A 70,015-nucleotide genomic window follows, 5' to 3' on the forward strand; every position below is an offset into this window, starting at 1 on the left:
AATGCGGAATAACTTGGACGTGTAAATTAAAATTCTGACGTAAACTGGCGAGCAATAATTCAGACCTAATAAATAGATCTAGCAGCGCAGCGGTGTAACTTGTAAAGTGTGCACTGAAATACTTCTCAGGAAAGAGAGTTGGATCACAACGGATCACTTAAATACCAGGTCTTTCCTTAGCCAGAATCTTTCCAGTTACAACACTAATACAAATACACACTTCTCCAGCAATCCAACAATCAGCCACGGAAGGATAACAAAAATAATTCTTTTCTGATGTGGAAGATCAGACTAAACTGCAACCACAGAGCATACTAAGAATTATTTTAACTGAATAAAATAAGCAGATAAAGAACACCACTATTTAACGTGGAAAAACCTCCAATGTGGAGGAAAAATCACGGGACAAACTCTGAAAAATATTCCACTATATCTCAGGATATTTACAATATCCTTTCAACACTCTATCACACAAGAGGTGTAAAATATAGTGTACACAGTGAGACCCACTCCTATTCAAATATTACAAATTTTGTAATACCAAAAAGAAATAGAGATGATACCCACCCCAGTGTATTTTTCTCACACTCTTAGGATTTACTCAACACTCTATTTTTTTTTTCTCTCACAAACACTCACAATGCTTGATGAAATCTTGTGTGTGTTGCTGCTTGTGCTTCCTTCAATTTCATTTCACGGCTATTTATAGCCAAATAAAATTACTATTCATTTAATAAAATATTATTAATTGTTTATGAAGTTAAAAAAAAGGGGGCACCGAAATTGAAAATGTGCTGGACCTCACAAGTCCTTCTCACCCTTGTACCAATAATAATATGTTGATGGTATTAACTTGAAGATATTACCATTGCACTGGTAAGCTCTCAGATGCCAATTGCTTGGCTAATCATTTCGGCCAAATTTGACCCAGAAGCTAGGTCTACACCTTTAACTGCATGATATTCTTCTCCTTTATGCTGAGACTGAGATTGTGGGGGATAACTTAAGGAATATAGGATTCTCACGTAGTTTTCCTTGCTAGCTGGGCTTCTTTTAGCCACTCTCTCTCTCTCTCTCTATCTCTCTGGATTAAAAGCAGCATCTTATCATTACTATGACAAGGGACTCCTAATTGTGCATCATATACATTTTTTAATTTAAATAAAATACCAAAATGAATGCAAATATATTTAAAATGATAAAATTATATAAAAGATGATTTTTTAATTTATAGATAAGATAAGTATGATTAATTTAAAACTATAAATTTAGTTTTAGATTAATTTCTAAGGTTATATAAGACATAATTTATTCAACAATTACTACATTACACACGTAAAAGACAATTCTTTAAAAAAAATATATTAACATGAGCTGCCTCTGATTATGAATTTCTTATTTGATACTGAGGCATCATAGTAGCTAGTGGTAGAAATTAACTATACAAGACGACAATGAATGTTGATATAATCATGGTATAAAATGAAAGACAATAATAGCGACAAATTTATTTCATTCTGAGCAAAAATAGGATCCATTTCTAGCGGCATATCAATGTTGGCTCGTGAAGTTTCCCCCTAAACAATATCATACGTTTAATAATGTTGGGTTTAATTATGGTAACAAAGTCGTATAGCTTTTATTATTGCTCTTGGGAATCAATTATCTCTGATTCAGATTTACGAATTAATTCTGAGCAAAATAAATGTAAAATATGATTGAGAATATATATATAAAAAAATTATTGAGAATATAAAATCGAATAAATTCGGTGATTGCATAATAATGACAGTTGTATTGCAATGGCATGGTTGTCAAGCAACGATGGTTGTTGTTTATTAAAAGTTTGTGTGTGATACACAAAAGTGTACCTAATATTTCTCTTTTAATTTTGCGAGGGGGTCAACTGCTTAACTTGTTAAAAAATAGTGAGTGAGATGTTTCACGGCTGATGATAGGTAAGCGTCACCTCTTATGCTCAGCCAAAACATCAACACTCTTTTTAAGCTTAACTGGAAGTTAAATATACCATACATTGACATTGATGACCAAATGCCAAATGCAAAGATGGTATATATAATTTGCAAATTATTTGTGCAGAAATAGAAAAAAAAATAGTTTTGTCTGTTTTTTGTTTAGGATTCCCAAACATTTTTAGGCTATATTTAATGAATTTATTAAAAAAAAACTCATCTTCTTAATAAATTTACGAATATAAGAAATAATAACAATAATTTAATGAAATTATACTCACCTATAATTTCTTCTAAAGTTACTCTTTTTACTTTAGAAATTTTATCTTGTAAATTATTTAATGTTTTGAAAATTCAAATATTTCTATAGTAAAAATAAGACAATATAATAAGAACTTAACTCTAACATGTAATTTCTTGACTACATGGGAACTTATTATTGATCACATCGTATACCATAATACGATAATCAATTCCCAACCAAGTATTATTTTACTAGCTTAGTCTTTTAATTCTGTAAAGTCATAGTCTGAGTTTAATTTTAAGATGACCCATTAACATATCATATGCAACTACATTATAAATCCTCGCTAACTTCAGCGCTCTTCCATAATTTTGCATAAAAATGAACATTCTACTAATCTTTTTTTTTTCCTGAAAAAATAATGCAAAGTATACTAACAATTATTTATATTGTGTATATTCTTAAAAAAATACAATTTATATTTACATAAATATTGTGTTTTCGTTTAACATTATATTAATAGTTAATGCAATAGATTTAATTACATCCATAACCCGATATGTAAAAATCTAAAAATATGATAAAAATAATTAGCAGATAATAATATAAAGATAATTCAAATAGCATGAATTTTATATCAATACAATATACTATACAAAGAGCGAACAAAAGAAAAGATAAACAGATTGCGATAAAAACATTAAAAAAAGAGAGTGTAATTTATAAAGATCTTGATTAGCTGGATGCTTTAGAACTTCCACTTTGTTTAGTAAAAAGAAATACTCATTGTTTATAAAGACGAAGACATTAGGAGGAGACCTACAAAACCCGAAGGTAAAGGTAAAAAAGGTGGAGAAAAATACTAGTTTAGGAAATATACAGGACAGTTACTCCAAATTAATTAATAATAAATAAATTATTAAAAATAATAATTAATGAATGTCACTAATCAATATTTTTAGCTCATTATTTACTAAATATTCATTAAAACTTAGATTAAAATAATTATAATTTTAAAAAATCAATTAATATCTTTAAAAAAACTGAGTGACAATTGGCATAATTAATTAGAGTAATCTGATTGAGGTTAGGAAGAGTGTACAGTAGAGAAAAAGGAATGCGTGGTCCAGTGAGGTGGGCAAAGCTGCAGCGCACTCTCTCTCTCAACAAAACAACAACGCATCGTTGTCGACATCATTGCCATCCCAGAAACACATGCAAACCCCTCCAACACGTGTCTCTTTCCATTCACCAATTCCCAGATTAACATTTCTTTATTTATTTCACCCTCTAAACCCCGTTTGTTTCTTACACACAATTTCCTGTGGTCCCCACCATCTCCCTCTCTCCACTTCTTGTTTTTTTTGTTTGCTCTCACCAAGTGTTTGTTTGTTTGCCTGATTCAATTTTCCTTGTTAATTGTTGTTGTCCTAATACGATGAGATAATCAAAACCCATTATTCATTCCCTTCGTTTCTGACGGAAATTGGTCTCCTGCTTTGGTTGTGTGTCCATCTCACGTTCACACTTGCCTGCTACATGTTTCTCCAGTTGTCACCCTTCCTCACTCTATTTTACTCCTTTTTCTTGGAAAGTAGAAACAAGGGGTCGCATTTTTTTTTCCTCTAGGGGAAGGAAACAGAGAAAAGTTTAAAGATACCGACTTTTAACTGAAACAGAATGTGGGTGTTTGCAAGCAAGGCTTTTTAAGTCAGTAAAGCCACTTTCTTCGTTTCATCTATGAAATCATAGATAACTTGATCCCGTGCTACTACCCCAGCTGCATTTGCTTTATTGTTATTCTTTTTGCTTCAGGAGTGGAATCTACGTATGAAAGTTGAAATCTTTGTTTCATTTTCTGGTGGAGGAAAATTGTTTTGAAGCTGACTTGGGTTGGTCCTCAAAATATTTTTATGCCTTTTTGCTTTCCCCTTTTTTTTTAAGTTCATAATTCTCTCTCTCTCTCTCTCTCTCTCTCTCTAGGAATTGGGTGCTTCTATTTCTTTAATGCAAGATTATGGGTTTAGATTAATGGGTTTAACAGTTCATGCCTAGTCATCAATACGCGTTTCGTATACGTGTTGATATCTTCCTTTCTTCTTCTGTGCATGTTTGCTTGGTGTAGCATTCAGATCTGCATCTGGCCTTGAGCGTGGCGTACATCCAGACATTCTCACTGGTAATTCAGCTAATTTGTTTCATTTTTGCTTGGAATTTTTGTTTTTTGGCTGCTGTGAACCCAGCTTCAAGATTCTTCTTTTATTTTCTTTGGAAAAAAAAATTACTGAAGCTCATGGTTCATAGAGTTCAGTAGAGTCCAAAGCCGTGTCATATAAATTGTATAATGCATTGTCAAAAGTCGCCTCTGCACTTTGGATTTGTATATTTTTTTATCTAGTTGTTGAATATGAGTAGGTAATTGTTGATCTTTGTGATGAATGCAGATCAAGTTGGAATAAGGTATCTGCTTTCGTGCCAACAAGTCTTAATTGTGTGGAAGGAGTGCTTCTGTGTTGAAGTGGTAGCCCGTTTCAGTGTTTTAAGTTTGGAGGTCTAATATGCTTGTGAGAAAGAGAGGTTCTTGAATCTGAGTAATTAGGTCTGAGAGGAAGGTGATTCTTTGTTGGGGCTAGATATGGCCTCTAGTCAAGGGAGGCGGCATCACCATGATCTTGTGCCTCTTGCTGCATTGCTGAAGAGAGAGATGAAGAGTGAGAAGATGGAGAAACCCACCGTGAGGTTTGGGCATGCTGCTCAGTCCAAGAAAGGGGAGGATTACTTTCTAATTAAGACTGATTGTCAGCGAGTGCCTGGGAACTCTTCATCATCCTTTTCTGTATTTGCGGTATTTTTCGACTTTACTATTTCAGATTATAGTTACTCCTCTAGAAATGCAGGATATAATAACTACTAGCTTGGAGATTGCTGATTTGCAGTTCTGCATGCTTTATTGAAATTTTGCTCTATTTTTTACTCTGGAGGTGTAGCAATGGCCTTTTCAGATTGTAATCCTGAATTGTGAGCTAATATGAATGTCCTTTTGGATGGAAGCACATGATCCTATGAGATGGTCACCCATTTATTCTGGTTCACAGATCTTTGATGGGCACAATGGAAATGCTGCTGCCATTTTTACCAGGGAGCATTTGTTAAATCATGTGCTGGGTGCTCTCCCTCGCGGGCTTGGACGAGATGAGTGGATACAAGCTTTACCTAGGGCGTTGGTTGCTGGGTTTGTTAAGACTGATAAGGAATTCCAGAGCAGAGGTGTGGATTTTAGCTTTTATTATTATTGTTATTTTTATTTGTAATAGAAGAATTATTCTTATTGGGAGGATGGAAATACAGAACCGGAGGATCAGGAATGTATTTATCTTTTACTGATTTTATGAGTCCTTGTCCGGTTTTGTCCAGGGGAAACTTCTGGAACCACAGCTACGTTTGTAATAGTGGATAGATGGACTGTGACTGTTGCATCTGTTGGAGATTCCCGTTGTATACTGGATACCCAGGGTGGTGCTGTTACCACCTTAACTGTTGATCACAGACTTGAAGAAAATATTGAAGAGTATGTTTTTATCTCAAAGGCCTAGTAGTTGGTTTACTTTTTTTTTCCTTGCTCTTGGTTATGAGTTTCACTGTATACACAGGAGGGAACGTGTAACTGCTAGTGGAGGTGAAGTTGGGAGGCTTAGCATTGTTGGTGGTGCTGAGGTGAGCATATTATGTTGTAGTTATACAATTTTCATCTTAAAATGGAATAAAGGAAGAGATCATCCATTTATTCCTTCCCCACTTTCAGCATCTAATTCTGAGGGCATTCAATATAGCTTATACTTGTTTTAAAGTTTAGTTCCAATCCGTTACAGATTGGTCCCCTTCGATGCTGGCCAGGGGGTCTATGCCTTTCTAGGTCAATAGGAGACATGGATGTTGGGGAGTTCATAGTTCCGATACCATATGTCAAACAAGTGAAGGTATAATTTGTTTCCGGATAATTTCTTCTTCTTTATGTCATTGATTATAATGCCTATGCATCCTGCTAGGTCTTTGTTCAGGATAACAATCTTACACTTTGTCATGGATTATAGCTATCAAATGTTGGCGGGAGGCTTATAATTGCTTCTGATGGAATATGGGATGCTCTATCCTCAGAAATGGCTGCAAAATCTTGCCGAGGTTTGCCTGCAGAACTTGCTGCTATGCAGGTTGTCAAGGTAGTATGCACTGCAAAGCTATCTGATAATTTAGCCAAATCAACACGTCTTCTGGCTTGTTATTTGACATTAGCTTCAAAGTGGCATTTCTCTTGACACATGCATATATATTCCTACTGTTATTCAGGAAGCACTAAGAACAAGGGGGTTAAAGGATGATACGACTTGCATAGTTGTTGACATAATCCCACCTGATAATGAGTTGCCACCAACACCTCCCCCAAAAAAGCGGAACAAGCTGAGAGACCTTCTGTTCAGGAAGAGGTCCCGGGATTCTGCCGGTAAGCTGTCAAAAAAGCTTTCAGCTATAAATATAGTGGAGGAACTGTTCGAAGAAGGATCAGCAATGCTTGCTGAAAGGTAATCTATCATTCTCTTTTAATAGGAAAAAATCATTCAATTGATAAGCACTGGAAAATCTCATGAAGATGCCTTGCATATTGTTTTCCATCTACGGACCGCCATTTCTCCCCTCAGGATTTATATCATTAAAAGTAGTTGATAGTATGAGTAAACTGAAGTGTCAAAAGGTGGTGGGTGGTCTTCTATTGTAGGAGCTAACTCATATTTTTGTAGTTTATAAAAAAGGGTGGGAATATTAGTGACTGGTAAATTAGGCTTATATCAGCATGGTGTTGGAGAAAAAGACAAATTCTTTATAATTCCATTGAAATTTGGGAATTCAGCTAACTAATATGATGGTGTGAAGATTTATTATATTTAGGATTTGTATTGAGGGTTATTTCAGAGTAATGGAGAAAGACAAGATATTAATAATTTCATGGAAAATTGGGAATTTAGCTAATAACGTCTGAATATTTTTGAAGTCAAAATGAAGATTTTGGTTGAAGCTAATAACGTCTCTTTCCGCTGCTGAAGTATGTCCCCCTCCCTTAAGAAAAAAAAACACAAACATTAAGGATCTTCAATATAATGATGCATTGTCATTTCTGAATATCATCCATAGATATACACAAGGCTTCATGTACCAAAATTCAAAAAGATAAGATTTTTGTTTGGACTGATTTCTATTTTACTATGAAAAGTTTTGAATTTGAGTTAGTTTGATGTAGGATTACAGTTTATTGGAAATAACTATGAAGAATATAGCAAGGGAATGCATTATTTATGGTGTTCAGTTAACAGTACACAGTTTGTCCAACTACTGTTTGACACATATTATGTTAATACTGAAAGCATATTATATATTTGATCCCTCTCCCTCCTAGGTCAATGTTGATATGTTACTTCACATCTGCAAAATTCAATTTAATGGAAAAAAAATGTTAAAGAGAACATAAAATGATCGGTATCCATCCTGACCTAATAAACTAACGGATTTTATCCCTCATGCTTTGCATGGCCATTTGGCTGTAAAAACGCTCATATTCTATCCTATCGTCTCCTACAATATTCTTGATTGATTCTCTTCAACTGATTCCTACTTGGGATGCTATGCAAGCCAAATTCAGTATGTGTTCTGTAGTTATGAGTTTATTAAAGAAGCATTACATGCTTGGTTGTCTCATTGAGTGAGACCTACTCAGAGACAAGTTCTAGCTCTAAATATTTTTAAAACTGTTGTGGTTCATGGATTTAATACTTAGTATGTCCTGCAGATTAGGAAATGATGACAACTTGAACTCAGGACAATCAACATCTGGGCTTTTTGTCTGTGCTGTATGCCAAGTTGATCTTGCTCCAAGTGAAGGCATCTCTGTCCACGCAGGTTCCATCTTCTCCACCAGTGCAAAACCCTGGCAAGGTCCTTTCCTATGTTCTGATTGTCGCGATAAGAAGGATGCTATGGAAGGAAAACGTCCCAGCGGAGTTAAAGTATCATAGGTTCAAAATTGGAGTAGTCCTATTCTTTATGCTATCATTCACTTTGTAATCACAATTTATATAGGCCAAGTAATTGGTTGAATCTCACTGTCAAGTAGCAACAAGAGATGTACATGTGATATCCACGAATTCATGTAAAATGGGAAATTGCATTTGAATAGCAAAGGCTGGGAGCTGGGAGAGCCTGGACTGAGTTTTTGGGGGTCTGCAGGTTGTCATCTCTGTCTAATTGTCAAAGAGTTGGATGGTTAAGATCAGTGCCAGGTTGATTCTTTTGTATATTAGTTTTGTGTTGCTAAATTTACCACAAAAGTGGGTATCATCTTTGATCACGTGGGCATCATTGCATGCTACCTTCACCCCAGATTCCTGTATATAAACTTCCATAACCTTTTCAGCCCTGGGGATTAGAAACTGCAAATCTTTACGATGGATTGAAAAATCATTCATTTAAATTTAGGAATTGCTTGTTAAATATGTTCCCTTTTACCCTTGCCTTTTTTTGCTCCCACCCTCAATTTTGTCCTTCAGGAGGGGCTATAGTTCTTTCAGAAAAATAACTGGAACAATAGTGTAACGATTAATGCTTTAGTGGTACCATACGAGAACATGATTTTTTAAAACTGTTTTGGAAACTTCATCGCATTAACAGTATCTTCGTACTAAATAGCCGTCTTTTGTACATTCATGTGAGGGTTTTTTAATTCAATTGAAAATAATTTAATTTAATTTAATAAAATTAGTTTTATTTTAAAGTAAGTTTAAAATTATATAATTTATGTTTAACAATTGTTTACTAGAGAGTAGAATTTTAATAAAACTTAAAATATAATTTTTTTGTATGTAAAAAAAAATTGGTACAAAGGTTATAATTTATTCAATTTATTTATTACTTAATTTGAGTACAATTGCATTTTAACCCGGATCCAACCATTCACTTGAAAAATATGCACTACTCTACCCAATTTATTGAAATTTAATTTATAGCAATATAATTCAATCTCTCTCTGACCTTAAATAATAATTTTTTCTTCAATTGTTACATTTTGTTTGATAAGTAAATAATTGCCGAAATAACCCTGAATAATTAATATTTTAAAAACAATAATTTACACCCGAGGGGTGCACTGATATAAAAGGGAAAGTCTAGCTTTTTAACAAACTAGTAAAATAACGTAAAGATAAATCTATAAGAGAAAAAAATAATATAAAAATAAATAATTTTTAATAAATTAAAATATTTTATTATTTTTTAAGTTTTAAAAAAGCTAAATAAAAAATTTTAAAAACATAAATTAATTTTAAATTATAAAAATAATAGTATTTATTTATCATTTAATTTTTTGTTCTATAAATATTTAATAAGAAATTTATCCTAATTAAGCTCAACTACAACACGTGTACAGCCGTGTGATGCGGGATGGAAAATGCAGCGATAATTGTTTATTGCACTATCATTATCCCTGGATGATTTGAAAACAGTGAAAAAATATTTAAAAAATATATTTTTTTATTAATATTTTTAGAATAAAAATATGGAAAATAAATTTTTTCGTGAAACTTAAAACTAACTGATAAGTTTGTTGAAAGTAAAAGGAAAATTCAAAAATGAAAACTAAAAGCTTATAAACTAATTAGTTAAATTTATAATGTATGACAAACTTAACTATTAAACAAGTTAATAAATATGAAATTACAAAAATAAAATAATTAAATACAGGACCAAAACTTGAAAGTTGGTAAGTATTTATTTTAAAATAACTATGAATTTTATATTTTATTCTATTTTATTGAGTAAATGTTAGTTAAAACGTAAAATTTTTAAAATAATCATGTATTAAATGATTTTTTTTATTAAATTTTATTATCTTTTAATTCTTTACTCGAAGTATCCTTAAATAATTAGTTGATAAATACTTATATAAATTTTTTTTATGTTTTTATTATTTTTTTAAAATTAAATAATGATACGTGAATAATTTGTTTAACATTAAGTAACTGCTATCAAGAATAGGTAGTAAAATCTTTAAAAATATCCAATAAGTATTATCATTTGATTTTAGAACTTTTGAGAAGTAAGATTTATCTAAGTTATGTGAAAAATAGTATAATACTCTAACCCTGATTGCATGCAACCAGTCTCAAAAGTCAAAATCAAGTCCGCTGCATATTATTTTCGCGGTTTTTTTAATTATAAAAAAATGAGTTTTTTTTTTTATATAAACTTACATATATATATATATATATATATATATATAATTTATCAGATGTTATTATTATAATTTTAAAAAATTTTCGTTTTAATAATTTTAATATTTTTTAAAAAATCGCTATTAACAATTTTAAAACTTTATTATTTTTTTATTTCTGCATCTATTTATAATAATTTTTAAATATAATATTTTTATAATTTTTTAAAACTATTTATATATATATAATTTTTTAATGCTATATATAAAAATAATAATTTTATTTTTGCGTTGATGTCATTACTATTACGAAAATATCTATTATGGCGAGGAAAGGTGAGGGAAAACGCGTAATAAATAAGGACGTCGTTGGATGGGTCATTTAGATTAAATTCCACAAACACTGAAACACACCTTCGAATACGTTTTCGCCAGTCAACGATGACTGCAACAATCTGCCACCAGTAAGTTTCTATAAATTTTTAGAGAAATTTTTATTAAAAAAATTATTAGTAAAATAATAATAATAATTTTTTAATAAAAAAAAGTTGTTTTAAATAAAATTTATTAATTTTATATCATATTTTTTTCTACCGATATTTCTATAAAATTTTATTCAAATGGACCGAAATTAAATTTTTGCCTAATTATCAACGTTCATGCATAATGGGCTTCCTTTCCATGTTCAAATCAGTAACTATCTTCGCTAGTCTTTTTCCTTTGGCTTTTAATTTTTTTATTATTTTAAAAATATTTGCCATTAACAAGTTTTGACTTTTATTTTTTTAAATTATTAATAAATTTTAAATTGCATATTTTATAATATTTTAAAAAATATCATATTTTAACATATATGATTTAAATGCGCTATAAAAAAATAATCCTCATCTTGTTTAAGCCGAGGATGGAAAGTGTCCAACTCTTATAAAATATATATAATTATTTAACTAAATAGTTTATAATAAATAAATAAGTAAAAAAGTAATATTCGATTTTAATGTTATATTAATATAATATTATATATCAATTTTAATCATTTGACACAGTTAATTGTACAATTAATTTTATTTAACGGATAATGAACTAGTTACATGTCTATAAATTTTTAACTATAAAAATTATAAACTTTCAACTTAGAAGTTATAAACTCATAAATTTTCACAGCTAATTTTACGAACTAAATCCCGCAAAAGAGCAGCGAGAACATCCAAAATCAAGGGAGGGGTGCAGACAATGACGTCCTTATTTATTACGACGTGTCCACTACGTTGCATGAATAATGCAGTTATGGTATATCAGCCTCACAAACCTTTATTTCCAGATAAGACCCTGTATTCCAGAGTTATTGTCCAAGTCAAGTGGCAATTCATGTAAGAAACCAATTTATTATTTTGTAGTTCATAAACGTATTGGGTGATTCAGGAAGAATGAGTCCAGTTTATGAATTTGTATTATTGCTTTGGTTTTCTCACCTTATGCCACTTCTCTTGGCTTCAGGGCACCAAGGAGAGTGCCCCACTTCGTTCAATTGTGGATATCTCGGCAATATCGGTTTCCCTTTTACTATAACACAACGCCCTCACTGTGGCTTATTTCCCATTCCAAATTGTGATGATCGTGATCTACATAAGCCCAAATCTATCCAACTAGACAATCAACGAAAACCGTTTTTGCTTTTTCAAGTTCTTCCGCGTATTTCTGATACTACTACAACTTTGCATTTAAGAGACAACACTCTCTATGAACTTCTTCAAAACAGAAGTTGTGAAGCTTTCACAAACAATTATACTCTTCCTCGCGCCTCTCAATTTGCTGCTTTTAGTCTACAATACAGTGCAACCCTGTTCAGGTGCAACCGTACCCGCCATGTCAAACCTGCAACAAAAATGAAAAATTATAAGTGTGATGACCGTGACTACGATCTCTACTACGGGCCTGAATTGACCGCCGATGATCCGTCTTTGAGTTCTTCCATTGCATGTACAAAGGTGCTCCTTCCAATTAAAGATGTGCCAGATGCTGAAGACCCATTTACTTTCGTAGCTTCTGATTTGTTCATGGAAGTAAAATTAACTATTGAATGTGTAAATTGTCACTATCAACGAGGGGGGCAGTGTCAACTTGACAGCAAACAGAGTTTCTACTGTGCCATCAGTTACGGTACGCGCTCTTCTGTAATTGTTTTTTTCTTACATCATAAAATAATGCCTGCGTGAATATTTGAGATATATTAAAGGGTTTAAAATAAATGATTATATGGTTCGATGGCTGTTGTTTTTAATTTGGTTAATTACTTGTGCAGAGAAAACCAGAAAGAAGATTGTGGTAACAGGTAGAACACTAAACACACCCAATTCAATTTTATCATTTTTGTTACAATCACACGCAGTCACAAATGCATTTGTGATTCTCTAAAACATACTTTTCTTTTGATCATACACTAGGCCACGGTTACCATTCAGGCACGAGTTAAAGTATTCCGCAGATTTATCTGTCACATTGGCTTTGGAGTCTAAAAACCAAAATTTAATCTGTTAATCAACCGAAAGATAGCCTATAAAAATCTTTGGTGACTTTTGTTCATATATACAGGTCACTAATCTAAACATTTTCCTTTTCATATTAAACAAATTATCCAGCTTTGACCTTGGTGGCTGCGGGAGTTGTAGTGCTGATGATCTTGGCTTGCTGCTTTAGGACAAAGATTTCCTCTCCCGCGTATCTTTTGTATTGGAGGAAGAATCGAACCCATGCAATTATTGAAGAGTTTTTGAAGGAACATGGACCTCTTCCTACGGGTAGGTACAGTTATTCAGAGGTTAAGAAAATGACCAACTCTTTCAAAAATAAATTAGGCCAAGGAGGTTACGGGTGTGTATTCAAAGGGAAGTTACATGATGGATGCCTTGTTGCTGTGAAGATTTTAAGCAAATCAGAAGATAATGGAGAAGAATTCATTAACGAAGTTGCAAGTATTAGTAGGACTTCACATGTTAACATTGTTAGACTTTTGGGATTCTGTTTCGACGGTTCTAAAAGGGCTTTAATATACGAGTTTATGCCAAATGGATCACTTGAGAAGTTCATATATGAAGAGAAGAATCCACTACAGGTTGCTCGCCAATTGGACTGCAACACATTGTATGATATTGCAATTGGCGTTGCTCGTGGATTAGAATACTTGCACAGAGGTTGTAACACTAGAATTTTGCATTTTGACATAAAACCTCACAACATATTACTAGATGAGGATTTTTGTCCAAAAATTTCAGATTTTGGACTTGCAAAAATATGCCCAAGAAAAGAAAGTTCAGTATCGATGTTTGGTACCAGAGGAACTGTAGGCTATATTGCCCCAGAGGTTTTTTCAAGAAATTTTGGTGCAGTATCACACAAGTCAGATGTTTACAGTTTCGGAATGATGGTCTTAGAAATGGTTGGGATAAGAAAGAATATTAAGCCTGAAGTAGACCACTCTAGTGAAATATATTTTCCTCATTGGATTTACAATCGTCTCGAATCAAATCAAGAGCTTTGTCTGCTGAGTATAAGAAATGAAAGTGATAACGAAAAGGCAAGAAAAATGACAATAGTGGGCTTATGGTGCATACAAACTATCCCTTCAAATCGACCAACCATAAGTAAAGTGCTGGAAATGTTAGAAGGTAGAGTTGAGTTGTTGCAAATGCCACCTAAACCCTTTTTTTCTCCTTCATCCTCCCCAGTCCATTTGTCATGTGAGACAGTTTGTGTGAATACTAAGATTTAGCCAACTATGTTGCAATATATTATATTTATTACTGTAATTTTATTTTATTTTTTTCTTCTAGTTTGACTTTGTAAATTCATCAGCATCTGCCTTGTAAGAAAGTAAAGACTTCAAACACTTCGTAACTTGTACCTTTCTTTGTTTAATATAAGCTCTTTTTATAGCTGTAGTCCTATACACCCTCATTCGATTAGAAACGTAAATCCTTCCTTTGCCAATGCTATAGTTCTTTAAGCTGTTTTTCACCCACTGATGAACCATATTCTAATATTGTTTTACATATGTTTTTAGCTAATGAAAATATTATATGGCATGAAAGAGTTGAGAAAGTGTCACAATGTCTATCATAGAATATAGTCAAGCTTGAACAATACTGAAAAAGTGAATTTCATTTACAAGAAACTACGTTTATGAAAAATTAAAGAAAAATCCAAAAAAAATTCTAAACTAGATATATCTTAAACCGCTAAAAAAATTCAAATAAAAAAATAATTTTAATAATTAAAAGAATAAGAGTATTTTGTTTTGATTTTTAAAAAAACTAAAAATAAGTGTATTGTTTGTTTTTAAAAAAAAAAATATGTTAAAAAATCCAAACAAACATGTTCTAAGTTTACTAAATTTATAATGGCAGTTCCACAACTTTTTTTTTTTAAATTTAGCTTTACTCTTTTGTAATTATTCGAGTTAGCTCGTACAAGTAAAACTGTGAAGAATTTGCAAAATAACTCTCAATTTGAGAAGATGTTTATTATTATTTTTATATTAAATATTACAAAAACATAATCTTGTTTTCATTATTTTTTATAATTTTTTAAAATTTAAAAAACAATTCATTATTTTTTTAGATAAAATATATTTTTATTATTATTCTTAGCGTACCAGACTATTTTTTCAACACTCGAAAATTTGAATCAGAGGTCAGAAAGTGGCAAGTTGGTCAAGTTTGTCAACTTGCCCATAGGAGGTCTCATTTGAAAAAAAAGATTTGAAGACACCAATCAGGAGAGATAAGGAAATAAGAAAAAAAATATCATTAAAAGATAAGTATATGTAAAAGAAGTTCACATTCCGTAGAAAACATGACTATTGTATAATAGAGGTGGTGTTTCATAATCTATTGTCTAGTAACTTAGTAAATGAATTGTGATAAACCCTTCTCATGATGAATGTAAGTAGACTCATTAATAACTTATTTTTATAATAACAATATAAATTTATTTGAATAAAAAATTAATATAATCTCTTTTTTAATTACGTAATATTTAATATACTTTTTAATTTTTTATATTATTTTAAAATTTATTTACAATAAATTATAATGAAGTAAAAAATTCGCTACTTTTTCTACATAAAATCTCACCATTTTATTTGAAATTTTTTTTATATGAATACCGCGTAAAATATTGTTTTCACTGATAAAGTAAAACATTAAATCACATTAAATTTTTCCATTCCAGCTTAATCTTTCCCCTCGAACAAATAGGCCACGTCCTCACATAATATTCTGCATAATTCTCTTTCCCAATCTTCAATGTCTTCCATTTAGAACTTGACAAGCCCCCAAAAATGAACCATATCAGCCTCTTATTTATCCTCTATTCTCCCTTCATTCATTCCTACATCCTCCTCTTCTATCTCCTCTTCATTACAATTACTTCCTACGCTGCAGATCCAAAATTCGATGCATGTCAACCCAAAATCTGTGGCAATAACCAAATTATAAGCTACCCGTTTTACATCGAAGGAGCACAGGAATCCTTCTGTGGGTACCCTGGTTTTGGCATCTCGTGTGATCCAAATGGCTTCCCAATTCTCAGTTTCTCTGATACCCAATACACCATCCACCAAATATTCTACCAAAATCAGTCACTATTAGTGTCCAATCCCGTGTTTTCAACCTTAAGACCAAACATCAGTCAAGGTTGTCTTCAACGTACCCAGAACCTCACTCTTCCCAATAACACATTCCATCTTGCTCCGAACCAAAAGGACGTGACATTGTTCTACGGTTGTGACTTACCGTCGCTTCCCAGAGAGCTGCAAGAGCACAAAATTGGGTGTTATGTAGAAAACGGAACGAGTTCGGTTCTGGCAATGTATAAGGAGGATAAAAATATAAGCTTAGTATCAAATAATTGCACGGGTGGGGTGGCGGATGCGACGGTGGAAGATGGAATAGGAGAGATTGAAGAGGCGCTGAGAAAAGGGTTCTTCTTACAGTGGACGGCAAGTGATTGCAGCGTGTGCAGCAGTACTGGAGGGAGGTGCGGATTCGATGCTGATATGTACAGTTTCAGGTGCTTTTGTACTGAGGGAGTTCATTCTGTCAAATGTGCTGAAGGTTAGTCCCTCCTCTTTCATGGCTCTGTGTAAAAGTTTATAGTGATTTATAGTGTCTGCAATAAGGGGAGTCATTTTGCTGATTTGACTCATTACCACCAATCCAATGTCATGTTTACTTGATTTAGTAACCCTCTTTAGTCCTGACTCTTTATCCGTAAGGACAATTTAAGTGCGTGTTATTGATGCTTTTACTGTGTTATTTAGTTAAAGCTAGTTTTATATCAGTAGTCTACTGAATAAATGTTAAAGCAAAACTTCAATCTCATTTGAAAAATAACATACAACATACCTGTAATCTTACACTTATATAAATTAGAATGAGAATAAACATGAGTATGAAAGTAAATGTGTATTTTCTTCCATCTAGTCAGCAAATCTTGCATAACTGTTTTGAATACAACTATGCAAAGTGATTTAAGTGGTTTCAGTTAGTTGTGTTTATTAAACTTACATAATTGCAACCGCTGTGTGTTAAGAAGCGTTCATTTGAAGCCCATGATTTGAACTAGACGTTTATTTTCACGAGTTCTCATAGGGAGAGTACCGGCAATTGTGGAGGAGACAGAGAGAGGTGCCCAGAAATTTGAAGCTCTGTGATTGTGATACGGGCAGGTAAATGAAGATGAGGCATTCTTTTGTACGCGTTATTCTCTCTGCCCTCGTTGACTAGTCTGAGTGTGAAACCAACCGCTTAAAACGACCTCTCCATTCTTTAAACTTGTCTTATTCGTAGACCCTTTCAACGTCTCTTTAAACTTCACTATTTCAACCGCACAGCCCCACTTAATTTCCCGTCCCATTTTTCAATCTTCACTGCGATGCACACAAGTTTTTCAATGTTTCTTTATGATTTGCCCTCTCATACACAGTTTAACAACCCTCCAAAACCAAGAGAAAATTCAGATGAAGGGAATAAGTTCAGAATTATTCACACAAGATTTCATGAAATTGGTCTAATTTATTAAATACATTTGTAATAAAAGTTATCATACTTATTATGAATTTTATGATAATTAATAGATTAGACTTTCTTTTACAATTTGTTTTTTTATATCACAACACTTGATTGGATAGTGAACCGTGATCACACAATTCACATTGTGAAATTAAATAAGTATATAAAGTATTAATCGTAATATGTTAAGATTTACACTTTAATTCACATTAATTAATTATAAATATTTAAACATAAACAAATAAATTACTTATATTAATTATTAAGTTTACTTATTTACTTTATCTATACATGAATTCATATGTTTTTATCCACAAAACAAAATAACAATTAATTTTAGTTTACAAAGAATTATCAAATAATTCTAACTTTATCTGACAATATTAATTATATAATTTTAATTAAAAATTAATTTTTAAAATGACTCTTATCCTAATGACTAATTCTATTATGTGATCATATTTTAAAATATACATAAGTCATGATGTAATATATGAAAACGACTTTATCATCTTAGAGTCAAATAATATTGAATTATTATAGTTGTTATATAATTTATTAATATAAAATTTTCAATAATTACAAATATTGTTAACTTTATTGACTAGTTATTAAGATAAAGTGTGCAACAAAAAAATGACATGCAACAATGATCTAAAAGTTAAACAATTTTTGTTAAATACCTTAAAGTTATAGAAATTACACGATCTTTCAAAAGACCATTGTACTTTAGCTTTAAATAGTATCACCAATAGTGATTTCAACAATATTAAACTCAAAATTTAATCATGATAATGAATTATAAATAATATTAACCACCGTTGTAGTAATTCCAATGACATTGTACTCAAAATTACAACTATGGGCAGGTACAATGACTTTGATAGTATTAATTTTTAAATTTAAAATTTATATAATAAATATGCATGCATATATAAGACAAAATTTATTATTTTATTATCTAATTTAAAGTTCAAATTCAATTTTATCTTCCAATTTTATTTTGATTAATTTTAGTCTTCTAACTTTTGAATAAGTTTCACATAAGTCATTTATGTTAAAAATATTAACTCTTGATATTTTTTTTTTTGCCACCTGTTAGGCATTGTTCATCATCTCCTTTCTTAGGTCTCCATATACTCTTCATCTTCTTTTTTCTCAAGGTTTTAACTTTTTCCCTCACCTCTTCTTCCTTGTTTTTCCTTTTTTCCATACAATCATCCAACATGCTTTTTACCAACTTCTTCCCTTTTTTTTACTCTTGTTCATGTTCAAGCTTTCAATAAGCAACTTCCTATAAGCATATTTGGATGGAAACTTACAACTGAGTTTTCTTTATCTTTAACCCTTCAACAAGCATATATTGAGCATAATTGAAGTTAATTGACTACCAATTTAGTATGGATTTATCTAGTGGTGTTTACAATGAAAAAAAAGAATCAAATACTTAGATTAACTTTGTGGTATGATGTTGGTGAAGCATATATTAGGTGTTTGTATGGGAAAAGAGAGAAAAGAAAAAAAGAGAAGAGGTGGAGAAAAAAGTTAAAACTTTATGGAAGAAAAAGATAAACTAAGTATAAAAACTTAAGAAAGAAGATGATAAATATTTATAAAAAAAATTGTTTTCTTTTTTTCACTACCCCACCCCCACCCCCACCCCCACACCCTCAACCTTAACCCACCCCTTCCCCTTTTCTACTACCCCACTCCACACTCCTATCACTAGTCCTTCTATGCTATCCCACCCCAATCCTTTCATTCTTGTTGTCCAACAGCACACATCCTCTCTTACCTTCGTCCCTTGATGTTGGTTATTATAAATTTTTTTTTAGGGAAAATTTGATGGTACTTGAAAGGAGGAAGAGGAAAGGAAAGGAAGAGAAAGGGTTGGGATAAAGTAATAAGGAAGGAGAAAGAAAAGAAATTTCCTTTAAATATTTAAAATTTATTTATAAATATTAACTTTAAATAATAAAAATTTAGATAACATATTATATAATGTGATAATATTAATTCTTTATAATCAGTTTAACATTTAATAAAAAAAATTAACAACAAAAATTAAATCTTAATTTTTTATTATTTTAAAAATTAAATTATAACACAAAATTTTATAAAAAATTATTATAAAATATACTGTATTTACGTAACTAATCACATATTTAAGTCTTCTATCATAAAAACATATTTAAATAATTCAAATAAAATATACAGTACTTAAAGTTGTTAACAAAGAGGTTATTATTGGTCACGTAAGAGGCCAATGTCAACTTCACAGTAAAGGAAATTTCTGCTGTGCTAAAGGCATGCACAAATACCTTACATTTTGCAGACATAGTATACAGTGTGTATATACTAGGAATTAGCCAAAAGTAGGCGATCAAGAAATTCGGATAAAATCAAAAAACAAATTAAGTAGTTGTTCTATGTCCATGTTTTATCGACTCTCCCACGAGTAATTTCAACCATTGTTTTCGTTTCAAATAATTTTAATCAAAGCAGTTGCTAACTTTTAACATATAAACATTTATAACATGTTATATTATTAATTTATTTACGAGTCAATAATATACCAATTCACGTTAACTATTACCTTATTTATATATAAAATATTACAAAAATATAATCTTGTTTTCATTATTTTTTAAATTAAAAAACAATGCATTAATTGTTTTTAGATAAAATATATGTTTATCATTTTTAGCCATAGTGCCACTTAATTTCCATAATTTTGTTTCCCTTCTCACACAAATAGCCTTTAGAATGCACTCTCTCTTTGGATATGGATCTCCTCTAGTTGTGGCAAACATTCAGTTTCATTTTAATTCAAGCCAAAATAAATTAAGAAAATACAAAAAATAACAAAAGTTTTTTGCACATAATTAACTTAAACGAATTTTGAAGAAATAGAGACTGGTTATGAGAGACAATAGGATTAAGGATGAATGAAAATAAAGAGAGCATATGATATAAGAATGATAATAGAGGAAGAAGAGAGTGGAGAGTTGGATATAAAAGAAAGAGAGAGATATGTATGAGGTGAAATGAAAGTAAAAGAGGAGAAGAGTGAGAAAGAAGTGAAGGAAAGAGAGAGTTAAGAGAGGAATTAAATACGAAAAGAAAGAAGATTGAATATAGAAGTTAAAGAAAGTTAAATATAGAGATTGAGAAGTAAGTATTAAGCATGAAGAAAAAATTGAAAGAGAATGGACATCTTTTAAGTTTGGACTTAACAAACTTTGTTTAAGCTAATTTTACACAAAATTTTTATTACTTAAACAAAGCTTATTTTTATTCAAACAAAAATTAAAATAGGATGACTTGTCCCGAATCACAGTCCCTCTCTAATGTTATATAAAATAGACGCAGATCGCATGGAGTTTTGGCAAGAACTGTATGCTGCAGCTTCTTGCTCGCTTAAACGAGTTTTTCTCGCTTAAGTAAATTTTAGCAAAAAGTGATTTTAACCTAAGCCAAAAATAATTCGCTTAAGTTAATTTCGCTTAAATAAAAAAAATTCGCTTAAGCAAAAGCAAAAATACTCAGATCAAAAGAAGATGTTTCTTTCTCTTCTGTTATTTCAGCTCCCTCTCTTTCACCCACCCATTCTACTCTTCCTCCTCTCCTCTCTTTCTTTCCCTCCCACTCAACTCCTCCTCCTTTCCTTCTCACCTAATAATTCTCAATTCTTTCCCCGCTTCCACTTAACCCCTCCCATTTCTCTCTCTTTCCAATTCAGCCATTCTCTTCCTTCTTTCCTCTCACTTAATCCTTTCTTCCCTCCCCTTCCCCATCTCTTTTTCCTTTAGCCCAACTCAGTCTCATTTTTCATCATCTTCATCTATCTCTCTTCCCCTCTCTTCCCCTTCACCCCTACTCAACCTCATCCTCTTCTCTCCTCATTCAACCCTTTTCTCTTCTCACTATTAGCCTTCTTTCGCTCTTCTTCTCTTTTGTCTTCTCTCCTCATTCAACCCTTTTCTCTTCTCACTATTAGCCTTCTTTCGCTCTTCTTCTCTTTTGTGTTCTTATTCCCATCTCCCTCTCAGTCTCTCTTTTTCTTTTTTTCTGATTTTTTTGTCATTCTTATTAAATTCCCTTAAATGAATTTTTCTGATTCAAACAATTTTTTTAAACTTAAACTAAAATCACTTTTTGTTAAAATTTGGTTAACTTAAAGAGAAATTGCTGTCTACAATTCCAGCCAAAAAGTCTTTAGAATTCCAAAAATGTGTATTGTGAAGAAAGAGTAATAAGCACGTTGGGGATGGTCATTCAGATTAAATTCCACAGACACTGAAATAAACCTTCTAATACGTTTTTCGCTGGTCTTCGCAGTCAACAATGATTGCAACCGCCACTGAGCGTAATCAAAACCACTGCTTGCTTTGTTGTAACTGCTTCCTTCATGTATAATTTATACAGTTCGGAAAACAAAGTGCAACGAACTTGGATTGGAGCAGAACACATTCGTAAATATATTTTTATGATAAAATTTATTGAAAATTAAAAAAATATAAAAATATTTATTAATTTAAAAATGAAAAAAAAGGTGAAAGACATTCTATTTCTATAGTTTTCAGTCAATGTTAGTCAACAGTGAAAGAATGTGAAATAGAATGTATCAGAGATGCTGTTGCCCTCGTTGCTCTTACTCATAAAGGGGTTGCTTTCTGTTCTATGCTGCATAGAATGCATTTATTGTTTTCTAAAAATATCTCCATACTTTTTATCTTTCCTTCACAACTCTTGAGATTCGTAATGGTTCCCCTTTCCATGTTCAAATCAGTTATTATCTTCGCCAGTATTCTGCTTCTCGCCTCAGCTGAGGATGGAAAGTGCCCCCCATCTTTCGACTGTGGTTTTCTTGGACTCATCAAATTCCCTTTCACAAGCACACTGCGACCACACTGCGGCGTATTGCCTATACGTGGCTGTGAAGATTATAATGCTTACGCTCCCAAAACCATCCAACTCATTAAAAGCTCAACATCAACATCCTACCCTGTTCTACAGGTTGAACCTCGTACCATAGTGATCAGAGATGATTATCAATATAAAAATATCCGAAACAGAAGTTGCAAAGCCTTCAGCAACAACATTACTCTTCCACACACCTCTCCTTTGGCTTCTTTCTACATCAAATATAATATCACTATCTTCAGATGCAATCACTCCCTCAATATCCCCGTTCCCAAAATTTTTAATAAATATTCGACCTGTTCTGAATACAATATCTACTATGGCCCTGCCAATGCTGAAATGCCTCGGGGCTACCAGCGGCCCAGCTCTCTAGCACCATGTTCCACAATTCAGCATGCCGTAGTAGATAAGTGTAGTGACGACCCCTTTCAATGTCTGTCGGGTGATACAGCTATCGAATTACAATTATCTGAAGATTGTGAAGAGTGTCTTGGTCATAGAAGAGGCCAATGTCAACTTGACAGTGAAGGAAAATTCTACTGCGCCAAAGGTATGCACAAATACCTTACATTTTGCAGACATACACATCCAGTATGTAGTATAAAATTAGCATGATACTAGGAATTAGCCAAAGGTAAGCGATCTCCGAAAGTCGGGTAAAATCAGAAAACAAATTAAGCAGTGGCCCTGTATCCATGCTTTTTTTACTCTCCCATGAGTAATTTTGACGATTGTGTTCGTTTCAAAAATTTTTAATCAAAACAGTTGCTTACTGTTCTCTAACTTTTGCAGGGAGTAGAACTAGAAGCTGGGTTGTGAAAGTGGAACTAGGACTCGGACTTGGTAATGTATTTAGATTAATTTGCATATCTTTTCAGCAAGAATGGCCCACGTTCTGCATTGCAAAGTCTTCAACTTAACAACAAAGCAGTTTAGAAGTTAGGCGTGATGACACTAAAGTATTAATAAATGGAGCAAAACATTAACTTCACTTAAAGCCTTAGCCAACGTAAGATCAAAATCGGCAACCTAGTTGCCAAGTTCCGGCTTTCTTATATCTTAGCTTAACAGATTTTGCTTGCGATCATTATTTATTGCCTTTAAATTCTTTAGTCAAAAGATACTCGATGTTTATTCTATTTTTCTGTGTAGCATTACTTTCTCATCCTTTCAAATTTATCGTTTTAATTTGAATAATCTCTTCAGCTGTTACAGTTGCTCTATTACTAGTAATGGTCAGAATCTACTATACAAGATGGAAAAAGAAAAATCCAACCAATCAACGGATCGAGGTTTTTCTTAAAAGATATGGACCTCTTCAAATCAAGAAATTTGGTTATTCTGAGATAAAGAAAGTGACCAACTCCTTCAAAAACAAATTAGGCCAAGGGGGGTTTGGTAGTGTTTACAAAGGACAATTACAGGATGGACGTTACGTTGCAGTGAAGGTTCTAAGTGAATTGAAAGATGATGGTGAGGACTTCATCAATGAAGTTGCAACTATCAGCAGAACTTCTCATATTAACATCGTTTCTCTTCTGGGCTTCTGTTTCGAAGGCTCTAAACGAGCTTTAGTTTATGAGTTCATGTCTAATGGATCACTTGAGAAGTTTATCTTCGAAGGAAGTGTCCTAATGACAGATTGTCAGTTAGACTGCCAAATGTTGTACCATATTGCAATTGGTGTTGCTCGAGGACTAGAATATCTGCATAAAGGCTGCAACACTAGAATTTTGCATTTTGACATAAAACCTCACAACATTCTCTTGGATGAGAATTTCAACCCCAAGATTTCAGATTTTGGACTTGCAAAAATTTGTACAAGAAAAGAAAGTGCTGTATCAATATTTGGCGCTAGAGGAACTGCAGGCTACATTGCCCCCGAGGTGTTTTCAAGGAATTTTGGTACAGTATCACATAAGTCTGATGTTTACAGTTATGGAATGATGATCTTAGACATGGTGGGTACGAGAAAGAATGTTAAGGCTCAAGTAGACCATTCGAGCGAAATATATTTTCCTCATTGGATTTACAAGCATCTTGAATCCAATCAAGAGCTTGGTCTACGAATTATAAGAAATGAAAATGATAGTGAAAAGGTGAGAAAAATGACAATGGTGGGTCTATGGTGCATCCAAACAGATCCTTCGACTCGACCAAACATTACTAAAGTGGTCGAAATGTTAGAAGGTACAGTTGAATTGTTACCAATGCCACCTAAACCTTTTTTATCTCCTTCAACCTTTCCGGTTGATTCATCGTGTGAATCAAGCATTGTAGCTTCTCACTCGTGACGCTACTAAAATGCAATATATGTTGTAGTATCTCACATTTATAATATAATCTTCTGGTTATTTGGTTACTTCTATTAAAACTCACAAATTATATCTATAAAATAAATTTAAAATTATTTAATATATCCGTTCATGTAAAAAAAAATAAGTATGATATATGTTTTTAAAATATATCAAAATAATGACCTTTTAATCATATATTTTTCAAAAAATTTTGATAAAAATAATTAGGATAATGTAATTATAATTCAATAATTAAATTCAAAAAAAAATAAGATCAACCTACGTATATAAATTGAATACAAATTATCTAACAAGAACATAAAGATATTATTAAAAAGAAACATTTGTAAGAATATTCGTAAAATGATAGCATTTTTAAGAATTATTTTTATTTTTATTATTTAAACCTTTTATATTTAAAATAATTAGTGTTTAATATAGAAAAAAGTGAAAACAAAATTTTTAAGATATTTAGATATTTGACCATCTATATGAACTCAAATTTTTTTTGTTCTCTAGTGTTCATTTATCGTGTTAAGTTATATAATTAAATTTAATTTTAATGATTAAATTTAAGAATTTAGAATTAATATTTTATTGAACATAAAATATTATTATATTAAAGTTTAGTAAATATTTAAAAAAACATTTAAACTCAATTATAAAAATATTTAATAAAACCAATAAAAAATTGTTTTTAACTCAAGCACTCTGTCTAGGAAAAAAAATGACAAATAATAACTAGTGTTTAGAAAGTTTATTAAAAAATACATTTAATTAATTTTTTTTCATATTTTTTTAATAACAATAAAATATTATTTTTAATTCTTTAACTAAGTATCCAAAATTACTTTGGAAGAATAAAAAGCAATAAAAAAAAGAAGATCCGTTGAGAGAAACAGAGACAACTGAAGGATCGGAGAAAACAGAAGCATTTAATGCCCGTAAAAAAAGAGTAGACAACACGTGCAAGTAAGTCCAAAAACATAATCAAGGCGATCACCGATCCTTAATAACTATTAGCTCTGTTATTATTTATCAATTCTAAGAGTTTAGAAAAACTAATTCTTATTTGTTTTATATATATATATATATATATATATATATATATATAATGATAAAAATTTTAATTATATTAGTAATTTAAATTTATTTAATTAAGATGTAATTTGAATTTGTAAGTAAAAAAAAATTATAATATTATGTTAATAATTTAATTTTTATTTTAAATATGATAATAATTTGTATGTAAATTTAAATTAGATTTAGTTTGATTATGTTAATAAAATTAATGAAAGTAAATTCAAAAAACAGATTAAAATTGTATTATATCAAATTTTTATAAGTTATGACATGTACCAAAAGTTTCGTACTATTTATAATAAAATTTAATTTTATCAATTATATTGTGAAATTATATATCATAATCGAGTTATTTTATATTTTTTATTGTAAATTTTATTTTTTAAAAATTAATATTTTTGTATTTTAATGAAACTATTGACACATGCACTAATACATTAAAATAAGAAAATAATTTAAAAAATAATAAATTATTGTCAAACAATTATCTTTTTCTTATAACTTCTCTTTTTATCATTTGTTGGAGTTAGCTAGTACATTAAGCAACTCATGCAAATAGAATTGTAAAGAATTTACAAAATAATTTCCAATTTGAGAAGATATTTATTATTATTTTTAGGTTAAAGTTAAACCTAATAAGTTAATATGTTTAAATCATTAGACATATTTTAAATAAAATTAACAATTCAGATATTTTATATTTATTTAATAATATTAATTTTTATATATTTATGAATTAATCTTTTATAAAACTTTATAAAATTACTTTTTGAACTTTTAAAATTTATTATTTAAAATATTTATAGGATTGTATTGATACAATTTTTCTATATTTTTTACTTAATTTTGTACATATTTAAAAATAAAAATTTTTATATGCACTGATATAGCTTCAATTTATAATAAAAATAACTTTTAAATTAATAAAACGTTTAATGTCACTTTAAATCTTTAGCATATCTTCTCATTAAACCCTAATATATATCGTTTATAATTTTTAGAATTAAAACTTTTACCTTCACTCTCATATTCTCAATTTATCATAAAAAATAATTTTTGTATTAATAAATTATTCAGCGTCATCTTAGATTTTTCTCATGCCTTTCCTGCATACTAGTTATATATGCTTAGTATAATATATGTAAAATTTGCTTAAATCATTTTAACCTCACTCAAGGGAAAGTTACAAAAAAAATGGCTTATAGGATAAATATCACTAAAGCAAAAATATTATTAGCTTAGTGAAATTTAATTAACTTAAGTGAATTATAGACACACAAATTCTGCAATTTTAGCTTAAACAAAAAATAATAGTTTTAATAAAAATTGACAAAACTTTATATAATTATTATTATATAAAATTAGCTTAAGCCAATATTTATAGAAAAAAATTTCTTGTATTTTTTAGTATTCAATTACATATATTTAGTCATTACACTTATTTTGATTTAGCCAATTTATTCATTACTAAAAAAATTGAAATAAATATATGATATTTTTAAATTTAATTGATTTCACTTTCAAAAATCAGAATTTAAAGTATGACAGTGTAAATAAAGTATAGTTACTTAAGTTGTTGAATTTGGAAAATAAGTTTGTATGCAATAAAAAAATAAGGAACATTTGAATAAAAATTCTATAATATTATTCTAAGTTAAAATTATTTAATTACATTCGATCTTTTATTTTAAATATATTTTTTTTAACTTTTAACCTTAAATTTCAACTATCATAATTAGATTTATCGATTTAGTTATTAGAAACACAAAAGAATTATTTGAACTAATTTTAGAAACAAAAATAGAAGAATAAGTTTAAAATATCAAGGTTAACATTCCATAAATGAAACTTACTTTCACATTGTTATAATTATATTTTAAATGAATATTTACAATAAAAAATATTTTAAAAACTTATTTTAAATATATAATATTTTTATATCTTTAACTTATAAAATTTATTAAAAATTAAAACATCAACACTACAACTTTTAAAATATAAACTGTTATAGCATGTTATCTTATTAATTTACTTACAAGTGAATAATACACCAATTCACGTTAGCTATCACCTTATTTTTATATAAAATGTTGCAAAAATATAACCTTGTTTTCATTATTTTTTTATACTTTATTTAAATTAAAAAACAATGCATTAATTTTTTTTAGATAAAATATATGTTTATCGTTTTTGAGCCGTGCCACTTAATTTCCGTAATTTTGTTTCACTTTAGGCCCAAAAATGAGATACACCCTTGGGAACGCACTCTCTCTTTAGCTTCGTTGACTAGTCACAGTGAAGCAAACTGACATATGGTATATAAAGTGAAATGCGTATCGTGGACAATTTAAAACACTGTCGTATACTGTTTTAAGTGTCGTCTTTACGATTACGAAAATATGTATCGTGAGAAAAGGGTTGAGGGACAACCAGTAATAAGCACGTTCAGATTAAATTCCACAAACACTGAAATACACCTTCCCATACGTTTTCGCTAGTCTTTCGCAGTCAACAATGATTGCAACAGCCACTGAGCGTAATCAAAACCAGTGCTTGCTTTCCGATCATGTAACGGCTTCCTTACTCGCCTCACAATTATCAACCTTCATGTATAATGCCCGCCCTTTCCATGTTCAAATCAGTAATTATCTTCGCCAGTATTCTGCTTCTCGTCTCAGCTGAGGATGGAAAGTGCCCACCATCTTTCGACTGTGGGTTTCTTGGACTCATCAAATTCCCTTTCACAAGCACACTGCGACCACACTGCGGCGTTTTGCCTATTCGTGGCTGTGAAGAACATAATGCATACGCTCCCAAAACCATCCAACTCATTAACAGCTCAACATCAACATCGTACCCTGTTCTACAGGTTGAACCTCGTACCATAAAGATCAGAGATTATTATCAACATAACAATATCCGAAACAGAAGTTGCAAAGCCTTCAGCAACAATATTACTCTTCCACACACCTCTCCTTTGGCTTCTTTCTACATCAAATATAATATCACTATCTTCAGATGCAATCACTCCCTCAATATCCCCGTTCCCAAAAATTTTTATAAATATTCGACCTGTTCTGAATACAATATCTACTATGGGCCTGCCAATACTGAAATGCCTCGGGGCTACAAGTGGCCCAGCTCTCTAGCACCATGTTCAACAGTTCAGCATGCCGTAATAGATAAGTGTAGTGACGACCCCTTTCAATGTATGTCGGGTCATACAGCTATCGAAGTACAATTATCTGAAGATTGTGAAGAGTGTCTTGGTCAAAGAAGAGGCCAATGTCAACTTGACAGTGAAGGAAAATTCTATTGCGCCAAAGGTATGCACAAATACCTTACATTTCAAACGTAGGTGATCTACAAAAGTCGGGTAAAATAAAAAAACAAAATAAGCAGCTGCTCTGTATCCATGTTTTTTTACTCCACGAGTAATTTTGTCGATTGTTTTCGTTTAAAATAATTTTAATCAAAACAGCTGCTAACTGTTCTCTAACTTGTGCAGGGAGTAGAAGCTGGGTTGTGAAAATGGTACTAGGACTCGTCGGACTAGGTAATGTATTTAGATTAATTTCCATGTCTTTTCCCGCATCAATGGCCCAGGTTCTGCAATGCAAAGGCTTTAACTTAACAGAGCAGTTTCAAAGTTAGGCGTTATGAAACTAAAGCATTAAATGGAGCAAAACATTAGCAACTTCACTTAAAAGCCTTAGCCAACTTAAGATCAAAATTGACAACCTAGTTGCCAAGTTCAGGCTTTGTTTTATCTTAGCTTAACAGATTTTCCTTGCGATCATTACTTATTGCCTTTAAATTCTTTAGCCAAAAAGATAATCAATGTTTATTCTATTTTTCTGTATAGCGTTCTTACTCATCCTTATAAAACAATCGTTCTAATTTGAATAATTTCTCTGGCTGTTACAGCTGCTCTATTACTAGTAATGATCAAAATCTTTTATACAAGAAGGAAAAAGAAAAATCCAACCAATCAACGGATTGAGATTTTTTTGGAAAGATATGGACCCCTTCAAACCAAGAGATATGGTTATTCTGAGATAAAGAAAGTGACCAACTCCTTCAGAAACAAATTAGGCCAAGGGGGTTTCGGTAGTGTTTACAAAGGACAATTACAGGATGGACGCTATGTAGCAGTGAAAGTCCTAAATGAGTTGAAAGATGATGGCGAGGACTTCATCAATGAAGTTGCAACTATCAGCAGAACTTCTCATATTAACATCGTTTCTCTTCTGGGCTTCTGTTTCGAAGGCTCTAAACGAGCTTTAGTTTATGAGTTCATGTCTAATGGATCACTTGAGAAGTTTATCTTTGAAGGAAGTGTCCTAATGACAGATTGTCAGTTAGACTGCCAAATGTTGTACCATATTGCAATTGGTGTTGCTCGAGGACTAGAATATCTGCATAAAGGCTGCAACACTAGAATTTTGCATTTTGACATAAAACCTCACAACATTCTCTTGGATGAGAATTTCAACCCCAAGATTTCAGATTTTGGACTTGCAAAAATTTGTACAAGAAAAGAAAGTGCTATATCAATATTTGGCGCTAGAGGAACTGCAGGCTACATTGCCCCAGAGGTGTTTTCAAGGAATTTTGGTACAGTATCACATAAGTCTGATGTTTACAGTTATGGAATGATGATCTTAGACATGGTGGGTACGAGAAAGAATGTTAAGGCTCAAGTAGACCATTCGAGCGAAATATATTTTCCTCATTGGATTTACAAGCATCTTGAATCCAATCAAGAGCTTGGTCTACGAATTATAAGAAATGAAAATGATAGTGAAAAGGTGAGAAAAATGACAATGGTGGGTCTATGGTGCATACAAACCGATCCTTCGACTCGACCAAACATTACTAAAGTGGTAGAAATGTTAGAAGGTACAGTTGAATTGTTACCAATGCCACCTAAACCTTTTTTATCTTCTCCTTCAGCATTTCCGGTTGATTCATCGTCTGAATCAAGCATTGTAGCTTGTCACTCATGACGCTACTAAAATGCAATATATGTTGTAGTATCTCACATTTATAATATAATCTTCTGGTTATTTGGTTACTTCTATTAAAACTAACAAATCATGTCTATAAAATTTTAAATAAATTTCCGTTCATGTAAAAAAAAAATATAAGTATGATATATGTTTTTAAAATATATCAAAATAATGACATTTTAATCATATATTTAGAAGTATTTAATTTTAAAAAATTTGATAAAAATAATCAGGATAATATAATTATAATTCAACAATTAGATTCAAAAAAATAAGATCAACCTACGTATATAAATTGAATACAAATTATCTAACAAGAACATTTAAAGATATTATTAAAAAGAAGCATTTGTAAGAATATCCGTAAAATGATAGCGTTTTTAAGAATTATTGTTATTATTTTTATTATTTAAACTTTTTATATTTAAAATAATTATTGTTTAATATAGAAAAAAGTGAAAACAAAATTTTTAAGATATTTAGATATTTGACCATCTATATGAACTCAATTTTTTTTTCTCTAGTGTTCATTTATCGTGTTAAGTTATATAATTAAATTTAATTTTAATAATTAAATTTAAGAATTTAGAATTAATATTTTATTTTCAATAAAATATTATTATATTAAAGTATAATAAATATTTAAAAAACATTTAAACTCAATTATAAAAATAATTAATAAAACCAATAGAAAATTATTTTTAACTCAAGCACTCTGTCTAGGAAAAAAATGACAAATGATAACTAGTGTTTAGAAAGTTTATTAAAAAAATACATTCAATTAATTTTTTTTCATAGTTTTTAATAACAATGAAATATTCTTTTTAATTCTTTAACTAGTATCCAAAATTATTTTGGAAGAATAAAAAACAACAGCAAGAAGAAGATCTGTTGAGAAAAACAGCGACAACCGAAGGATCGGAGAAAACAGAAGCATTTAATGCATCGTTAAAAAAAAGTAGACAACACGTGCAAGTAAGTCCAAAAACATAATCAAGGCCATCACCGATCCATAATAACTATTAGCTATTTAGCTCTGTTATTATTTATCAATTTTAAGAGTTTAGAAAAACTAATTCTTATTTGTTATATATATATATATATATAATCAATAAAATAAATTACAAATTTAATAATTAAATTTATGGTATATTTAATTTCTTTTCTCCTGAATAAATAAATAGTAACAAGAAGTAGTAATTTAAGTCAGCAGATGCAATACTCCAATAATTGTTTGTTTCGATTAAAATTAAATTAAATTAATTTTAAAACGTTAAATTAATTTAAACTATATATTTTTTTTACTGAAAAACATTTTTTTATTTAAAATGTATAATTAATTTTATAACTTTAAAATAAATAAACCCTAAATATTTTTGTAATATTTCCTTTTCTTAATCATATTGGAATTTATTAAACGAAAAAAATATTATCTTCTGTTATTTTTTCTTTTTTCTGTGAATAAATATATTTATTTTTTGTTTAATGTTATATTTTATGAAGTAGCATTAGAAATTTGTAAAAATAAGTTATATTAAGTCTCGACATTAAACGGTACGAAAATAAAAAGGTATTATTATTTTAAGAGAAGAGTTAATTATACAATGAAATTATCGTATTTTTTAAAATTAAGAAACAAGAAAAGAAAAAGAAAATAAAATAACAAGATAAATAATATAATAAAAATTATTATTATAAGAACATCATAAGAATAATTTGAAGTTTTTTTAATTTTATATGTTTATAATTTTTTTAATCATTAAATAACAATTGTTACACATTTTAAAGATAATATATATATATATATGCATTAATTTGTTATGTTTAAATTTTAAAATTCAATTGAAACAATTAATAATAATAATAATAATATATTATTATAATAATATTTTATTTTTAATAGCATATTATCAATTACTTAAATTTAACTCTAAAAATAAATTTATTATTTATTTTATAAAATAATAAAAAATATAAAAATATGTCAATGTGCAGCAAAACTCGTTTTATAACTCTTATTGCAACCTTATAATAATTATCTTTAAAATCAGAGCCATGACAAGGTTAAGCATTTGAAAGAACAGGAAGGACACAACCGTCTTTCCAGATCAACGTAACAGTAAAAAGTTGCATATTATAGTCTTTTGAGGTACAGCAACGTGTCAGTGTAGCCAAACAACCAATACGAAGCATAGCATTAACGCCGCATGCTTATTTCAGTTAAGCTCTCTGTTTTTAACCATAATTATTACACCCTCCTTATTACCGTTAAGCCCTTCCGTTTTCTCATTAATTCCACATTTAACACTCTGCATTTACACACCCACGCTCTCACTCTTCTCACTTCTTCCTCTCTCGCTCTTTCTCTTGCATCTGCAGAGCAACAATGGCCACCACAAGCCTCTCTCGCCTCATTGTTCTCGTTATGTTTTTCCATTTTCTTCTTCTACTTCGAGGTTCCGCCAACCCGGATTTTGAAGCTCTCGTGGCCTTCAAAATCGCTTCAGACACATCAAAGAGGCTCACAACATGGAACACAAGCACCAACCCATGTGCCTGGACCGGCGTCTCATGCATCAGAGACAGAGTCTCGCGACTCGTTCTCGAAAACCTCGACCTCCAAGGCTCCATTCACCCCTTAACTACTCTAACTCAGCTACGGGTTCTGAGCCTTAAGGGGAATCGTTTTTCCGGTCCCGTTCCCAACCTCTCCAACTTCACCGCTCTGAAGCTTCTCTTCTTGTCTCATAACGACTTTTCCGGCGAGTTCCCGGCGACCGTCACGTCGCTCTTCCGCTTGTGCCGTCTCGATCTTTCCCACAACAACTTCTCCGGCGAGATTCCGGCGACGGTCAACCAGTTGACCCACCTCCTCACTCTCCGTCTCGACGAGAACAGATTCTCCGGCCACATTCCCGACGTGAACCTTCCCAGCTTGCAAGACTTTAACGTCTCCGGCAACCGCCTCTCCGGCGACATACCCAAGTCCTTGTCGGGCTTCCCCGAATCCTCGTTCGGGCAAAACCCGTTTCTCTGCGGAGCCCCAATGCATAAATGCGTGTCTGGGTCCAACCCAACTCAACCTGGATCCGAGGGTGCCATTGCTTCGCCATTGTTGCCGCGCGGCAACACCCCAACAACAACGGTTTCATCTTCGCCAAGCTCAATGCCGAGAACAACATCATCGAGTAATAAAGGCCACGAAAACGGCGGTTCGAAAATAAGTCCGGTGGCTCTTATAGCCATCATAGTCGGCGATGTTCTGGTCCTCGCCGTAGTGTCTCTGCTTCTGTATTGCTACTTCTGGAGAAACTACTCTGCGAAGTTGAAGGAGGGAAAAGGATCAAAGCTGTTTGAGAGCGAAAAGATAGTTTATTCGTCGAGTCCATACCCTGCTCAAGGAGGGTTTGAGAGGGGTCGAATGGTGTTCTTCGAAGGGGAGAAGAGGTTTGAACTGGAGGACTTGCTTCGAGCTTCCGCAGAAATGCTTGGGAAAGGAGGGTTTGGAACCGCATACAAAGCGGTGCTCGATGATGGCAATGTGGTTGCGGTGAAGAGGCTGAAGGACGCGCAGATTGCAGGAAAGAGGGAGTTCGAGCAGCACATGGAGGTTTTGGGAAGGTTAAGGCACCCCAACATTGTTAGTTTGAGGGCTTACTATTTTGCTCGCGATGAGAAGTTGTTGGTCTATGATTACATGCCCAATGCTAGCTTGTTCTGGCTCCTTCACGGTACGTTATTTCGTTTGCACCTTCGTTTTTTCTGTTTGTTTGGAGTATGTCACATGAAATAAAACAAAGTTTGACTAGGTTACCGATTTCTACCACTTCTCCCATTTTTTGTTCTTTAGTTGCCCCTTGGCCCTTGAGCACTGAAAGAAAGTCAATTGAAGAGTGCTGAGTGGGTTATCTGCTTTGAAAGCTCTCTTTTATTTTCTACATTTAACTTCCACCAGGGGCCTAAACAAAATAGCAAAATAGCCAACAGAGTCACGCATGTAGGTTACCCGTGCTTGATGATTAATTGATGGTCGTCTGAGGAGGGTACGATATACCCTCCCATTAGGTTACCTGTGCATCAATGTTCGTGGGGGTCCGTTTTTGAGGCTCCTTCAAATTTAAAAGTTGGGTCATCAACCATGTGATTTGCTTTGGATATGGATTCTTTATTATTCCTTCTCCTTCCTTCCAAAGCTGTAATTTTCTAATACTAATACATTATTTTTCAGCAATAGTAGACAAAGGAACTGTTTAGTGTACAGTGGCTGCGCAATCATAACCCTCTGTGAATCTGGACTATTGTATTGTACCACAAAGACCAATTGACTGATTGTGCATTGTCTTGAACCTCCTTTTTCGTTAAAAAAATAATTAAAGAATACGATTAGTATTTAGCTTTTGTTCTTTTCCTGAACAACGTTTGGCCTTTTGCTTTTATCTTTTATCTTTTATCAGTTGAATAACAAATATGACCAAAAAGTGGACACTAGGCTCTGGCAAATAGAAAACCGGGAACTTTAATTTAGATGGCAAATGTGTAAAATAGATGAAAATTGATGGTGGAATTCCGACAGGGAACCGAGGACCCGGACGAACCCCACTGGACTGGACCACGAGACTGAAGATAGCAGCTGGAGCGGCAAGAGGCTTGGCCTTTATTCACAACTCGTGTAAATCCCTTAAGCTCACCCACGGTAACATCAAATCCACCAACATCCTCCTAGACAAGCAGGGAAACGCAAGAGTGTCAGATTTTGGCCTTTCAGTGTTCGCGGGCCCCGGCCCAGTAGGTGGGAGATCGAACGGGTACCGTGCTCCGGAAGCATCGGATGGTCGAAAACAAAGCCACAAGTCTGACGTGTACTCTTTTGGTGTTCTCTTGCTGGAGCTGCTGACAGGGAAGTGCCCCTCGGTGGTGGAGAGTGGTGGGGCAGGGAGTGGGTACGGTGGGGTAGTGGACCTGCCGAGGTGGGTCCAGTCGGTGGTGAGGGAGGAATGGACGGCGGAGGTGTTTGATTTGGAGCTGATGAGGTATAAGGATATTGAGGAGGAGATGGTGGGGTTGCTCCAGATAGCCATGGCTTGCACTGCGCATGCGCCTGATCAACGGCCCAGGATCAGCCACGTGGTGAAGATGATTGAGGAGTTGCGTGGTGTAGAGGTGTCGCCGTGTCATGACACGTTGGACTCGGTGTCCGAGTCGCCGTCTTTGTCTGAAGATGCCTGTGGGACTAGTCAGTGATGCATATTATTTAAGTATGGTTTTGACGAGATGGACTAGCCACTAGCATTCTTGTAATAATGTAGATCAGATTCTTCGGGCGTTCTCCCTTTCAATTTTTTATGTTTTTTTTTTTTTTCTATCTCGTATTTGTTGATGATCCTCTGCCCAGTTTCTGAATGCCAATTTAAAATTTTCGTTCCAGCCCATTTCAGAATATTAAATTATAGGTTTTGAGTTCGAATTATTTTGATCTATTTAAATATAAAATGAGTTTGAGTCTCTTTATTTTAAATTTTGAAACGTTATTTTTCTCTCGGGAGATTGGGTGGTCTATTTTACGATCTCATTTTATAATAGTTAGTGGGGCTTTAATTGAAGGTAAAGCTTAAAGGGCTTTGGTTGGGCCTTTCTTTTCCAAATTTGTTGACTAGCAATGGTTGGGGAAGATATTCGATTCAATTGGGTCAGTCAGTTCAATAATGGTCGACGTAGTCTGAAATGGGATTCAAATGTAGAACGCGTCTCGTTTGATTCTTATAGAAGTTTAACTGATTGGGATCTGTGATGTCAATTTTGACCGTGAAGGAGGCATCCAAATAAAACGTGCATTCTTTCTTATTTTCATGCTACTTTTTTTGTGGTCATGTTATTTGTCAAGATTAGAACTATCGGTACCAACTATTCTTCAACAGCTTGATGGTTTTGGATTCAAGAGCTTTTCGTTAGTGAGATAGATATATAACCCACCCAATACTAAAACTCATTCTGTATTGATGAAATTACAAGATAAAAAGAATGAATTAAATAAATAATTGGTTATAGTGATAACTTTTCTCTGTTTTTGTGCCTATAATAATAGAATTAGAAATGCATAACCTCGGGTGCAATCCTAGTGAGCCTCGACAGAGCACTAGGCGAGAACTTCCTAGCAAAAAGAAAACAAATATTGTTGCTGCTTCCGTTATACTTGCATTTCTTGTTCCTCAAACTCTCCAAGAACTTAACAGTAATGTCAGATCTCAAAAATTTAGCTGGGTGTGGACCACCCTTTGACCAGTCAACCCAAGTCAAACTCCTATTCGAATTCCCCTCCCAAAACTTGATGCTCACAAACGTTGGCAAGTAATGTTCATCTGCGTAACATGAACCTTTGCAGTATTCTTGAAAAACTGGGAAGTATTTTTTGTCAGATACTACTTCAACTGCAAGCCCTCTGTCCATTTCAAACCATTGGGACCCTTTTCTCCATTGCTTGAGAGAGATATCAGGCAACATTTGAATGCTGTAGCGGCCACGACCAACAGCACTAGGCTCATCAAAAGCCATCACATAGTTTTGAGTAGAGTTCATCAAGTAAGAGTAGATTGTTGAGAAGTTGAAGAGTGGTATGCAGGATTCTGATAAGAGAACAAATCGTTGGTTTGAAATATCCAGTAGTGCATTGCCTAGCAACCGACGCTCAGCTTCGATCATGTTGACATTACCCCATTGCACTTCCTGCATCGTGTGAAATCAGATCAATGTTTGCTGGAATTATAAATCTTAATCAAATCCATGAATGTATGCTATTTATGTGCACAATTTTCTTATCCTTTCACTCTAATTATATAATTTTTCTACACTAAACATAAAGGATTTGATAAAAAATCCGCACAATAGATGAGTACTGTCATTGTTGTCTTTTTATTAATTGATTCATAAGCATAGCTGCAAATATAAGCATGTAACAAGGGCTTTGCATAGGACTGTATATACTCTATGATTCATTTCAATTATCCAAGCAATAATCATTTCCATAATAGGCAATAAACGATTAGTAAATGCAACATGTAACTGAAGAAGAAACCAACTAACCTTGCTGGGAATTCTCCGACCATGAAACACTGGACTCTCGGGGTGTGATCCATTGTATGAAGGATTGGAATGCACGTAAATTGAGTAATACCCTTCATGCCCCTCGAAGAATTTCTCCCACAAAGGTGCCAAAAACACAGGACCCCTTGTCAAGAACATAAAGGCAACCTTGGGAACTCGATCAAACGGGTAATCAGGGATCTTTGCAGTCATTGAAGCTCTCCAAAGCAATTCCTCATCATCCATATCATGCATAACATTAGGAGGCTCAAGGAATTCCTTCAACCCAACATGACTACTTTGATTATTAGATATTTCAGGCTTGGTAATTGGTGGTGGCAAGGGTTGCGTTCGGGGCAAGGTAGAGAGTGACAACTGAGTGAATTGTAGGCTAAAGGTGCAGTCTTTTACATAAAAACTGATGATGATCCCAAGGGTTACACCAAAGCCCAAGATGAGGATATAGGTGAGAAACTGAACAAAGTAAAGTTGAGCATTGAAAAGCTTGGAAACAGAGTTTAATGGGCATTGATTATTTGAGCCCTTCATATTAGAGTGACAAACAAAGAAAATTCTCTAATAATTCTTTTATCTATGATGGGTATCTAAGTTGAAGCCAGTAAATAATAATAGAAAATATGTATAACTTAAAAATTATCTGTCTATGGCTTTTTTGTATTGATGAAATACTTCAAACAATACCAACAACAATTCTATATTTTAATTAAAATATCTCTATGGTCATAACCATAACCAACAAGATCAAATGAATGAATTCAATACAAAAATACAAAAAGAATCACCTAGCGTGAAACTGATCCAAAATATGTTGGACCCTGCAATCAAAGGATGATAGAGAAGAGAAAGAAGGGGAAAAAAACTCGAAGTACAAAGAGAAGTAGAAGGAAAAGCTCAATTATATACCACAAACATAACCATCCACAGGCTTTGAATTGGAGGCACTTTCTCTTTCTGTCTTCTAAATGCCCACTTTATATATATGCTTTTTGTTTTGTGCTGAATTAGGAATAATAAAAGCTTTGTTATAAAGATGAACTAGCCAGAGGCCCAGACCCATCAAAAACAGTTATCGCTGGCGTTGGAAACCGGTAGAAGAGTATTGACAAATTCGTTACAAGAAACCAATAAATATATAGCATTTATTTAATTGGAAGTCGCAAATTATTAATTATTACGTTGAAACTTAATAAGAAAATGCAGATGCTATCATTATTATCTGGTGCCATCTGTTGCTGGTACAGTGCGATACTAAAACGACAAAGACGTTTTGTGTGTGGAATTTTTGACGCTGAAAACGTATGTTATGACGAAGACCAAGTTAAGTAGCCGCCGAGCAAAATAGTTTTCAACACGTCCGTTTGTTACGTGTTTCTTTACTGAGTTTTCGATAATTTATATTTCTAATTCCTGTGGACCCTTTATTAAAGGGAGGTTTCTTTGTTTGCCCCAAAAATAAGGCAACACGGAACGAGCCACCATGCAAATGGGTAGCATTTAGAAGACTTTTCACATATAAAAGTTGGAAAAATAAGGGAAATACAATGGCTTATTGAATGAGACGTCACCATGTTATAATATTATTTTGTTCACCGTTAATAGGAATTTTAAGATTCATTGAAATGAAGTGTACGTAAAAGCTCATTTTTTATTTGTAGGAGATACCAAATTTAGGACACACACGCACTAGACCCTTAGGATATATTTTTAATACACCTTAATGTTTACAATAGTTATATGTTTTCGTTCTCTTTTCTTAGTACCCTTCCATTTAAGCAATGAGAGTTTTGTCAAAATACAGTTAAATTCTAAGGATATTTAAAGAGTTATAAATTGAAAGGAAATATATATATATATATATAACAGTTAAATTTTCTTATTTAATATAATAAAATATGAAAATCATTTATCTTTTACCCTCTCCTACTTACTTTTTGAATCTGCCTTACCCCTGCCAATTAGAAAATTTTTAGAAATCCACTAGCAAGAAAGGGAATAGGAGGGAGATAAAGAGTAGAGTAAATAAAGAACAAAAGAAGGAAATTAACTTTATTTTTTAAAAGAAATCCCTGAAAATGAAAGGTTGAGGTAGAGATTTATCATTCATATGTTTTCGATGTAAATTATTTAGGCAGCAATACGGACTACGGAGTACAAGACAACAAATTTCGTTGCCGCCTACGATACTTATAACACAGACAAACTCCCTTCTTTGATAAACTATTTATAAACTAGTTTATGGTATTTCTTGTTTTGTCTTCATGTCCGTAGATGATGTTACATTAACTTCATTTCAGAAAAACAAGGTGCACGTCATTAACTTGAACTTTTATAATTTACTAACAGAAACTTTGTATATATACTACGTTTCATTAAAAGAGATAAACATTCCATTAAAGATAACAACGTAAAGAACGAATACTAACCACTAGTTGATCCTCTAACAACATTACTAGCCGATAAATAAATGCAAAACAAAACACACAAATCAACTAACAAGAAGAGAGTCACAAATACAACAATCTTGAAATTGGACCACCAATTTTGGGTAATCTGTTGAACGAGAAACACACCGAAACAATAAGCTGAATGAAATATTTTATTTTTCAATTATAGGAGGAAATTAGAGAAAATAAAATATTTTACACATTCGAGATAATGACATTTGAAGAATGAGCACTTTCGCATAACTTTTCATGTATTGCCTGAGGAATCTGAACATCTACCAAACTCAAGTTTGAAAGGGCTTTGCTTGTGTAAAGCATCACTGACTATTTCCACGAATCACGGCAGCACTTCGCTTCCACTGTTTAGCCTTGATCACATGTAAGAAGTATTATTTACAGTTGTAAAACAGACTTTATCTTCAAAACCCGTTGGCAAGGAGTCAATCTGGCAAGCTTAACCGCTAACTTATAACTATTTCACTAATTTATAAGTTTATTGATTTAAAATAATTATTAAACAAATAAATATATCCTATTATCATTTTTTTCAAACATTATTTAAAGTAGTATTTTAAGTTATTAACTTATAACTTACTATTTTTAAAAAAATTATCCTTGCTACTTAAAATTCTTCATTTACTGTCTTCTTTAATATATGCTCTTATTTTAGTTATCAGACTGTTTATATTATTTATGATTAGATTTAATAAAAAAAAATGATTATATTATTCTTCATTTTGATTATATTATTTATTGAAATAAAAGAAAATCAAAACTATCTTAAAAAAGTAAGATTATCGTTACTTAAGAATAATTTTTTGTCTCTCTCATTCCTTTCTTCTATATTTTTTACATCCAACAACTTAAAACATACTCATTTTATCTCTCTTTTTTCTTTAATCCAAATTCTTTCTTCTTTCAAAACATTCTCTTTCTCAAACCAATATCTCTTGGGGAGAAAGGGTCTGCATCTTTACCTAACCTAGGGGCATTACTCAGTATCCACTTCACCATGCCCAAATTATAATTCTAAAGCATGTTTTTCCACAGTACAAATTTTTATTTCCACGAAGACGGAATTTGAATGAGTTTACAAACAGGAGCTAAAACCATGGGAAAGCCTTGACTTTGCCGGAGCTTGGATGCCCAGGTGAGATGTTATTGAGTGATAAAGAAACACAAACCCACTTGAGACCAATCATTAGTAATCTGTTAATGTAAATTGCACCAAAAATAATATTAACACTCCTTCGAGTCCCTTCCACTCAATGGATGACAACCTCAGAACATTTCAAGCGCCTCTCAAGTTTCAAAGTACTCTTTCAGTAATATCATAGCATGTTACATCAAAGCTCACAATTTAAAATGTAGTTCGCATTCCTGCTTAACGATCAACAAACAGAATATAACTCTCCCAGAGACGTACACCATTCTATTTACTAAACTTTCTTTTGACAGTACAATACAGCAATGCCAGCCAGAACACCGGCAATAAGAAATGAAGATTTCCCTACTAGATGTAATAAACTTCCTCTAGTGTAAGCCCATATCCATCGAGATAGAAAATGCAGTCCACAGGTATCTTTGAACTTCTGGGTTGAAAAATCCTAAGGCAGACGCAGTATGTTCTGTCAGTTTCACGAGAGAATAAAAGCCAATCTCACAAGTAATTCCTCTCAGATTATCACAAGAGCTATATATCTTATACAGCTACTGCACAGAGTTCCCATTATCTAAGGCCACTTCAATGCAAATAATGTATTTTGAGGATAGAGCTACATATTTTCTCAAAAAAAATAAAATGCAACGGACGAAGCTGATAGGTAGTCTTGAGTAAGCCGGTGCAGCTCTTCAGAATTATAATTTACCCAGATTGTCAGCAAATGCAACCAAACTGGAATTGAAAGTTTCTAGAGAGAAATCCTGCACATTCTCACAAAAATTGTCCAAGTTTCATTCAATTTGGAATGGTATTAAGTCACTCATTTAAATATACTTGTTGAGCAATGTTCTCAAGAAACGATGGAGAATTGCAATTCCATGAATCATGCACAATTCTGCCAATAATTAATCGCTAATGAACACAAAAACATTGAGATGAAGGGAAGTAATATCCAAAATATGAAGCAGTGCTACATCTGGTTAGTGGTTTACCTAAGAGGGGAAAACAAAATTCTAGTAAAACAATTATCTTCCATAAGAGAAATGATAGACATGGATTTGTTATTTTCGATTGAGGGTAGATTAGACATTGATCAGAGTTATTCGACAGTTTCGGTAGCAGATTCTTCACTTTATTTGAACAGTCAGATGACAAACAGGTCATTTTCGAATTTTATTGAAATACAACAAAGCTTTTGTTATTTAAGGAAGAAAATAAAATAATGAATAAAGGAAGAAGGCCAAGAAAGGATGTAGTAAGAATCACGTGCATATCAAACACCAGCCAGGCAGCCAAGTCTCCAGGTTATTTTGCTGTTCCAATAAAACTATTTAAAAAAAATAAATAATATTATGAAAATAAATGTATCAGGCATAATATAATATTAAAAACATTAAAATAATGAAACAAAAGATATCATTAAATAAATAGCATGTTTTCAATCATTCATGTGCCGTTTCTATGAATTTCTTTTGTATGAAATAGTATTTCCATCGGTATAAATTACTGCACCTCAGCTTGATGCTAAGAAATATCAGGTTAATAGCACAAATGACTGACACACATACCAACCTAAGGCATGGATAAAAGTAATGTATAAATATAATTACGAGGATAAGCTATGATAAGATATAGTGTAATAAACAAATACTACACATTTTGAAAAACTTATGCATGACATAAAAGCACCAAGGCATAAAAAAGGAAAAAGTTCTCATTTTTAGAAAGATGCAGAGCTTGTGGTGAATATAAATGCCTACAGCCAAGCCGAGAAAGGTGAAAAAGGCCAAATTCCACAGGCAATGGATTTTTCACCCATAGATACTAAGAATTTCTCAAATAAAAGATAAGGGTGTTTAAAACTTAAAAAGCGTATTAGTCATTAGTCATTACCTTTGGTAACTTATGTTGCTGGGCTAGATGATCCACATGGAGCCTCACATTTGATGATGCAGCAACCCAGGCACGGTGGTCAACATCAGAATATACATACGCTACAATGTCAAACAAAGTTTTTGCTCCACCTTCAATCGCTTTTAAGATATTAGCTTCTCTACTCCTACGATTCCTGAAAATAATGACAACAATCCATTCAGTGACTCCGACATAAAATATCAACTGTTAACTTGTTCGGTCAAAAGAAGGAAGTGATTGATTATTGATACTTTAAATATCCACACAGCATATGCTTTGGCCAGAGATTAACTCTCCCATGCATTGGTATTAAAGCATGTGGTGAAAGCTCCAGAAATCTGTATGTGGTTTGGAAGTATTCCTGCAAATGACAATAATATTGAGCGAAAGTACATCTAATGCACTCAGAGACAAATACAAAAATTAAGTAAAGGAGGGTAAATAATAAAGAAACTTCAATGTAAGTAGTTATATCATTTGGTATGTACTAAAGATATCTTTAGTTAATTGTTAGAGACTACTTTTTTTAAGACAAATATATTACCAAAATAAATTATAACCTCCTTCCTAGCCAATATACTAAAAGAACAACTATCTACTAATGGTGTTGATGATCCTATATATATATACATAATTATATTACTAAATAATAAACTATTTTTTCATTTAAAAAACTCTATACATATATATTTTTTAAAAAAGATTTTGGGAGTGTAAGGGCCCACTCTTACCCCCTTGGATCTGCCACTGAACACTGGTATTATAAACATTATTTTCTTTTAACTATGGTTACTTTGTTAAAGTGTACGTCATTCTCTAAATTGCAGGGGATGCAACATTAATTTCACACTTACAGTCATATTTCCACCAGAAGTTATGTCCAAGACAGCACTTCCTTGACTGAAACAAAGTGAATCATTATGTTAGTAGAGCATAGTAATTAACAAAAGATTCTTAGAAAATATTGGAAGTACAAAGAGTAAATCAGACAGCTTCGACATTGAATAACATGACACATATTTTGGCATGCCAAATAATTTCTTTCTCTAAAATCAAAACTAGGTAGACACCTACTCAGTCCCTCATCAAGTTTGAGAAGAGGAATTTTGCAAAGGTAAGTCTACCAGATTGATCTTTTTATAATAATCCTATCTCGTATTTTCTTCTCCTTATATCTGTATGTCTTCAATAAATTCATTGATCTAGAAATAAAAGAAGGAAAACTCAATAGTCTAATGGACTGAAACTTCATCAACTTGTTAATAAACATTATTTTGGTTTTTTTTATAAAATAAGGAGATAATTAGTAATTAGAATAACTACTGCATAAACAATTCCCAGGCATTTCAAAAAAAGGCATCATAACCAAAAAATATGTAAACAATTGGATCAGAAAATAATAAAAATTGCAAGAATGATGAACCTTTATTGAAGATGAAACACCCTCAATCTTTCTCTAGAACAGAGAATTCCTATTAAAAACAGAGAAGGGATATAAAAGGTAACAAAATACAAGTATTCCAGGACCTTTGACAGCCTGGTCTCTCCTCCTCACTTCTATGAATTACCTAAAAGTAACTCTCTCTCACTTCCTTATTTATAACAGACTCTTTCACTCTCCCACTTCCTTATTTATATCAATATAATTGCCTTCCCCCATTACCTTATTTTTAGCAGTATAACTGCCTTCACTAATTCTCCCTTATATAAAACCTCATTAACCAAGGTAGTCCACATGAATCGGGCCTTACTTTATTTCTCCTACAATACACCTCTTTTATTGGAGATATAACAAAATAGTTCACTACAATTTCAGGTCTACAAGACTACAACGGTCAAAATGTCCAACTACAACATTATTCCAGATAACGTATTCAAATGTGAAGAAAGTTTTACAACCATACAAACATGCATAAATAGTTAAATACATAAATATACATGAAATAATGTTTATGCATATGATAAGAAAAATTGTGTGCATAATTCAATTTGAAATTTGCTTCATGTATGATCCATAATATTGTTTTGAATCTTACCCCACACAATGATCACCTACAATCAAGGAATGAGTATTCACATGAAGCAGCGCCATATGACCATCTGTATGTCCCTGAATCGAATAAAATTTCCAAATTTAGCAGAAAATATGTGCAATTTTACAGAGAACAATTATTTTCTCACCACACTAATGACCTCAATACAAACTCATGTTAAGAATTCAAGTAATATTTAATATAGATTGAGATATAGTTCATTTATTTTGTCAAGAAGTCAAGAATCAATTTGACTTTGAAGCAGGGACAAAGCACAGGTTCACTGTTTGAAGAAACTACCTTGAGAACGAATTCAACCTTAAAGCTTTACCTACTAAAATAAGACACATGAATGATTTTTTATGTGCATCTCTAACAGATCTTTTGTGAAAGTTTTCTGTCCTATACGGTAATGTTAAAATAGTGGATGTGTCATTACCTGGTCATACATCTTAAACACAAATTTCAAATTTATATGGAAAATATGATCTAGAAAAATTGAAGTCATTGCAAGCCAACTAGTATTATGAATGCAAAAACTACCGGTGCAAAAATAGCTCTCAATGTCTGACCACCAACGTAAATGTCTTCATCTCCTGTAACTGAGGTATAGCCAAGTGACCAATCATCTGTAATCATGGAATATTGGTTTAATGACTAGGTGAAGTTTTATTCTAGGTACGTCAGGGCAGAACCTAAGAATCTAAAGGAAAATTAGAAACTAATCTGAAAAAAACAAATCATAAAAATTGAAATAACAACATATGTTTGTGTATCCTAGTTTTATGTACTGTTAAACTTTAGACCAACTCTTTCAGAATCAAAAGGAAGAAAAATATCACTCTCTACTTTCATTATTTTGTTTTCTAGTGAAATTGAAGGATAGATAGCCAAGGATTGCATTGTATGTCAGGTATGCAAATTTAATTGTAAATTGTCTCTAATATGCAGAGAAGAATGACAGTAGCAGTGCTTTATAAAAGCATACAAAATGCATGAAAATGCTAGAAAATTCAGGAGATGAAAGAGAATTCACTCACAGTCAATCTGGAACCATAAATTTTGGAAACTAGTTTCATTTTTTTGTAAGGAAAGTTATTAAACAAAATTGATTTAACATTGAAAACCTTAAAGAAAAATTTGTGTGTACACATAAAAATCTGCTCCAAATCTGGTGGAAATGTAATGAGTGGATAATTTGTTTCCATTTAATTTTTTCATGGTTTGAATTGATGATTTTGCACTTATTAGATTTTCAGAGGGAGAAATTATATTATTCAAGTAATGGGAAGGAAAGAGAAATAAAATAAAGCAAATTAAATTTATCTGTGATATGTTCCAAAGATGAAAAATAATTGGCAATTCAATCCAAATCATTTAAAAAAGAGTTGGGAATTGGCTTCTTAAATCAAATCAAATCCATTTTTTAATGAATGGTTCCAAGCATGATGTTAGAATTCTAATCCTCGGCACCTAATCATAAAATATCAATATCCAACCCACAAAAAAAATGCAACAAGCTGAACTGCTACTGCTTTTTCTTTCTGGAAATTTCACCACCAACCACAGTATCTAGACACTTATAACATAAAACCACATCAGACCTTTAACATCTCTTGCCCAACATATAAATAGCAACAAAGAGAATTATCATGACTCATGAGTACTAATCCAGATGTTACCAAAAGTTGGGTTTTGCAAGTTTAGCGTGACAATTCTAAGATTCATACCAAAGTCATGATCTATATGTCTTTTACTCAAAACCAAGATTTCTATGAAATTTCATGATAGATACAACATATATTTTATTTCACCATGAGTGTTTGTTCTTTAGTTTCTAGTTGGTGTAGTTTTATTATACTTCATCTGCTCTAGTTGCATAATTATTTAATTAACACAAAATTAAGAAAGAAAATACAAATTTGCAAACACTATCAAAGAACATTATTGAAATGAAAACAAAAACTAACATTATAACCTCTACTTATGCGACGCATGGTATTTTCATGTGCTAACAAAATGGCATCAGGATTCCACTTCTGGATAACTGAGAGACCTGTCATAAAGGGTGAAAATATATTTGAAATGTAAGTTTCCAAGTACAAGAGTATATCCATTACAGGCAATAGCATGTAATGATTTTGTTTTTTCAAAGCAGGAAAAAGAGATTATTATAATAACTGCCTCACCATTCACCACTATACCTTGCAGCATAACTACCTTAAAAATATTACACAGGTCAATGAAGTTTCAGCAAAGACTCACCTTCTACATGATCAGGATGATGATGGGTGACAAAGACCACTAGTCGTCTTGGCAAAGCAGTAACAACTTTCTTTAGCTGATAATTAGAGAGCAGCATGTTAAGGTATAATTGATGAGGAAAACAAATTTCAAAACCAGATAATTTGAAAATTAACCACACATAGAAGGTAAGATATAGGGAATGGGGAAAGAATCATCAAAAGTATATCTCCAGGAAAATTTCTTGAAAAGTCACATGACTTGCATTTAAGTAGCAAAAGTTCAAATGAATGGGACTTGTTTCTGCTTTTGCTGTCAATAAGTAGCGTCAATCTAGATTAAGACAGCCAAATCAGCATGATCTAGTAAGAAGAAATTATGAAATGCATCCCACAAAAATGCATGAAGATGGAATAGAAAACAGAGGGGTAAAAGATGACTCAAAGGCCACAATGTCATGGACCAACTGCAAAAGCTTGGATGTTATGTGGAAGAAATACCTCTCCATGGAATTCTGATAGACATCCTGGATCAACTATTAGTGCATCTCCATGTGCAATAAAACTATTCTCCTCTGAATCATTTGGAACATTCTCAGGTGCAAACACCACCAAATTTGTTGTGTGAAAAGGCTTTGTTGTCCTACTTCCCATGGGTATAAGTGTAACACCAGGCGGGTACTCCTAAAATTGTATAAAAAAACCTTCATTTTGCACCAGATTATTAACATAATGACTTCAAAAAATAAAAATTCAGCTTCCTATTTCTCCTTTCTTTGCACACAAATATCAAACTGCAGCTATGATCTCTGACCAAATAGTTTAAGATATAAATTGAGTTGCTGAAATATAACACTGTGTTGCTCATCTGGAGGATTTTTTTTTTTTCCCTTTTAACCATAAGCAGTTAACAAAAAGGGTGAGCACATTCGCCAGTGAATATGTATGAGAGCAGTGAAAATCTAGTAAACAAATCATATGCCAAATCTGAACACTAGAACCTTGCCTAAGAATAAAAAGATTTAGAAAATGACATTATTTGGGAGGTGGGAGGGGGCATCATTGATTCAATATCCATAGAGGTTGATATCCCTTTAGAACAAAAGACAGTCTGGAATATTAACAAAAAGCTTCTCCAATATTATTGCTTCCAGATTTATTTCAAAATTTGCAATTCCCAAGGAATTTTAAAGAAAGCAAACCTGATACTGTATAGCAGGAGGGACTTTCCATTTTGTAGAGATAGATGATTCATTTATAAGGCCAACAACTACCAATGGTCCAACACGATCCCCATGTGGTTTCACTTCCAGAAGCCAGTTAAGACAGCTTTGGACAGACATCCATTTAAAGGAATCTGTATAGAGTTATAGACTTCAAAAATTAATCACAAATATTGTTGACATACCATGGAATTAAAATTTTTTAAAAAAAAAGTTAAAGACATTAACAATGATTGAATCTAAACCCAAACATAAATCATCTGCGAATAAATATGATGATGATAACTTGCAACGTCAACTACGACAAACTTGAAAAGCAAGCAAACCTCTAAAGTTCTTGTCCTCAGGTGCTACCAATTTTCCGATAATGAAGACTGTGTTAACGGGGAAATCTGGTCCAAACGCAGCTTCCTTCACATACTTATGGAACTTCCATCCTCCCCTTTCAACCGCCTCAAACCCTAATCGTCCATACACCTAATAACAAAACCGTTTAACTTCATCATCATCAAAGCATATTAAAAACTCAAAACATCCAAAATTGAAGGACACTACCTCGTTAAGAGCCGCACGGATGTCGAATTCCCTCAGACTGAAGTCCTCCGAATGCGAGCCCACAACTTCCACCTCAACCGGGAGTTGCGACTCTGCTTGCTGCGAGTTCAACTGCGCCGCGGGCAAGTCCCAGAGATCGGAATCCACGAAAGAATCGTATTCTTCATCGTTGAATTTGGGAGGGTGCGACTGCTTCACGAGCAGAAACTCACTGTCGTTTGACGGGTTTTCAATGATCAAAGCGAGTCTGTGAGCTGCCATTGCCAAAGGAACCGTTAATGGATTGAGTTCACAGGGGGAGTGAAGTTCAGAAGCTAATTTCACGTGGGAGAACTAATAAGAAAATTAATAATAAAGTATGCATTTATTGCAATTTAATTTTTTAAAAAAAGTAGCTACTAATTTGTCAACAAAAATTAAAAAATCACCGTAGGTTAGACCATTTTTACAACTACATGTGATTTGGAATTTGATTCCTAACGAATTTTGTTAAATATTGAGAGAATTGATTCAGCCAGCTTTAATAATTAATAATTATTTTTCAAATTTAAAATTGTTCTAAACAATTTTAAATTTGAAAAATAATTATTAATTGAAGAGTGGGTGGGCCAATCCAAGAGTGGGTGGAAAGTTATGGCATATGGTACGGCTGAAAAGTATTGAAATTGAAATTTGGACCTCCCCAAACAAATTTCAAATCATGGTTCCCTTCAATATCAAACATTGTATAATTCCCCTAGTTTGAGCCAAATATCCGTGTGAATATCCACGAAGCTACGATTCATGCTACAACTAAAAGATATGGTATGGTGAAAAATGTCGATGGGGTTTTAGGGTTTTATTCCTACCATGCTAACTGTGGCTTCAATAAAATGTCCATATCATAATGCAATCTATATATATATGTAGTTAATTTTAAAAGTGTAAAATCTTAATCTTATTTTTTAAAATAGTTAATAATTTTAAAATATAATTTCTGAAAGTGTGAAATTTTAAATTTCAAAATTGATTTAATCATAAAAATTTGTTTCTATAAGTGTAAAAACTTAATTTTAGAAACTTTGATAGTGTAAAAACATAAAGTTAAAAAATAATTAAATTCTAAAAATTTATAGAATCCAAACTCTGAGCTATTGAACACGGTTTTGTGGAAGCATTTCGTTTGATTTTTAGGGAGCCAACATTTTCCCGTAGATATGTTGTAGTGGTGGTTGACATTTTACGTGTCATTTTGTCTCACATTATTACTTAGATAAGCCTACGAAAGTGTTGATTTTCTTGCCAATTCCCTCCCATATGGAACTCTTGCTGCTGCTCACTGACTCGCGTGAAAACACATATTAGGATGTAATATTGCCAAATACATAACACTATTTTTTGTTTTAACATCTATGCTTGTATTATTTTACAAAAATATTATATTTAGTTTTTTTAAAATGTATACGGCTTGAAGACTGTATATATTCCTTTTATTATTTTGTCGGTTTGTGTCAATGATATATAATTATTGATTTTTGTCTCTTCATATTGTTACTATATTTAAATAAAATTATGAAGACTAATTTGTAATTTTTTAATATAGGCACTAAATATATATATTTTTCATTTATAAACCAAAACGAAAAAGCAAGTAAAATATCAAAACTAAAACTATAGTTTAATCAAACGTCTTTTAACTATATTTTTATTCATATAAATAGTTTTATTTTTAGAATTTGAGATTCTTTCACCCAGACCAACAAGTGTTTGACAAAAATTTGTAAAATTTTAAAAATAAATTTAAACTAACACTGTATATAATACAATAATGTTTCTAGCTAAATAAGTTTACAAAAATCAGCGAATGAAAAAACTAGAGTTAAAAGTTGGGTCTCATTAAATCTGGCCTTGACCCTTGACCTTGAGCAATCCTAATTAAACTAAAATAAACAAATAAAAATATAAAAAAGGGCGTCGTCTTACAGTGATACTAATTACCATTACAGAGGCCACCTCCACCGGACACAATCGCGTTTCTCTCTTTCTTTCTGCAAATTCAAAACCCAATCTCAGTCTTTTCCTTTCTCATTTCGTTCGTTTCTAGATTGACCTGACGAACGCAGATCCCAAATTCCCACCTCGCAAAATTTCTACTTTTTCTCATTCCGAGGTCCCATGACCGATCCAATGGCGCTTTGAATCGCGTGCCTTTCTCCTTCGGTGGGAACATCTTATTGCCTTGAATTCGGTTATTGGAGCAGTTGGGTCGATGAGCAACATGTCACACTAGTTTTCGAAATCCAAAAGGTCGTTTTCTTGGCTGCCTTGTGTTTGAAGAGAGAAAGGGGTAACACTAGCAAATGGGGATGGGTTCGAAGATGGAAGGACCATCTACCCCAGCAATTCGACGTGACCCATATGAGGTTTTATCCGTGTCGCGGGACTCCACCGATCAAGAAATAAAAACGGCTTATAGAAAGCTTGCCCTTAAGTGCGTTTTCTTCTTCTTTCATCTTCTATCTTTTCCATTTTTTTTTCTGATTATTATTTTCGTTTTTAATTCTTAATTGGGTCGTGTGTCTTTTTCTTTTACCTTCGAATTTTCATCTGAGTACTTGCAGATGTGGTTCTGTTTGTTTTGGAAGTTGCGGTTTTTCGTTTGCTTCAAGTGTGTTAGGTCTTTTTTTTGGTGATTTACTTTCCCCTGTAAATGGAACAGTGTCAAGATTATTGGATTCCAGAATTGAGATAAAATAATTGAAGAACCTTTGCGGGTCATGTGATGAACATTCTTATTTAATCTAGTGAGTTGTAACTTTACATGTTAAAGAGTGTACTGAATCCAGGCATGGGAATGTGGGTGATAAGAGGAAGATCAAATCAGTTAAACAAATATACAGATATTGATGTCAGCCTTTTGTTCTGGATTTTGTAGAATTAAGGGGTTTGTTTACTTATTTTCTGGTAAAGAATGACGATTATGATAATAAATACGTTTGGGATTTTTTACATATGTCTATACGATTGACAGGTATCACCCTGACAAGAATGCCAGCAATCCTGAAGCTTCAGAGCTATTTAAAGAGGTTGCATATTCTTATAGTATCTTGTCTGACCCAGAAAAGAGAAGGCAGTATGACAGCGCTGGATTTGAGGTCCCCTTCTTATTGTCCTTCCCATGTGAATCTAAAGCCCTGTTTCTCTCCCTTTTTTTTTCTGTTTATCTTTTCCAATCCTTCCTACCGTATGAAAACAAAAAATATGGTTTGTGACATTGATGAAATCTAAGTTATCAGGGCAAATAGAGAAGAAATGCATTGCTTGACTAGTTTTAGCTGTATTTTTCAGAGGAGCATGTTTTAACATCTTACTTTTCTTGTGATGAATAATTGAACCTACAAGATTATCTCATGCTTTCAACATGTACATCTCTGGAGAGAGGGGCTGAAGCAGTCATGTTACCTGCCTGCAACTTCAAATCCAAGGGGATTGCATATCTATGCTTATTATATTTATTTAACCAAGTTTGAATTTCATGCATGTTAGTTGTGAAGTTATGGTCATTTGTTTCAGTACCAGTTTCTTGTCCATATGTGCTGTTTGTTGTTTTCCAATCTTGGTTTCTTTGGTAGAATATTATCTTTGCCATCAATTCATCTATCCATCTTCTTTGTTCTGGCGTGGCAAATCTTGAAAATTTAAGTTTAATCAGTATTATGCTCTTCTTATGGGTGTAATAAATTGTTTGTTTTATGTATTATTGCTGTATAAATTTCTGTAAAGCTTTTTTAATGTTTCAGTTCATATTCTTCTTGATATAGTCCTATTGATATGCAACATTCTGAGATATTTTGCCAATACATTTCAGGCACTTGATGCTGACAGCATGGACATGGAAATTGATCTGTCTAATCTTGGGACTGTGAACACGATGTTTGCAGCTTTATTCAGGTGTGAATTTAGTACATGACTGCATGTTTTCAGACTTTCCTTTGCTTTGCTTTGTTTTTTATTCTTTTTTGTTTGTAGCAAATTGGGTGTCCCTATCAAGACTACCATTTCAGCTAATGTTCTTGAAGAAGCTCTGAATGGAACAGTTACAGTCAGACCACTTCCAATAGGAACATCAGTTAGTGGAAAGGTTCTTACATTCTTCATGATTGTTGAACCAATACAGTACTCTTCCTAGTGATGTATTTGTTCCACTTATGTCACAATTTGTTGCAGGTAGAAAAGCAATGTGCTCATTTTTTCGGTGTGACAATAAATGAGCAGCAAGCTGAGTCAGGCATTGTAATAAGAGTTACTTCAACTGCACAAAGCAAATTCAAGGTATCACTTATGCCTTTATTATAACAATTCCTCTGTCTTTGTCCATCTGTTGTAATTTTGCTTCTGGTTAACAAGGTATTGGATTGTAATATTGAAGGCTAATTTTTCAGTTACTTTACTTTGAACAAGACGCAAATGGTGGCTATGGTTTGGCATTACAGGTAATATTTTTTGTTTTAGTTCTTATATGCTCAGTCCCTCCTACCCCTTTGACTGGTTGGTTTAATGGATAACAAATAGAAGTGACTATACCTACAATGAGTGGGTTGACATGGTAAGCCTTGTCAACCACTTAGAATAAGAACGAGAGTATAAATGTTGTGAAACCAGCTCATGTAGAATGCCACATAACCCTTGGGAGTTAAAATCTAGTGTTTGTTTAATTGTGAGTGTGTCTCTAGAATATTAACTATGTTACATGAATATGAGTACGGTAATGGTTCCTGGTACGGATACAGGTGTGCAACACAACAATTTTTAAAAATTACAGATACAAGTATACTAACATTTTTTAAATAGTATAAACAAATATAAAACATTTTTAGATTTTTGTGAAAATATTCTGAATAAAAAAACTTAACGAACTTGAATATCATTTCACAAGCAAAGATGAATAGGTTTGATTAAATAAAGAAATAAAAATGGGAAAATTGAGAGAAAGGTAAAAGAATCCCTAAATTTACTGGAAAACTGTCATTTTTTTGGAAGTAAAATGGTCCAGCTAGAACGTAAGGCATAACTGGCTATGTCTTAGGTCATACTCATGATTTAATGTTGACTACCCTTTAAGCCTTTTGTCTTGTGACACTTCTGCTTCTCATCTGGACAAAACCAGTTTCCCAAAAATGTCAATGTTTGCAAATCATGTCTAGCAGCTGGATTATGTAAAGTGGATGCTAGGTTCAAAAGTCAGAGAAACACACAACATAAACATTAGTTGAGAGAGCTTTGCTGGCCTGCAACCAGTTGTTTGTATGGATAATGTTAAAGATACACTATGTGAATAGATGTTAAGCTTGATCTGTAGTCTGTACAAATTGCAACTAGTTATTTATTGATGCAGTACTTGTGCAATCACAACTGGGTGTATATTTAGTTGATATTGTATGTCACTGTCTTTCTATGCAGGAAGATAGTGAGAAGACTGGCAAGGCGACATCTGCAGGAATGTATTTCTTACATTTTCAAGTGTATAGAATGGATTCAACGGTGAATGCGGTATGAAAATTATGTTCATTAGGTTTCTTTTTCATTGATGGGCTGTTTGGAAACCGGTGGTTACTGTAAGTGCTCTGGTGCAGTTAGCGATGGCCAAGGATCCTGAAGGGGCTTTCTTTAAGAGGTTGGAAGGTCTTCAACCTTGTGAAGTCTCGGAACTAAGGCCTGGCACTCATATATTTGCTGTTTATGGTCTGAATAATTTATTTTTTTCATTCCTCCTTTGCTAGATTGGGTTATTTTTTGTGTAATCTGTTTAAGTTACATCCACCTTGATTCAAGTTGATGTTGTTTAGGAGATAACTTCTTTAAGACTGCTAGCTATACGATTGAGGCTGTATGTGCAAAATCATATGAAGATACCACCCAAAAACTTAAGGACATTGAGGCCCAAATTTTAAGAAAAAGGAATGAACTCCGTCAATTTGAATCAGAATATAGAAAGGTTATTAGTTTCTTTAGTCACTCATGGTTTAAACTTTAGGGTTTGTTTTGAGACACTTATAGTGCTGTTCCTCTTGATATTTTTCAGGCTTTGGCACGCTATCAGGAAGTGACAGACAGATACACTAAAGAAAAACAATCTGTGCGTTCTTTCAACTTCTGCTACAGTTACATGACAAGAGTATATCTAGAAATGCACACGCTTGCATTCTTTTCAATAATAATTTTGCCCACAACTGATAATGAGTTGAAAATATCCATAACTGTTTCATTAAGTTTTGGCAAGCTAGATTGTTTGCAATTTTTTCTCACCTGGAACGTCTGGCTGAACAAAATAGGACCCGTAAGTAGTAATTATAAATGTATAATTTTAGAAGGGGGAAAGGATCCATCCATAAATGGGAGAAATGAAACAATTCAACTATTGTGCCATAAGATGCTCATCTTAGGTTTTGTCTTTGATTACGTTATCATGTGACCATGTAGTCAATTCCAAAAAATTTATTATTTTAATAGTTAACCTATTAATGTGCTCCTAAATCCAATAGTTACTGATACTTAGATTTCTTCTGTCATTGAACAATAGGATACGTTCATGTTGGAGAGAGAGAGAGAGACATTTTTTATCAAATATAATTTGTAGGTGCTATAGTCACTCATGGTGGGTCCTTATTTAATGAATATTGTGTGTGTGTCTCACTATCTCCCTCTCCCCAACATAATCATATGAATGTTTTCAAATTCTAGTTACTTACCTCTTAGTATGTCTTTGCGACCTTACTGAGGCTTATCTGCATTGGCACCCAGGTGGACGAGCTTCTGAAACAAAGGGACAGTATCCATTCTTCCTTCACCATTGTGAAGTCAACCAGTATCAGTGCAAGTGGTAGTAATTTAAGCAATGGAAGTTCTAGCAGAATATCTGGTGAAGATTCCAAAGTTGAGAGCCCTGGGGAAGATGGAGGGTCAGATGGCAAGGATAAATCAGGCAAAAAGAAATGGTTTAACCTTAATCTTAAAGGTTCTGATAAGAGATTGATTTAAAATACACTTGGATTTTGCATGTCTCTATTATTCAGCTTGAGTGTCAGTCGTGGCATCAAACTTATAGCAGCAGCCTGCGGATATTTGGATTGCAGTTTATGTCTGGAACACTTTCGTTTGCTTGCATGGTTACACCTTGCTGTAAACTGGTTGGTTAATTGTTCATTGGTATGTGATGAATTCAAAGGTATACAGTATATGTCTCTTACTGTTTCCGATATTTTTGGACTCCAACAAACCAAGACTCGCATCATCCAATTACCTTGTAGCATCCTGAACATTTATAAATTTTTTATATTGTAATTTTTAATGATATATTCATTCTTGTAACGGTTTCTTTCTTTTTCCTTGCTCTTTATATTCTGATACAGCAGGCTCTTTGAACAAGATAAATAAATTGTGTAGATATGACTTAGTTTCATATTTTAAAGACTTAACTACATTTTTAGTGCCTGAAATTTTTTGCATGATTTAGGGAGTGTTTGACAATACTAACAGATTAGCCAGGATAAAATTTGAAGAGCTAATTAATAGAATTAAAAGAATTTGATAAAATTAGTCGTTGAACTAACTGGTAAATGCAAAATAACAGATAAAGACAATTTTTAGTTCAGAATTTGAAATTTAGTAATATTTTAGTTTTACTCTTATTTAGTAATATTTTTATTAAACAACTAAAATAATATGAATTTGTATTATTATTTTGATGACTACCGATGAACATACCTTTAATTGTTAAAGTATAGAGACTGATATTTTTTTATCGTGCAATTTTTTAGGGAGAAGTTGGGTTCCCATTTCAAAGTAGAAAAAGTTGTCAGACTTAAATAGTATTTATAGAGAACTTACATTTAAAGGGATCTCCCTTTTAAAGAGATGAGTAAGAGTTTAAACTTGCAATATGTTAGAACATAAATCTCCAGATTAAATTTGATTTTCGCATTTTCTCAAAAAAAATAAAATATATATATATATATATATATATATATATATATAAAAGGACAGTAGACCCAAAATTATTAAAAAAATGTTTTTATTAAATATTTTATTTGTATTTTTAATTTTTATATTTTTTATATTTTATGTATATGTCCGTACATACGTATAAAATGAGAGATTAAGTTACTTTTTAAAAGTGATTTTTATAAAATCTATTTTGTTCAATATTTTTTATGAATATTAAATTTTATTAATTTAACTATTGAAGTAAATACTTAAATTGAATAAATAAACTGTTGAATTGAAAGTCACCCCTTCCGCGTATTGGTATTGGTTTCATGTATATTTATAGATTATTGATAATATTTTAATATTTTTTTCTTACATCTCATTTTCATTCTTTTTTTTTTGTTGCATCACCTATTATATTTTTTCTCAATTAAAAACTATTTTAAATAAAAAAATATTTAAATAAATTGATAATAAATATTTCAAAGTGATATTAAATTTATCTTTAAAACTTTTGGTGTAAACTTCTCTGATTTTTTTTAACATTAAGTAATGAGCTTTCCTACGTGTTCTTCTAAATCTTTTCATAAATTTTCTTAATACTTTATAAAATACGCATTAAATAAAAAGTATGCATTTTTTATCTTAGAAATATGGTTTTTTTCATAATTAAAATTTTTATAAGTGTACAAATTAAAGGTCTTTAAAATTATTCTTAATTTTTACATGCAATCATATAGCATTTATTAATCTGTTTTGAGCATGTGGTGGTAGAGATTCTTTCCTCCGTTAGCTCTTTTTTGTTATTTTAAGGTCTGATAGGGCCCAAAAACATTTATATGCCTGATTCATGAGCTTGGGATTAACATGTTTTGACCCAAAAGTTTGGGTCGGGCACCAAAATAAATTTTATAAAACAAGAGTCCTTTATCTAGAATCGTTTTTTACCAACAAAATCATGATTTTTTTAGATTCTTGCATATGTAAATACTGCATTAAAAGAAGTGATTATATGAATTATTAGAAGGAAGTCATTTTAATTAGAAATAAGGAAAGGTTTAAGTTGTAAAATAAATGACTAACTAGCTGGGTGTCATTTTTAATTAAAAATAATCTTCTCTAACTAATAGCTATTATATATTTTTAAACAAACAATTACATACCACATTTTAATACTTTCAATAGGAAGGTTATTAGTAATTACAGATTATTAGATTGGATTTCCCTAACAAAATTATTACATTTTTAGTTTTTTATATTTTAATTTATATATGATTTTTATTTTTTAAATTTTAGATGCGTATATTTAGTCTTATTAGACTCTTAGTTTCTCAATTATTCAAATTAGTTTTTAACATTCAAAAATTTATCTAATAATTAAAAAAAATAATAGAAGCATAAGATATTGTTGAAATATACACATTAATAAAAATATATGAAATATTTAAATAAACATAATAAATTATGTGCACAAAATATAATAAAAATATATGTATATTGTAAATCTAAATGAATCAACAGGATGTTATATTTTTATTATATTCATATTAATTATCAGATGAAATTTTAAAATAATATTTAATTTAAATGATTAAAAAATTATATAATTAAACGTGAACAATAAAAGATATAGATAATAAAATTACACTTAAACTAAAATAAATAAAAAATTGGCAAAATTATTATCGGCCTCACCAAATTCTAAGGAAGGTGGAGACTGGGTCTAAGCTATCACTTAACTTAATTACTTGCTAACAATAAATTTCAAACCTAATCCAGAAAGGTTTAAGGTTTCTTTTACACTCTGTGTTACTTGCTCTTGTGACTTGGTTTTACTGCATTTTCCCTCTTTTGAGTCCTAACCAACATACCACCTCAATAATTAGCCAAAATTTTCCATGGATTGATTCCAACGTTATATTGACAGTTGAAAATAAGAACCACAAATTGGAATTCTATCTTCGATTATTTTAGCTTGAGAAATTCACCATCTTACATCATTTTTGTTTGATTAGAAACGTAATAATACTAATAATACACATTCTAATACTATTGAGACACTTTAATATTACTATTTCTTGACATTATTTTTATGATTTAGTATAATACATATTTAATATTTGAATTAGTTTTTGACATTATTTAAATTTCAAAAACTAATTCAAATATATATAATTATTAAAAAAATTTAAGAAATATTTTATCTTATTTTTTATTAGTATAAAATATTTTAATACACGTACTCTTACGTTCAAGATTAAATCAAATGATAGTGTTATAATATGTTAAAAATATGATTTAACTCCTCAAAAGTAACTAAAAAATAAAGCATTTAACAACAACAATATACTCAAGATCAAATAGCAGTGTGTTCTATATTTGATAAAATAACACATCTAATAACTTCATAAAAATGCATTTTAATAATCTAATCATTTAATTTAAAATTCTTAAATAACAAAATTACACAAAATTTTATTTAATTTAAATACTAATCGATAGGGAATCATCTTTCTATATTTTAAAGTGTACGTAATATATTAATTAAAATATAAGTAAATAACTATTATATAATTATATAGTTATAAATATCAAATTTATATAAAATTTTATACATTCAATCTTTATAATAATATTAAAAAAATAGGTCAATAAAATTCATTTAAATAAAAAGTTATTAAAGTAACATTTTATAAAATTTAACATCCAATATCATTTGAACCAATTTATAATAAGAAAAAGAGAGAGATGAAATCTGTCTCTTCTTGTTTTTTTTTTTTTTTTTTTTTTTCTCTCCTTTCCATCTACCTCAAATCCAAAACAAAAGTGGTAAGGTATAATTATTCACTCAGTTAGATTCCTCGTTCAATCAAGGTATGAGAATCTAAGATAGAACTTGTTTTATATGCGACAACTTAGTTTGTGGACAGATTCCTTAATTATAAATGATCTTATTGAAGTAGGTAGGTACTTATCTAAGTAAATCATAATATTTTTTTCTCAGTTTTGTTCGAGGACGAAGAACTTAATTTACGCATAGGCTCTATCATAATTTAGCCCAAAAGTTCTCTTTTATTCACTACACCAAGACTATGAATTCTCACTTCTCATATCAATACTGTATCACAATTCACTTTGTCTTTACTGCCTCTAAGTTCGCATGCAGTTGGAAAATATAACGGGGAGATACAATTAATAAGACTTGATTGGAATTGGATGATAAAAATTTCTATCTTAGTGGATAAAAGTCCAAGTATAACAAGATTCGAGCACCGCTGCAGTAGTCTATTGTTTCGATTTAGGAATCTAAATCAACATTGTCTTTGCTAAAAAAAGATGAGTTCTACAAAAATGAAAGCTGTTCTAAACATTGCAAAAGTGGGAAAAATTAAAAGATAAAAAAAGTCTTCCCCTTTAAAAAAAATCGTTTTTCTTGAATAAACTTTAGGAATTTAGGTTTGAGAATGGACACGGATTTCCTTTCAAAAGGGAAAATAACTTTCCAATAATAGAAAATAAAAATTAAATAGGAATAAACTTGGAGCAGCCAAAATTTGTATAATTAATGATACGTGATAGATGATCAATGAGGATCTGGAGAGTTCCAAAACAACTTAGTGCCCATGTGGCATTAACAAAATCCAATAAGAATGCATCTTGTTTTCTTTAATCTTTATATACATAGATAGGTGATAATGTTAGATTTTGTCTTGTCATGTGCAAATGTTCCCTAAGTATGCATGTCTGTGGGTTATATGTTATGTGTGTGGCATATTGCATTAGCATAGCCGTCTAAATGTCCGTCACTTTATTAACAAACCATGCACTTGTTTTTGTCTCATTGATTGACTACAGTTTCCCTTGGTCCATCTAAAGCTTCACTTACGCCAACTTCCAAATACTTATTTTAAATTCATAAAAAGCGTAGAGATTTTTCATCTAATTGCATTTTTGTCGTAATATAATATTCTTGACCATTTAATCTAGGCTTTTCTTTCACGTTGATTAGATTATTATTTGTTTAGTTTGTTAATTATATGAGGGAGAGGGGGATGGGGACTACACATACTTAAAGCTAACTCCACCCCACAAAACATCCAACAATTTGGTTTTTTAATAGGGAAATATTAATTTTAAAATGAAGTAGGTAATGTCACTTGGAGTACATGGAGGGGCTAATTGAGTCATACCCACATTGTTTGGGGGTGCTTAAAAAGCACTTCGAACATATCCATAGAGAGGATTTTCAACTTGAAAACCAAGTCACATTAGAGTTATCTTTTTATCTTTTATGGATGCTTCCAAAGTAATGGTTGCGAAAAGAAACAAAGATGATTAGAAAGTTAATGAGGGGTTCTAAGATGATAGGATCATGTCTCTCAATAATATTATTAAATATTTTAATTTATTAATTTATTATTTAAATTTACTTGTTTTGAGCACAATTTGGTGGGCCATATCACGATCCGGGTGATCTTAAATGATAATATCTGCATCACTTCAATCAACAACAACAAAAGAAAGCATGATTAATTAATGCCCTCCAGAGAAGTGGTTTTTCTCAAATTGATGGTCGAAACAAGTCAAAAAATAAAAATAAAAATAATAAATAAAGTAACCCGAATTTATTGTTATGAAGACAGGTGTTTATCAATCAATAAGACTTGTAAAGTGTCAATTGGACAATCCTCTCACCACCTCCAACTTATATCAAGCGACAGAATTAAGTGTTCATATGGAGTTAGTGCCACAAAACTTGCATGTGGTCCCAACGTGGGTAACACCTACCTATGTTAGTCAGAACAGGGGGAAACTAATCAGACATGTAGCTTCACATGTGTTATCTCCCTACAAAAAAATTTAGAAGATAACTATATATTGTATTAATAAAATTATAATAGAATAATCTATTAATATGATGCATTGTATTATATTAACATAAATTTACAGTTTGTATGTTAATAGTTTAATTTTTGTCTTACAAGCATAACACTGATGATTAACCTTTTCCTATAATTAGTATATAACATATTACTTTTTGTGGTGGCTCAACGGAAACCCTAACTTGACCCCTATTGTATAAGGTTGATCATAATTTGGGTGGATGCATGAATCAGTTAACAAATAATAGTTCGGAGTTCGGAACGCCAATGTTAATGCACCAGATTGGCAGGATAAGATTCGAAAATTACTTACCATTGTCAAACATCCTAATAAAACAAATAAAAGAAAAGTGGGTAAATAAAGAAGAAGAAATTAAGAATGCCATTTATGGAAGGCAGCAACACACAAGATGAAGCCAAAAATTGGTACAAGCGTTTCGCTTGGTCACCACTGGTCCCAACAACAACTACGTACTGTCTCTACGTGAAGTCCTTTTAACCTGTATGAATGAGACTACACACATCTATATTAGATTGTCAATTCAATGTATGCGTTCTTTTTCTTCTTTCTTTCTTTTTTTTAGGGGGGACACTGTTGTGACAGCGGCTGGCTCCCTCAGCCCTACATTGAAATTAATATGGCCCAGCCCTGGCTTTCCCAACCTGAAGAGCAAAATAATTGGATCCAGATAATAAAGCTTAAAGGTTATTAGGTTTAACAATATATTAAGACTTTTCATTTCTCTAAACAAAAATGGATCCTATATAATTAGTGTAGCCAACTCATAGTCTATGAATTAATTATTTTACTTTTAATTTGGTGCCTTGTTGGCAATTCCCATGTTATATGTGATTTGATTATTCAGATTTGAAATATTGATTGAATAATTTTTTTTATAGGACTACAATATCTGAATATTAGATGGCGTGATCCGGTGGATTATATAGTCTAGGTTAAGTTGAGTTTCAAAAATTCAATTTTTTTATTTATGTTAAAAACATTTCTACGTGTTTGGTAGTTAATTAAATGACTGTTATCACCATTTGCAAAAATTATGACAATGAATATTAATAAAACATTGAAACTGAAAGCAAAATGTTGAAATTAACAATCAATGTTAAAATTAATGTTATTGTTAATTATAATAATTTGTCTCAAATCATTTTAATTGTTTGAACATTAAATAAAAAAAATCAAAATCAATATATTGACATTTTTAAAATAAATTAATATTTTCCAAAATAATTGAAATAATAAAAAGATAATAAAAGAATAATTTATTATTATGTTGTTTAATATGTTAAAAAGAGAAGAGAGTAAATCAATGAAGATCAAGTAAGTAATAAAAACTCATATACTTCAGGTTGACATTTTCATTATTTAGATGTTAAAGAATTATTACCATGTTAGTAACAACAACAAAAATGAATTATTATCCTATTTAATATTATTTATAACTATTTTTATTTTTAAGTTTTTTATATACACATTTTAAAATTACTCTCTTTACCGAAAAAGATAATTATAAAAGTTGGTTCACTTTAATACTAAAGGTATTTTTTTGACGGTTAGATGTCTCATGATTGAACCGTTTGACCATTATGTGCCCATATCACAGTACTAACTATTAATATGCTAAATTTGTTATTTTTTTGGACTATAATTACTATTACAATAAAGAATTATGCTTGAGATGAAAACATTTATAGCATAATAATATTTTTTTACCAAAATTATATATATAAAGGGGGGAGGGTTTCAATCTACGCACACACATACATACAAATATAAAACATTAACCAAATATTTATATTAAATCAAAGATGTTTTTAAAAATTAGTTTAAGACAAAATTATAAATTATTAGTTATTTGGAAATAATTGTGTAAAAAAAATTCGTAAGAGATATCCTTCGTAACTTATTATAAACTTTTTATATAAAGTTAATAGGCCACTCATCTTCTGAAAATGAGCTTCTGATATTAATTAATTTAAAAAATTATATTATCTTATAATTCGTTGTTAACCGATACTTAATGTTCTGTCTGTCGGTGTATTAAATTTTCATTATTATACAATATCGATATTTTTTTCTCTTAGTGTAATTATATTTTTAATGTTATTTATATGGTTAAAATTGTTCTTTCATCTTATTGATTGAACGACTGGTTAATTACTTGGAGATTATGCTAATGATAGTTTATTATTACGTATCTAAGCAACAATTGTAAAGTAATATATATAAACTTTCACTGCCAAGGTGATATATGGGTCAGAGAAATACATTTCTTTTTTCTTACAGGAGAAATTTGGCTAATTAGGAGAGGAGGGTTTAAAATTGTAAAACACATTGGAAGGAGGGGACAAGGTGGGTCACGTTAGGAGTTGTGACGAAGACTTCAGAAATTGAAGAAGGCTTTACTTTTTGGTTTTTAATTTGTATGATAAATATTGGTATAAGTCATTATGATTATAATTAATTATGCTTTTAAGTGGGAGATTACAAGCCTACAAAAAGCTCTCACTCTCACTCTCTCGGAGTTAGTAAGATTCGCAGAGATCTCTCTCAAAGCTAGAACTCCAATATAGAAATATAGATTTCAACGTCAATCACGCAAACATCATAGACAATAATTCATCATCATCAACACGTAATGGTGGACCCAAACCCTAAGTTTTGCAAACACACACCTGAACGTTACTATATTCAATTCAATATCCTCCATGTCACAACATTAAAACGCCCCTTCAGACAAGCCAACTAGCTAGCAAGTGTACAAATAAGTAAAGGTGTCCATTTTGTTTTCACGTATAGGTTTATACCTAAAGCTACCTCTCCTTCTCTATCTCAAAACTTAGTATGATCGATCCAAAGCTCCTAAGATTATTCTTGTTGCTTTGACTTTATTCACGAAATTGCCATCATGGCAATTGATGGCATGTGTGTGAAGAATTTGGAATATAATGTGAAACAAGCGTATCAAACATGAGATATATAGGGAGTGAATATGATGTTGACACGTCGGTCATGCAGTAGTGATTAGTGGGACGGTGTTAGATCTGAGCGCCAAATATGGTCTAGTTTAGGATCTTGGATGCTATCATACTATGAAAGTTCTTCTCTCTCTCTCTCTCTCTCTCTTGTAGGTCCTCTTCCACTTTTTCTAGAGAGAGATAGTGTGCGTTGGTGGTGGGTGAAGGTGTCGGCTTTTAGATTGAGCCAAAGCATAATTATGTAAGAAAATACTGCTAAAATTACATATTGATTGATATGGTTTCATCAACTTATATTTTATTTTCAAATGAATATTGTAAATTGTATTCAATAATTTGTTCTTTTTTTATTTAACAAGACTTATATAAAATTTATTCAATAATAAAATACATTTAATAAAAATGAATGTATACTAAATAAAAGTATTGTTAATACTTCTCATTCATTAATAAAAGATAGATTTTGGTGAGACTGAGAGAGAAGCTAAAAATGGAAAGAAATAAAATAGACGAAATGAGGTATGGAAGCGTTCAATGTCTAATTTTGGGACATGCAATTGCAATTGCTTTCAGAATTCTTTGTATCAGCTGCAGGGTTAGTTGGACTCAGCAGAAGCCAGGGTGGGAGGATAGAGACATGGGCTTCACGGTGGTTCATTGGGTTTCGTTCCTTCGTCAATTATACGTTTTAAATAAAAGAATATTATACTACAAAGATATCCAATAAACAAAAGTTTCGATTTCAAATGCAACATTATATCTGTTCTGTGAGTTGATGTTTGATCAAGTGTTAATTATCTTGAAAAAAATCCTGGAGAAAAGGGCCGCATGAGCACTATGGAGAGATCAATGTGTACGTGTCATAAATGAATTCGGTATGGAATGAGCTGAAGTTTGAATTGAGTTGGATTTCAATTGATTAAGCAAGCTGGTAAGCTTCCGATTGGCCATCTTACGCAACGTTCAAATGTATGAATTTAAGAACGAAACAATGACCACACAAAAACATCCATCTTACTTAACTTGTTGAAATATTCTTAGGCAAGGCTTAAGAGACACTAAAGTCAACATTAAACATGTATAAATATGTAGATATATTTTCATCATAATACAAATAATCTCAGAAAATCTTAATATTAAATAGAATTAATACTTATAGTAAGGGAGCAGAACTTAAATATCTCCAACCCTAATACGCAGAAGAGACTCCAATGACTCTCTCTCTCTCTCTCTCTCTCTCTCTCTCTATACTTATGAGTTAGACATTCAAATTATTAGAGAGTCCGTGATGGGTTGGGATAACAAACGAAGGGATGGGTCCAACTGACTAATAAACTTTGAATGAGTTAGTCTGCCAATGTAGTGCCTTTAATTTGATGTTGTTATATATAAAAAGAATTACCAAATGCAAGTTGATTGGTGGAGAGTACGAGTTGCCCTTCAAACTAGTTACCCTTTATATATATATATGTTTTGGGGAGTCATACCTAATGCACATAATTTATGTTATATAGTGCCCCGTACATACTACACGAGGGTGAAGTGTGTGAGGCTGAAAAGAGAATGATATATGGCCCCGATCCAAAGCCAATCATTTTATACGAGACTTTGAACCCGTGCCATACTCCCATCACATGCATCGCATTCTCAATCCTCGTCCTGATTCCATTTCCCTCCGATTTTTTGCATAAAAGAAAACTGGGTGTCTTGTTTCTTTCATCCCAAACTGTTCACCAGTCAAATAATTGATTAAAAGCGAGATGAAGAAGGCCACCTTCGTAATTTGAACAAACAAGAGTAAAAAGGCAAATGGAGATAAAAACTGTGTCAAGAGACAAATTCCAACCCTTTGGGTCCCTTCCCTGTGGGTCTTCTTGGGTCGTGTTCCCATATTTTCACACACTTTCTTCTCCTTGGGACATCCGCAAGGACCCCACTTTTCTCTCCCTTTATTTCTAAATTTCTACACAAAATTTGCTTTTTGTCAAAACCCATTTAATCCCGGGTATAAATACACCCCCAACACATGCAACAACTCCTTAATACAAACACATTAACTACCCCTACCCCTTCCTTTTCCTTCTCTTTCCACACTTTCCCTACCCCTTCAATTCAAACTCAAACAACACCCATGGACACCCAACTTGAATACAAGATTAAAACGACAAACCCCACTTCCCCAACGCGCTTAAAGCTCTTTGGCTTCAGCGTCCACGAAGACAACATGGAAGACGAAGTGATGCATGAAGACGTAGCAGACTCAACCACCAAGGCCACTTCCACTTCCACTTCCACTTCCCCATCTCGCTCGCCAGACTCCGCCGGTGCCGGACCTCCTTCCTCCGGTGACCGGAAATACGAGTGCCAGTACTGTTGCAGAGAGTTCGCAAATTCACAAGCACTTGGTGGGCACCAGAACGCGCACAAGAAAGAGCGTCAACAACTCAAGCGTGCGCAGTTACAAGCCACGCGAAACGCCGCCGTTTCGTTCGTGCGAAACCCAATCATCTCCGCCTTCGCCCCTCCGCCGCACCTGCTGGCTCCGCCGGGGACCGTGGTGGTCCCGGCGGCTCCGCCCTCGTGGGTGTACGTGCCGCCACGTGCCGCGCCTCCTCCCTTCCACGTGTCAGTTTCACACGGTTGTGCGTTCCCGTCGGCGAATAACAGTGCTTTGAGTTGTAATAATAATGGTAACGTCACCATAACGGGTGTGAAATCAGCGGGTGCAGGGATGTTTCCCTACGTTGGCGTTGTAGGAGATTCGTCATCCCCTTTGTCAACGTTGCAGGTACAGGCCAGGGCCCACCACGCTAGGATTGATGGGCCCTCTTTGAGTAGGTTCTCCAAAGCAGACAGTGGGCCCAGTTTGGATGATGCATGGGGCTTGGACTTGCACCTTAGCCTTGCCCCAGCTGCGCCGTGATCTCTCGGCTCGGCTCGGCTTTAAACGTGAGTGAGTGTGACTGTCTCTTTTTTCAGGCTTGATGCGCCACTTAAGGCCATATATTGGCTGCTTCAGCTTCAAATCTTGTACATTTTCATATTTATTTGCTATTTTTTTTCAAGAGAATTATTTCACTTGGCACACATTTGAACAACTGCTCATATAAACCACATGCGCTAATTAATTTGATTTTTACTTTTCTTCACTATCATTCAAAATTTGTGCATTTGTAATTTCAAACCTTTTTTTTTATTTTTTTATATAGCTGAAAGGATATAATTAGACTAATTATTAAGAAACTTATTTAATGAACGAAACTAGTTGTGCGTAATATTCAGCAGGAGATTGTTGCATTGATTTTTACTGAGCACATTGTGGTCCATTTCACGATATATAATGAAGGGATGCTATTATATCTTTCAATGCCAAGAAAACACACAATTGGCTTTTTAACTTGTCTACTGGGAAATAAAAACTTGCATTACCTTTAGTGGGCAGACATCTAAAAAGAATTCATCCATTGTATATGTTTAGATGCTTATGTCTGGATCGTGACTATACATTTAGGAGCGGAAGAGTGATCGACTCTAACTAAGATGTTTTTCATCGCACGTTGAAGACTTGAAGAGCTTGGCTTATTTACTAGGATATTAATATTTTAACCACATATTTTCCTGTGATAAACATAAGAGATAAAAATGCTTAGACAGGGAGACACAGCTCACAATATCCAAACAAACTTTGTTTAGACAGGTTGGACACAGAAAGTACAATCAATGTGAAAAGATAATGGCGTTTGACAAATTTTAATTTCTGCCGGAGTTTTATAAAATGTGGTTAATAGTACAAAATTTGTATTCACATAATCATTCTTTTTAAGTAGTGCACTTCTCAGTTGAGGAGAAATTTGAAAACAAGATAAAGCATTCCAACATATGGTAATTGGTCAATGCTATTAATTATATATTAGAATTTATCTTATTACAAATCAGATGCATGCATATCTAACTTAGCCACGAATATAGATTTTATGTGAGTCCTCTCTATCTAGCTAATTAAGTTAGATACATTTCTACACATATTATGCAGATGGTGTATAATGGACCTTTTCTCCTTCCTTAATTCATTGCATATGTCCTTCGATCAACAGTTAAAAGAGGCGCTTGTAAGAATAACAATATTGTCAGAATCACGTGGTCACACGACATACATACAAAGCCCTATATGTCTATTATTGATCAATGACACGATTCAAGGAATACTTCTTAAAAAACAAAAATACAGTAAAACAATTATGAAATTTTACTCAAGTGTAAATGGGAATTTTCTGGGTAAAATTTCTGTACAATACATGCTGGGATTAGAGGATGTTAACTCATCTGTTTCTTTCCGTCAGTGTGTTATAATACCATTTGATGCCTTATTAAACACGAATACCTTATAGTTGATTGGAGACATCAATGGAAAAGCCAATAATTGTGTCCCTTGTCACCTAAATGGTTAATACACTTCAATAAAAAAAGAGAATCTTCGACGACGATTGATATATTAAGTCCATTGTTCCCTCAATGATGTATGGGATCTCTATGCCTCTCAAAGAACGTGAAATATTATTGCAATATTTCTAGACGCTAAAGCTCCAATTAACCCTTCGATGGTTTGTTGGTACCTTATTTTCTTCTTGACTAAAAGAGTTGATAG

The 70,015-nt window shown here is 32.1% G+C and overlaps 9 protein-coding genes across 18 annotated transcripts; 7 read left to right on the forward strand and 2 right to left on the reverse strand.

Annotated features, from left to right (window-relative positions):
- The first annotated feature begins 3,527 nt into the window (after nt 1–3,527).
- On the forward strand, nt 3,528–8,749 carry LOC113871284 (probable protein phosphatase 2C 15). 5 transcript variants are annotated; one of them, XM_027508279.1, is made up of 11 exons: nt 3,528–3,927; nt 4,033–4,109; nt 4,343–4,396; nt 4,662–5,062; nt 5,313–5,484; nt 5,632–5,785; nt 5,868–5,931; nt 6,087–6,194; nt 6,309–6,434; nt 6,562–6,794; nt 8,054–8,749. In XM_027508279.1, the coding sequence occupies exons 4-11, from the start codon at nt 4,853–4,855 to the stop codon at nt 8,277–8,279; spliced, it is 1,293 nt and encodes a 430-aa protein (XP_027364080.1). In that variant the 5' UTR covers nt 3,528–3,927; nt 4,033–4,109; nt 4,343–4,396; nt 4,662–4,852; the 3' UTR covers nt 8,280–8,749. The 5 variants fall into 5 exon arrangements, with proteins under 5 accessions (XP_027364080.1, XP_027364082.1, XP_027364083.1 ...); XM_027508282.1 differs by having other exon boundaries at nt 3,541–4,109; nt 4,662–4,677; nt 4,753–5,062; XM_027508280.1 differs by having other exon boundaries at nt 3,541–3,899.
- Nucleotides 8,750–11,819: 3,070 nt separating this feature from the next.
- Nucleotides 11,820–14,402, forward strand: LOC113872303 (LEAF RUST 10 DISEASE-RESISTANCE LOCUS RECEPTOR-LIKE PROTEIN KINASE-like 2.4). Its single transcript, XM_027509751.1, has 3 exons — nt 11,820–12,628; nt 12,771–12,800; nt 13,108–14,402. The coding sequence occupies exons 1-3, from the start codon at nt 11,896–11,898 to the stop codon at nt 14,235–14,237; spliced, it is 1,893 nt and encodes a 630-aa protein (XP_027365552.1). The 5' UTR covers nt 11,820–11,895; the 3' UTR covers nt 14,238–14,402.
- A 1,370-nt stretch (nt 14,403–15,772) lies between these two features.
- On the forward strand, nt 15,773–24,823 carry LOC113872302 (LEAF RUST 10 DISEASE-RESISTANCE LOCUS RECEPTOR-LIKE PROTEIN KINASE-like 2.1). The gene is made up of 3 exons (XM_027509750.1): nt 15,773–16,581; nt 23,257–23,307; nt 23,671–24,823. Exons 1-3 carry the CDS (start codon nt 15,807–15,809, stop codon nt 24,756–24,758), a joined length of 1,914 nt encoding a protein of 637 aa, XP_027365551.1. The 5' UTR covers nt 15,773–15,806; the 3' UTR covers nt 24,759–24,823.
- Nucleotides 24,824–28,458: 3,635 nt separating this feature from the next.
- On the forward strand, nt 28,459–30,853 carry LOC113871896 (rust resistance kinase Lr10-like). The gene is made up of 3 exons (XM_027508987.1): nt 28,459–29,170; nt 29,353–29,398; nt 29,758–30,853. Exons 1-3 carry the CDS (start codon nt 28,459–28,461, stop codon nt 30,851–30,853), a joined length of 1,854 nt encoding a protein of 617 aa, XP_027364788.1.
- A 2,389-nt stretch (nt 30,854–33,242) lies between these two features.
- Nucleotides 33,243–36,360, forward strand: LOC113872538 (probable leucine-rich repeat receptor-like protein kinase At1g68400). The gene is made up of 2 exons (XM_027510166.1): nt 33,243–34,587; nt 35,430–36,360. The coding sequence occupies exons 1-2, from the start codon at nt 33,243–33,245 to the stop codon at nt 36,095–36,097; spliced, it is 2,013 nt and encodes a 670-aa protein (XP_027365967.1). The 3' UTR covers nt 36,098–36,360.
- A 405-nt stretch (nt 36,361–36,765) lies between these two features.
- Nucleotides 36,766–39,055, reverse strand: LOC113872539 (glycosyltransferase BC10-like). Its single transcript, XM_027510167.1, has 2 exons — nt 37,934–39,055; nt 36,766–37,576 (listed from the first exon to the last, which is right to left on the reverse strand). Exons 1-2 carry the CDS (start codon nt 38,480–38,482, stop codon nt 36,941–36,943), a joined length of 1,185 nt encoding a protein of 394 aa, XP_027365968.1. The 5' UTR covers nt 38,483–39,055; the 3' UTR covers nt 36,766–36,940.
- Nucleotides 39,056–41,590: 2,535 nt separating this feature from the next.
- Nucleotides 41,591–49,836, reverse strand: LOC113872456. Of its 5 annotated transcripts, none has more exons than XM_027510021.1 (12): nt 49,529–49,836; nt 49,300–49,450; nt 48,953–49,107; nt 48,252–48,434; nt 47,773–47,848; nt 47,486–47,563; nt 46,051–46,136; nt 45,511–45,584; nt 44,329–44,374; nt 43,726–43,835; nt 43,454–43,628; nt 41,591–42,321 (listed from the first exon to the last, which is right to left on the reverse strand). In XM_027510021.1, exons 1-12 carry the CDS (start codon nt 49,787–49,789, stop codon nt 42,256–42,258), a joined length of 1,461 nt encoding a protein of 486 aa, XP_027365822.1. In that variant the 5' UTR covers nt 49,790–49,836; the 3' UTR covers nt 41,591–42,255. The 5 variants fall into 5 exon arrangements, with proteins under 5 accessions (XP_027365822.1, XP_027365823.1, XP_027365819.1 ...); XM_027510018.1 differs by having other exon boundaries at nt 41,619–42,005; XM_027510019.1 differs by having other exon boundaries at nt 41,689–42,005; nt 47,492–47,563.
- Nucleotides 49,837–51,480: 1,644 nt separating this feature from the next.
- Nucleotides 51,481–56,999, forward strand: LOC113872092 (chaperone protein dnaJ 15-like). 2 transcript variants are annotated; one of them, XM_027509356.1, is made up of 11 exons: nt 51,481–51,998; nt 52,539–52,662; nt 53,376–53,458; nt 53,537–53,648; nt 53,735–53,839; nt 53,950–54,000; nt 54,968–55,057; nt 55,141–55,249; nt 55,354–55,502; nt 55,590–55,643; nt 56,309–56,999. In XM_027509356.1, the coding sequence occupies exons 1-11, from the start codon at nt 51,868–51,870 to the stop codon at nt 56,543–56,545; spliced, it is 1,245 nt and encodes a 414-aa protein (XP_027365157.1). In that variant the 5' UTR covers nt 51,481–51,867; the 3' UTR covers nt 56,546–56,999. The 2 variants fall into 2 exon arrangements, with proteins under 2 accessions (XP_027365157.1, XP_027365158.1); XM_027509357.1 differs by having other exon boundaries at nt 52,539–52,687; nt 56,309–56,871.
- A 10,595-nt stretch (nt 57,000–67,594) lies between these two features.
- Nucleotides 67,595–68,293, forward strand: LOC113873705 (zinc finger protein GIS3-like). Its single transcript, XM_027511964.1, has one exon. It carries the CDS (start codon nt 67,595–67,597, stop codon nt 68,291–68,293), a length of 699 nt encoding a protein of 232 aa, XP_027367765.1.
- The last annotated feature ends 1,722 nt before the right edge of the window (nt 68,294–70,015 follow it).

Source organism: Abrus precatorius, unplaced genomic scaffold (assembly GCF_003935025.1).
Source record: "Abrus precatorius isolate BTA unplaced genomic scaffold, Abrus_2018 Scaffold7, whole genome shotgun sequence".
In the NCBI taxonomy this organism is placed as follows: domain Eukaryota; kingdom Viridiplantae; phylum Streptophyta; class Magnoliopsida; order Fabales; family Fabaceae; genus Abrus; species Abrus precatorius.

Excerpts from the sequence above, each read along its gene's own strand:
- LOC113872303 (XM_027509751.1), top strand. The coding sequence starts at position 11,896 with ATGAGTCCAGTTTATGAATTTGTATTATTGCTTTGGTTTTCTCACCTT. Across the intron at positions 12,629-12,770 it reads CTACTGTGCCATCAGTTACG|AGAAAACCAGAAAGAAGATT; the intron begins GTACGCGCTCTT and ends TTACTTGTGCAG. Across the intron at positions 12,801-13,107 it reads AAAGAAGATTGTGGTAACAG|CTTTGACCTTGGTGGCTGCG; the intron begins GTAGAACACTAA and ends CAAATTATCCAG.
- LOC113872092 (XM_027509356.1), top strand. The coding sequence starts at position 51,868 with ATGGGGATGGGTTCGAAGATGGAAGGACCATCTACCCCAGCAATTCGA. Across the intron at positions 53,459-53,536 it reads ATGTTTGCAGCTTTATTCAG|CAAATTGGGTGTCCCTATCA; the intron begins GTGTGAATTTAG and ends TTTTGTTTGTAG. Across the intron at positions 53,840-53,949 it reads CTGCACAAAGCAAATTCAAG|TTACTTTACTTTGAACAAGA; the intron begins GTATCACTTATG and ends CTAATTTTTCAG.
- LOC113871284 (XM_027508279.1), top strand. The coding sequence starts at position 4,853 with ATGGCCTCTAGTCAAGGGAGGCGGCATCACCATGATCTTGTGCCTCTT. Across the intron at positions 5,786-5,867 it reads CTTGAAGAAAATATTGAAGA|GAGGGAACGTGTAACTGCTA; the intron begins GTATGTTTTTAT and ends CTGTATACACAG. Across the intron at positions 6,795-8,053 it reads TCAGCAATGCTTGCTGAAAG|ATTAGGAAATGATGACAACT; the intron begins GTAATCTATCAT and ends TATGTCCTGCAG.
- LOC113872456 (XM_027510018.1), bottom strand. The coding sequence starts at position 49,789 with ATGGCAGCTCACAGACTCGCTTTGATCATTGAAAACCCGTCAAACGAC. Across the intron at positions 49,108-49,299 it reads TGAGGACAAGAACTTTAGAG|ATTCCTTTAAATGGATGTCT; the intron begins GTTTGCTTGCTT and ends AACTCTATACAG. Across the intron at positions 42,006-43,453 it reads AGCAACATAAGTTACCAAAG|GATTTTTCAACCCAGAAGTT; the intron begins GTAATGACTAAT and ends CGTCTGCCTTAG.
- LOC113871896 (XM_027508987.1), top strand. The coding sequence starts at position 28,459 with ATGCCCGCCCTTTCCATGTTCAAATCAGTAATTATCTTCGCCAGTATT. Across the intron at positions 29,171-29,352 it reads AAAATTCTATTGCGCCAAAG|GGAGTAGAAGCTGGGTTGTG; the intron begins GTATGCACAAAT and ends TAACTTGTGCAG. Across the intron at positions 29,399-29,757 it reads GTACTAGGACTCGTCGGACT|TCTGGCTGTTACAGCTGCTC; the intron begins AGGTAATGTATT and ends TTGAATAATTTC.
- LOC113872539 (XM_027510167.1), bottom strand. The coding sequence starts at position 38,482 with ATGAAGGGCTCAAATAATCAATGCCCATTAAACTCTGTTTCCAAGCTT. Across the intron at positions 37,577-37,933 it reads GTCGGAGAATTCCCAGCAAG|GAAGTGCAATGGGGTAATGT; the intron begins GTTAGTTGGTTT and ends CACACGATGCAG.
- LOC113873705 (XM_027511964.1), top strand. The coding sequence starts at position 67,595 with ATGGAAGACGAAGTGATGCATGAAGACGTAGCAGACTCAACCACCAAG.
- LOC113872302 (XM_027509750.1), top strand. The coding sequence starts at position 15,807 with ATGAACCATATCAGCCTCTTATTTATCCTCTATTCTCCCTTCATTCAT. Across the intron at positions 16,582-23,256 it reads TTCTGTCAAATGTGCTGAAG|GGAGTAGAACTAGAAGCTGG; the intron begins GTTAGTCCCTCC and ends TAACTTTTGCAG. Across the intron at positions 23,308-23,670 it reads GGAACTAGGACTCGGACTTG|CTGTTACAGTTGCTCTATTA; the intron begins GTAATGTATTTA and ends TAATCTCTTCAG.
- LOC113872538 (XM_027510166.1), top strand. The coding sequence starts at position 33,243 with ATGGCCACCACAAGCCTCTCTCGCCTCATTGTTCTCGTTATGTTTTTC. Across the intron at positions 34,588-35,429 it reads CTTGTTCTGGCTCCTTCACG|GGAACCGAGGACCCGGACGA; the intron begins GTACGTTATTTC and ends GAATTCCGACAG.